A 72,089-nucleotide genomic window follows, 5' to 3' on the forward strand; every position below is an offset into this window, starting at 1 on the left:
TCAACCTCACGATACCAACACAATAAATCATAAACAAGAATCCGGATCAACTAAAAACAACGCTGCGAATCTAATGATCCAATCGAGTTGGCCTGAAATAGTCCCTACACAAAACCCCTAATTCGGCACACATGAACCCTAACAATGGCACAGTCTATAATTCGCGATTAAACACAAATTAAATGATACAAACAGATTCTAAACGTCATCACATTCAAGAATATGTATTCAAACATGAGTTATAACAAGCGTATGAGCATGATTGAATTCCAAATTTTTGTGCAAACCGTGAATGGTAGTGATGGTGATTCTGAGCGTTTCCAACGATGATGTCGATCCAAATAGTTTCAGAAGACCTCACGGAATTGTTCTGGATGCTTGTAATGGCTTAAATCGATCTGGAATCAAGACTGCGATTTCCACTTCGCTTCACGTTTTTTTTAGAATGAACAAGGTCCCCTTTTCCAGAATTTTTCCCTAGAGAATAGGATTCTGATTGCAGCCAAAAAATGCCTCCTTCTGAGCGTGATTTCTAAATATATATATATGGCAGGGTTTTAGGGTTGATAAATTTGAAGAGAATCAATCAAATATTTGATTTGGTGGAAAGATCTTTGATAGAAAATATCATATGAATGTTCCTATTCTTGACTCAATCTCCCTCCCATGATTTCCATTAAATTTGAATAAATTTCTCAATAAGTATAATCCCACCAATTAAATCAAAATCTTTGATTATTTCCAACAATTATTTTTAAATTGAATTTTTATGAACAAAAACTCAATATAAAAATAATAATGTAATAAAAATAATAAAAATGAAAGAATGGGATTATGGGCTTATTAGATGATTTAAAAATGCTCCTTTAATTTATTCTACTATTTTGTGATTTCTTTCAACTCATTTTTTTTTAATGAATAAAAATTCAAATAAATCAAATGAATGGCACAAAAATATGAGAACAAGTTTATGGACCCTTATTGAACTCATGATCATGTGTAGAAACTTCAACTTAGGCCTGTTAGTCGAAATAAACAATTTTGTTCAAGTTGACTTTTAGGTCAACCCAGTCGACTGTTGACTTTCTTGAGCAATTGAGTGATCAATCTTTTGAATTGGGGCCTGAAATTTGTCATGGAGGTAGTTTGAAGTATCATATGCCATATGAGGTGCCTTAGAACCCTTGATCCATTAATTTTCTTCAGAAGATAAAAACCCTAATACTTTGAGCCATTGTTTAGGAGGGATGTCTTTGAGCCTTTGATTCACTGAGTTTCCTTTGAATGAACCAAGCCCTAGCTTTAGAGCCTTGTGAAGGAGAGTGTGTCTAGGAGCTTTGTGTATTGATTTGAACTTGTACAAGAGAAATAGTATGGGCAAATTTTGGGGTATGACAGCTGCCCCTGTTCAATTATCTTAAACCTGAAGATGTAGAGTGGTTTGTGCACCAGTCGGTATCTGAAGGTGGAAGATGATTGAACACTAGAATACCAAGAAATTTGCCCTAGCTGAAGTAGGGACTTTTGTCGGAGATGGGTTTAAATATGCCATCGAAGCCTTGAGAGAAAGTTTATTGGAGATTGATCGTGTCAGTACTGTTCGTAGTGACTGAATTAGACCTAAGTCCTTTGAACTATTCATGGAGGATGCTCGAAACTAAGTATCAGAACTAAATCGTTGTCTTGATTATCTCTGAACTATCTTCGAAATAATTGTCACAATTAAATCTCTATCTTGATTATTTCTGAACTATCTTTGGAGGATACCCAAAATTAAGTGTCAGAATTAAATAACTATCTTGATTATCTCTGAACTATCTTTAAGTGTCAGAATTAAATAACTATTTTGATTATCTCTGAACTATCTTTAAGTGTCAGAATTAAATAACTATCTTGATTATCTCTGAACTATCTTTGGAAGATACCCAAAATTAAGTGTCAGAATTAAATAACTATCTTGATTATCTCTGAACTATCTTTGGAGAATACCCAAAATTAAGTGTCAGAATTAAATAACTATCTTGATTATCTCTGAACTGTTAAGTATCAGAATTAAACCTCTGTCTTGATTATCTCTGAACTATCTTTGGAGGATACCCAAAATTAAGTGTCAAAATTAAATCTTCGTCTTGATCATTTCTGAACTATCTTTGGAAGATATCCAAAATTAAGTGTCAGAACTAAATCTTTGTCTTGATCATTTCTGAACTATCTCTGGAGAATATCCGGAACTAAGTATCAGAATTTAGATATATGTGTTGATTATCTCTGAGCTATCTTTGGAAGGTATCCAAAATTAATTATCAGAACTAAATCTCCATCTTGAATGAGTGTCAGAATTAAATCTTTGATTTGATTATCTCTGCACTATATCTAGAAGACAATGTTTATTTGATTGTAGAAGTAGGCTGAAAAAGGAACATTAGTTTTATGCAATGTTGTGATGCATGTATTGTAATGTTTATGAATGAAAATGTTATGCATAGGCAATGAGGCGTATGTATGTTATGTATGAATTTACTATGACACATGATGTATGAAAGTGATTTATGCTATTTGGAGTATCTTGAGAAAATAAATCTCTGTATCATTGTGATTTTGTTGTTTGATTTTGTCTTGAAGAAGTACAGCTGGGGATTTATGATTCTTGCTTGGGGATGATCAGTAACTTGATGTACCCTGTGTCGGGACGAGAACTTTTGAAGACATCTTCTTAATGATTACTTTGTGGGGATATGATCTTGTGAACCCGGCTCGGTGGGGAGACGTGGGTGAAAGTTGCCCTCAGTATTATAGTAACTACCATTCCTGGATTTAATTAGGACACATCACTAAGTATTGATCAAGATGTCAAACTGGACTTTCATAGATTTGCCCCTGCTAGTAGGAACTTGAAGAGATTCGCCTCGCGAGAACTTTATGAAGTGTATACTGTAGGCGACATGCCCCTAGTAATTGTAAACTCAGGATGATGCCCCATACTGTTTGGCTTTTGAGAGATTCTTCGAATCTTGACTTGATTGCCCCAGATTGATTGGGCAAAACGTGCTATGCCCCTTGTACGTAGGAGACACTACTTCTCGGAGTAGCCTTGTCGGTCGGAATAACTTTCAGTCATTAGTTGTACCCTGTGCAAGTTCTTTCTGATGCTAACATTTGAAATTATGTAGCAGAATATGTTTAATAATGTACTCATGAGATGCAATGCATACGTTTGTCTTGAGTTTTTTTTTTTTTTGAAAAACATTTAAACAGGAGATGTAAAAGTGTGGCATTTGTAAAAACATGCTATTTTTTGTAGAAGCGAAATATCGACTCAGCATTTTAGTAAACCTTAAGGAGTCGGGATACCTTTTTGGTGATAGTATGCTTTCGAACTAACCATGCTTCAGTTAGGACTTTCAAGGGTTGTAACGTGGCTTGGTTCACGGTTTAAGAAACAAAGGATAAAGGCTCAAAATTTGATTTTACCCACCCCTCTTCGTGATGATCTTCAATCCTAAGCTCAGTTAATTCAACTTATGCATTCAGGTTCCAAGAGACTTTTGGATTTGCACCTTTGATAATGATGATGGTTCACAAGCAGAGAGAACTTTTGAGATGACAGTCACTTCTTCCTTTTGGTAGCTACAACTTTGAGTTGTTCAAGAATTTATTGACTTCTTTTTTTTCATCTTTTTGACATCCCTAACTTTTGCCTGAACTGTCTATTTTGAGCTTACAGTCAGCGGGAGGCCTTGATTTTTTGCCTAAGTCATCTTTTTTATTTTTGACTTAGCAGGCTTTTATTTGTATATATGTTTTTCGTTTTTTCCTTTTTGAAAGATAATGACTGCCTTGTTTGATTGATGAACCGTCATTGTCTTTTGATTGACATTTCCAACACTTCTTTGATGCGTGCGGTTGAACGTTTGTGATTGAAACCTTTGTTGAAAGGTGTACTAAATGGTTCTCTTAAAATAGAATGTACAGCCAAATTAACTGAGAACTACCCTGCCCCTGGTTAGGATCAAGGGTTTTAATTAGTACAAGAAAGAAACTTCTACTCCTTAGGCTCAAAGGGGTTGACGAGGGATTAACATCCTTATATCTCCACTGTTTAGGAATTGAAACAATGCCTGTACATCGTCAGCATAGTCCGTTTAAAAGCATACTGTATGAGGTCGCGGTATCGTTTTCGTCATCCTCCCTCAAAAGGCTTACAGCTTAGCAGGAGTTGAATAAACACAAAACATATGCAAAGTAAATACGTGATTTGAAATGAATGATAACGAAATAATGTATTCAAGACAAACATATGCAATGCACTGATGATAATTATTAAAACAGATAATGTCTATCATAAGTCGAATGTTTAAACAAACAGAATAGGAATTGCAAACAAAAGTAAATCTAATGATCTAGGAGTCTATCTTTCTAGCCATCCACAGCATTAGCAATCTTGTTGTGATTAGTCATGGGAGCAGTGATCACATTAGGAGTTGCAGGAGAGTCGAACTCAATTTCACCAGCGTCGATCATATCTTGGATCTTGTTCTTCAACGGCCAACAATTCTCTGTGTCATGTCCAGGACTATTAGAATGATATGCGCACCTCGCATTAGGCTTATAACTAGGAGCAGAGGTGTTAGGATTCTTAGGAGGATCCCTAAGGGTGATCAAATTTGCCTTTAGCAGATGTTGTAAGACTTGAGCTAGCGACATATTGATCTTTGTGAATTGACGTCTGGGTGTATCTTGTTTGTTTTGACGACCTTGTTGAGGCGCCGGTGTGGAGCTCAGAATTGCCCCAATAGATTGGTCATGATTTCTCCTTTTCTGCCCATACACAGCATTGGAATCTGAACTCCCATTGTAATGCTTCTTTGTAGTACCTGAGGATGCAGCCACTTGAATCTTACCACTTCGAATGCCACTCTCAACACGTTCCCCAATCAGTATGAGTTCAGTGAATCCAGATGATGAACTTCCCAGCAAATGGCTATAAAAAGGACCATTCAGTGTACTCATGAACATATCGACCAATTCTCTGTCAGCTAGAGAGGGTTTGACTCTTCCAGCTAAATCTCTCCATTTCTGAGCATAGTCCTTGAAACTTTCATTAGAGCCCATAGACATGTTTTGTAGTTGCATTCGAGTTGGTGCGAGATCGGAATTATATTGGTATTGCTTGTAGAAAGCAACAACCAAATCTTCCCAAGTACGGATGTGGGTACTCTCCAGTTGATAGTACCATTCGAGTTGAGTTCCAGATAAGCTCTCTTGGAAAAAGTGGATCCAGAGCTTCTTATCAGCAGTATGAGGTTGAATCTTCCTTACATAAGACCTCAAGTGTAGTTTAGGACAAGAGACTCCATCATACTTAGCAAAGGCGGGAGTTTTGAATTTTGGAGGGATAACGACCCCAGGAACAAGTCCAAGCTCTTCAAAATCCAGCCCAGGTATCTTCTGAATTTCCACGCTTCTCAGGCGCTCTTCTAACATCTTGTATTTGTCATCAGGATGTTCATCCTCATGGTGATAGTCCTCTTCTTCTTCATAGGGTTTGGCAGAATCATGGTTACTTTTTGCATCAGTTTTGATACTAGCATCATCATCTTGCTCATCCTCATCACTGTCTTTAGAGGGTTCAGCATCCCTGAGTTGCAAGATCGGTCTAAGCTTTTTCCCCAGAGTCTTCTTACCCTTCTTCTTCTTCTTGGTCAGGAGTGCTTTCAGTTCATCTTGCCCCTTGGACAAGTTCAGGATCAGATCTTGAAACTGGGCGTTCTGAGCTTGAAGGTCTTTGACTGATTGCTCGAGATTCATGATGCTGAAATAAACAGTGAGGTGGTAAGAAACCTGTGGTGGAAACCTGTGATGCAATGTTATGAATGCAGATGCAATACTTCCAAGGATCTCTGGAAATTTAGTTAGCAACGTTGGAACATGATTCGATCGCTTCTTCGTTTGAAGAACTCTGATTTTTTTGGATGTTCTTCTATGGGAATCAAGCTCACCATATCCAGTTGGTCATAGCCTCTGATTCGGGAACATCTGAATTTGAAGGTACATGGCTAGAGGAAAATAAATCCTCTTGCCCCTTGATAGATGTTGAGTCTCTGAATTGGAAGGTATGTGGCCAGAGGAAAATAAATCCACTTGCCCCTTGATAGGAATTCAGTCCTTGATAAGAGCACCTCAAATTGTGCGCCCTAAATTCCTAAGATCCTTGAAAGGGTTAGTTAAATCATGTTATGCTTATGATGTCATGATGTCATGATGTTATGCGAATGCAGTTCATTAGGCATAGTGTGAGATAGTAAGGACAAACGAGTCCTTTTAACAAAACCTGCAAGGAAACAAAGGTTAGTAGCAAACACAGACAAGTCACGCAGGTCACATAAGTCACACAAGTCACACAATTTTCCTTAGGCTCGGCTTGCATGGAGTTTAGATCATGTGAGATACCCTTCCCCAAAGGTATTTCTAAGGATAAGGATGATATCAGCAACGGGTTCTACCAAGTGACTTAGAATTGTCAGCCCCCTCTAAAGCACCCTCGAACATGGTACATGCATACCACGCAATGATACTTTAGGAAGAAACCTATCTGAGCTGTAGTATCGGGTAGCGACCATAACTTGGCATGCACCAAGAATAGCCCTCCCACTACGTTCCTAAAAGTCAGGATGGGTTAAAGGTGACTAAAGGTCCTTGAGCTCCGACGCACCCAAAGATACATGCATAAACCTCTCTCATGCAAAAGAGGTACACAATAACCAGTGGAGGCCTAACTCAAGTGCGAACTTCATTTTGACCAACCCCAAGCATGCACAAAGGGGGTCTCCATGACTATGCCGCTCCTAATCTTAAGTGTTCTTGAATCCGGGAATAGGATTCGTCCTTCAATTTTCCCAAAACAGCCCTGCAAAAGTAAAGCAAACAAAGCAAATAGTAGAAAACATTTAAGTGATTCCTAAACTTTTAAGGTAACCCCTCTTTTATCGACATTTTAATCCCCAGCAGAGTCGCCAGTTCTGTAATACGGTGAACTGACTTTTTATCGATCGAAATGTCGCGGTTAAGCATGAGTCGCCACCGACTTTTATTTTATCCAAACAATATTCGGAAAGGCAAAAAGAAACAGAAAAAAACCTTTTAAAGAAAATCTGAGTTCGGGGGGTAATTTATGCAAAGGGAAGGTGTAAGGCACCCTTTGCATCCATGGTTTTCCATGGGCTCTTAATTGCTTTGCTTGCTCGTTTGTTTAGAGAATGTAGATGAAAGAGATAGGGACTTTAGCTTGTGAATAAGCGTTGCCCTTTTGAAAAATTATGAGAAAGAATATAATAAAAGGTTTGAGCATTGCAAGGCAATTAGGGGCAATTACCTTAAACTCAGATGATAGGTCTCTTTGTAGCCTTTCAGAATGAAAGGGTCTATCCTTGCCATAAGAGGGCAGGAAGCCTTTCGTTTGGAGGTTGAAGGGTCGTCGAAGCATCCTTTGCCATAAGACTGTCCCATGCCATAGAAGGGCAGGTAGTCTAAAGCAAGGATCAGAATAAGCCATTTTTCCGTTAGGCAACAAGAAGATACCTCAGCCATTTTCCGTAGGCAACATCCGAGGGTCGAGGTCATAATTGTGTATCGAAGGCAGCATCATTTAGGGTCGTAACCTTTTTATCGAGGCAACATGGCTGAGGTATCCTCGTATTCGAGGGACTTGGCTTATTCTGCAAAAACACAAAGGCAACAGGCAGCAGGCAACAGGCAACAGGCAACAAGGCAACAGAGAGGATTACCCAAAAGCGTGCGTGTGTGCACCAATCACGTGATTATATTCAATTATATTATCTTGTAAATTAATGAGGCTAATTCAATTTAATAGTTGTCACTCCCTATTTTACTAACCACGCAGATAATATAAGGCAAGAAACAGTAATATGGGGGAGGGGACAATGAAACCAGCGGATCCCTTAATAGGGTTTGACATAAGTAATAATTAAACAGAAAGAATAAAAGATTAGAGTTTAGGGATACCAAACTCGTAGCTTTGGCAATCAACGAACCCTGAAAAGGCAAACAAACCAAAAATAGGGTGAGTGTATGGCTAATTCAAAGGCGAACATCTCTAACCCTAAAATAAGAAGGTCGAGACAACAAATTGAAATGAGTAAATAAATGAAAGGTACTTAGCTTTTTGCATTTGATCTGATGTGGTCGACAGTCGGGGGTGCCTTAAGGTTAACCCTGAAAAGAGGCAAGGCAGAGAAAGATGAAGGCGAAACAAACCCTAATTTTAAAAATAAACCAAATAGAATTTAAATTAAATTGAATAGAACACTTAACTTCGTATTTTTTTGGATCAGGCGCGTAGTCGGAAGATATTAGAAAAGTCAACCCTGAAAAAGGCACAGAAAAATAACATTTTTCAGTGTAGGACAGACTCTCGTAAACCCTGATTAGGGCGTAAGTTAGCCATAGTTAATAGAATAAATAAAATTGAATTAATTAATTATTGGTATTCTACCTAATTAATTAAATCGGTGAAAATCAAGTTTCGATTAAATATCTAACCCTGATGTGTTTTGGTTAATTAATAGAAATTGTATAGTTAATTAAAGTGATTAAAACAATTTTAAATTAATCACAAATCAAATAAAATATAAAAAAATAACTAAATAAATGTTATTAAAATAAAATAAACATTTTTATTATGTTTTTTTTAAAAATTAAGAAAAAGAAGTTAAAAGGAAATTGCTAAAAAAGAATTTTAACAAACAAATATAAATTAGTCATGTAATTGAAAATAAAAGAAAATTAAAATTTTCTTAGCTGTGATCTGGTGTGATGATTTCTGGATGGTGTATGGTGGATGAGCGTGTGTAGGACCCTTGGATCAGATTTTCGTAAGCATCCACGGCAGTTAGTTGAAGGCGCATCGTGAGTCCTTCTTGACCGGGAACACCAAATCTATGAAATAGAATTAGCAAATAAATTTGAAAAAATAAAAAAACTGAACTACCCAGGGATCGAACCCAGGGTCATGCCATTACCAGTTCATACATCAGGCCATCTGCGCCATTTGTTTTCTTTGTTAATTAGGATGAGACGGAAGTAATATAAACAAAATTAACATTGTTCAAAAATTTAAAAAAAAAAAAAAAAAAAAAAAAAAAGCGCCTTTACTGTTCATCTTCCTCGTGGAGATCGTGAAGACCACAGACCCCTTTGGCCACGGTTTGGCTATGTTGCTATAACCCTGCAAATTTCAACCTCACGATACCAACACAATAAATCATAAACAAGAATCCGGATCAACTAAAAACAACGCTGCGAATCTAATGATCCAATCGAGTTGGCCTGAAATAGTCCCTACACAAAACCCCTAATTCGGCACACATGAACCCTAACAATGGCACAGTCTATAATTCGCGATTAAACACAAATTAAATGATACAAACAGATTCTAAACGTCATCACATTCAAGAATATGTATTCAAACATGAGTTATAACAAGCGTATGAGCATGATTGAATTCCAAATTTTTGTGCAAACCGTGAATGGTAGTGATGGTGATTCTGAGCGTTTCCAACGATGATGTCGATCCAAATAGTTTCAGAAGACCTCACGGAATTGTTCTGGATGCTTGTAATGGCTTAAATCGATCTGGAATCAAGACTGCGATTTCCACTTCGCTTCACGTTTTTTTTAGAATGAACAAGGTCCCCTTTTCCAGAATTTTTCCCTAGAGAATAGGATTCTGATTGCAGCCAAAAAATGCCTCCTTCTGAGCGTGATTTCTAAATATATATATATGGCAGGGTTTTAGGGTTGATAAATTTGAAGAGAATCAATCAAATATTTGATTTGGTGGAAAGATCTTTGATAGAAAATATCATATGAATGTTCCTATTCTTGACTCAATCTCCCTCCCATGATTTCCATTAAATTTGAATAAATTTCTCAATAAGTATAATCCCACCAATTAAATCAAAATCTTTGATTATTTCCAACAATTATTTTTAAATTGAATTTTTATGAACAAAAACTCAATATAAAAATAATAATGTAATAAAAATAATAAAAATGAAAGAATGGGATTATGGGCTTATTAGATGATTTAAAAATGCTCCTTTAATTTATTCTACTATTTTGTGATTTCTTTCAACTCATTTTTTTTTAATGAATAAAAATTCAAATAAATCAAATGAATGGCACAAAAATATGAGAACAAGTTTATGGACCCTTATTGAACTCATGATCATGTGTAGAAACTTCAACTTAGGCCTGTTAGTCGAAATAAACAATTTTGTTCAAGTTGACTTTTAGGTCAACCCAGTCGACTGTTGACTTTCTTGAGCAATTGAGTGATCAATCTTTTGAATTGGGGCCTGAAATTTGTCATGGAGGTAGTTTGAAGTATCATATGCCATATGAGGTGCCTTAGAACCCTTGATCCATTAATTTTCTTCAGAAGATAAAAAACCCTAATACTTTGAGCCATTGTTTAGGAGGGATGTCTTTGAGCCTTTGATTCACTGAGTTTCCTTTGAATGAACCAAGCCCTAGCTTTAGAGCCTTGTGAAGGAGAGTGTGTCTAGGAGCTTTGTGTATTGATTTGAACTTGTACAAGAGAAATAGTATGGGCAAATTTTGGGGTATGACATAGTGATTCTTCCACGACTATTGTGATCTTTTAGTATTAGAGGTATGTTCTTTTTCATCTCCGACATTCTTTTCAGTATTATTTTCCTCGCCCTTTATATTATATTATGCATGTGTTACCATCTCATTCAAGGAATTCGCGAGCCTCTAAGTGAGGGATTCATTAAAATATCTAGCCCCGAGCCCATTTTGAAATGCTCCTACCAACATTTCCTGATTGGGGTAGACGACCTAGATTTTTTCCTCATTAAAACAGATGAAATACTCTCTTAGATATTCAGAGGGGCCTTGATGGATGTTGAAAAGGCTGGTGGCAGCCATCTTTTTGCGCATGTTTGCTGCAAACTAATGCACTAGTTTCTTTACCGAGTCTTGATAATTGGTTATGGAGAGGCGAGGCAACCCCATGTACCACTTGAAGTCTGCATCTTTGAAGGTTCCAAAAAAGAGCTTGCACTTCAAGGAATCAGGAGCCCTAATAATTTCCATCCACGTGTTAATGGAGGTGTCATGCTCATACAGGTTGTTGTGCCCATCAAACTTAGCCAACAAGGGCGACTTAAAATTCTATGGCACTGAAGCTTCCCATATTTTATAATAGAGGTTGGGGGTCCAGTATTTCAATCTCTTTTGTAGGGTCAACATTCTTCTGGCGATCCTTCAAAGTATAATTCTAGCAGCGTAAGTCATCCATGGTAGTACGCATCCATGCCATGGCGCTCTATTCACCTTCACATTCATCATAGGCTAGAGTTCCTGCCTTTTTTCTACCATGACAGATGAAGGGGTTAATCATGACGATAACAATCTAGCTGAATCTTGTAATGGTGGCCCAAGTCAATTTTATCGGAGCCTCACAGTGGACGCCAATAGTATTTGCTAAAAGTACAAAATGTGATACTCCTAGTGATTAAAGGTTGCTAGAGGCTTTTAGGGCATGTTGCAAGGTTTAGATTTGGCTCACGCAAGGAGGTGAGAATATCTAAATATGTGGTATTTGCATGATGAGATTATATCCTCACTCAACCTCAGAGTTGAGGTATTTATAGAAGTCTTTGGGCCTGGATCGCAGATTCTCGGGAAATAGAAAACACTCCCAAGAGCGAGAGAATGGGCAGTTAGTCCCTTATTATTCAGAACAACATGATATATTCCCATTTGACTCCTTTTGTGCATCATTTTGGACTGAGATACGTCACTTCCGCATTTCTAATGGAAGGCGACCGATTTAAGAAATGGGTGCCACGTCTAAATGATGGGCGCTCAATATAATAAAGGCGATCAGGAAGATAGCACCAACATGCATGCTTTTTGCAGATGATATAGTACTACTTAAAGAGTTGAAGAAGGATTTAAATGAGAACTTGAAGACTTGAATACAAGCTTTAAAAACACATTGTTTTCTCCTAATTAGAAGCAATACAGAGTATATGGAATCTAAGTTCAACAAAAGAAGAAGTGTTTATAACCTAGAGATGAAAGTTGGAGACCATATCTTCTCTCAAGTCACCCAGTTTAATATATTGGGTCCTTAATATTAAATGATGAAGAAATAAAAGAGGATGTAAACCATGGAATTCAGGCTGAGTGACTCAAATGGAAGAGGGAGGAGGTTTTATGTGACTCAAAAGTACCACTTAAGCTAAAGGGAAAATTTTATCAGATTGTGGTAATATCTTCGATCTTTACAGGACATAATATTGAACAGTTAAGAATAGGGAAGTCAATGGGCAGGGTCTAGGTAGGGTATTGTAGTACCCGTCCCCATATATGCAGTTTTAAAAAAATCTTTGTACCCGAGCCCATACCCGCGTGGGCATTAACACTTGTACTTGTACCCGTATCCTATGGGCATCTAAGTACCCATACCCGTATTTGTTTACCCGCATTTCTAATAAAATATTTTTGATCAATTATAATTTATCAAGTCATTTTAAGTTTTTAATAACATTTAAAAAACTTCAAAAAAAGTCATTGTTGAGTTTAGAAATAAACAAAAAAAAATTATTAAATTGCATAAAAGTTTAATAGAGATGTAATTAATAAAATTAATAAGCATACATGTATATATAATAATAATAATAATAATAATAATAATAATAATAATAATAATAATAATAATAATAATAATAATACATAAATATATATTAAGCGGGTATGGGGCGGGTGGATACTAAGGTACCCGTAACCGCGTCCGTAACCGCTTATTTTTTGGGTAATTGCCCATGCGCGTATTCATTTTGTGGATTTTTACCCTGCCCGTTATGGGTGAATTATTAGGGTACCCGTTAGGGATGAATACAATTTGTTGGGAAAATAACAAACATATTGGAAAAAAGAGAAACACAACCACAACACAAGAACATAACGTGGAAACTCCAAAACCAGAGAAAAAACTACGACTGTTGTCAATAGACAACTAGAGAATAACACTATATGAAAATTGTTACAACACATAATATCGGAGCATAAGAGAACAAAGAAAGTCAAATACAAGCTTAAAGTGCTTTTGACTGGTGCATTTTGTAACGAAGAATTTGAATCTTATATATAGCCTTGAATTCTATCTTCCATCACTAAACTATGCGATGTGCGACTTAGAAAAACTTTAATCCTATATATAGTCTTGGACTCCCTCTTCCTTCATAAAACTAAGCGATGTGGGACTTCTTCAACATGTATATTTTCAATCAACCCCAATACAATTGTCATCCCTAGTTAAGAATCAACATGAGAATAAAGTAAGTGTAGCAGAGATGACGATATTGCATTGGATGTATGATAAGACTGGATAAGATATGATTAAAAATAAAAATATTAGAGAGAATGTTGGGGTAACAACTATAATAAAAAAGATTGTGAAAAATAGACCTATGTGGGTAAGGTAGATAGAGAGAAGATATGTAGGTTTTATGGTAAGAAAAGTATATCAGATAAAAAGAAGTCAAATGATTCGAGAAAGATGGAGATTTAGAAAATCTATAAGAGAAATTATTTAAAAAGATTTCGAGATTAATAATTTGAATAGAAGTACAACTTTAGATAAAACATTATGACAAAAATTTATCCATGTCGCCGACTCCTATTAGTACCATAAGGATGGGTTGTTGCTGTTGTATTTAGAGAATATTTACATAACATTCAAATTATAACAAGACAATCGAAAGGATGAAGGTACACTTCCCTTCAATGAAGAATTGTACATAAAAAATATGGAAAATTGTAGAATTAGACTTGGAGTTTATATTACCTGTCCTACTGATCAGCTTCGTGTAAAAGAAGCACTTGTTTTTAAGGAGAAAAAATCAACATTTGATGTAGCAAAAAGAGTGCAACATGCTGACTGAAGGAAAATTAAATATTTTTTAAGAGAAAAATTATATGTTTGCAAGAGTATTTCTTCAAGATTTATTTTCAGTATTAAGCAAAAGTTCCAATCAACATTATCTAATATCATAAATGATGTCAAAACACACAAGGACATACAAACAAAGCAGTAAATATCATTAATAAAATGAGAGAAAAAATAAGCAGATTAACCAACAAACAATCCAAAGAATTCCAACCACAACAAAGCCCCTAATTTAGCTAACAAGTGACTCATCATCACCCATCAACAAGCAATGCAGGTTTTTTTTCTAACTACTAACAAGACACGGATCAGTCTGGTGCAACGCTAGAATTTGTCGAGCTTATCAGCCTTAATTACAGGGTTGGACTTAGCAATAGCATCCCGACCAACAGCTTGGTAGTCATACGGGCAATCATGTTTGTCAGAATATCGGTGCATTGCACAAAATAGGTTTCCACATTTGCAAGTGAAACCGGTTAATCCTACGCGCTTCCGGCAAGTTCCACATCTGCTTGGACCTGTCTTGACTTTGGTCTCGAGAGTCTCACTAGATGATGAATCTCCTGAAATCTCAGCACCGACCGTCTTGGTCTTGACCTCGACATTTCCAACTTGTAAATCAATAGCACCATTGTTCACAACCTCTTTCGTTGAACTGCCACTCACAAGGCTTTCAACCGATGCTGCCACTAGTTTGTCCTGTTCCTTATTCAACAAGGTGTCTTTGTAACATTTGGAACACATATTCATGGTTTCAGCCCTTCCAAAGAAGCCACAATTGTTAACACAAAGTATGGGGCGTCCTGTTTCATCATGAGACTCCATTATTTTAGGATCACCTGCAAGCACAGAACACCTCAGCCTCACAAACAATACAAACACAGACGAAAAACATATTTTTTTTACAAAAAAACAGCTACAAGCACATTGAAAAACAACGTAGTCAATCAACTGCAGCACCAACACCTCTTACAAAGAAGTGTTCGGCCTCCAACAAGTGTATCCAGTGTCAATGCTTCATATTGAATAATAACAAATTGCACAAGCCTGTGCCGTGACAAATGTTTTAAAACTGAACCAGACTGTACAACAGGTTGAACCAATATTGTCTCTGGTTACTTGAGCAGTTCAACTGCAGTTTCATCCTTGATCAAGCAGTTCAACTGCAGTTTCATACTCGATCAACCAGATTATACTAGTTTAAACCATGACCTTAAGAATTCCCCAATTCAATGTTGTTTCTCAAAACAATAGTCATGACACCAATATCAGACACCGGACACAACACTAACACAGACACCAAAAACAAAATTGAAGTGATTGAATATAATCAAACATGTAATGCCACACAAACAGACACATATCAAAAAGAATTGAAGTGAATGAATATAATCAAACATGTCATTGCCACACAAACCAACACATATTAAACACTTTCAACCACGCCTTCAACACGAAGTGAGTATTACATAGCTAGCCTGTGCCAATAGATGCAAAATACATACAAGAATTACTACAAGAACAATTCTCAACACAAGGTCATTTAGAGTGTAAACATCAGATCAGATTGTTAATCACGATTGAAAAGGAATCAGCAATATTCATTCTTCTCCTGTGATCACTCTTCAAACATCTTACAACTGTTAGCAAACTAAAATTTTATTTTTCATAAAAAATTTCAAAACTTGAAACAAAGAAGAAACACCTAGAACCCTCTCTAATCAACACCAACATTGAAAACAAAAAATCCAAATTCCAACCAAAACATTAACTAACAATCATCAAATCCATACTCACAAATTCAAACATACATACTAAACCTAACAACCCAAACAAAAAACACATCAAACCCATAAACCACCTAAACAGAAAAGTGAAAAAAAATCAAACTTTTTTCAACCCCATAATCTGAATCGACAAACCCATAAAAGTAAACAAGAAATTAAAATTCAACAACAAAAAAAAAACTCCACTGATTTTTTTCAAGGATCAAAAACGATAACTCACTTAACAAATTTGTGACTTCTGTGGTTGATTTCAGTTTGACCGGTGCTGGTAGAGTGATCAGGTTAATCACAAAAAAAGAGGGATTTTGAGTTTTGAGAAATCTGGAAGATAATGAAACAAAAAAATAATAATTGTGACCTTTTTATAATGGAAGAAAGAACAATTTGCAATGCACAATGATTTGTACCTATATAATATAGGGAAAAAGTTGGATTTTATTATCTTCTAATTTTATTATTCTTTATTTTGTCGTTACCAAATTAAATTAAATATTTGATTTTTTTTATATTGTTAGGTAACAAAACTTTGTGTATAATATAACCGTATTTTTTTATTTAAATTTTAAACTTTAAGAAGATATTGTTATGATATTGTTCTTATATACCTAATTAAAGAAGAAGAAAAAAGGAAAGTAATATTAGTGGCGGAAAAAAAGGAGAGCATTAAGGTAAAAGATCATATATGATTTGATTTGTTGAGTCAGCAAAAGAGAATAAATTAATTTTCTTACTTTATTTTATTATCTAGTATAAATATTATATGAGATTAATTGAAATATATGTCAGTATAAATAGTAATTTTGACAAAATAAATATGGAATTAAAAATAAAATAAATAAATTATAATTAAATTATTTTAATAAATACTTTTTCTACAATTCTCTCATATTTATGTGTCAAAATCATTCATTTTAATTGGATGACGGTATAAAATTATTTTATATTTCAATTAATCTCCTATTATATTAGGGTAAGGATGGATTAAAAATCAATAGAAATAGGAAATTTGTTTATGTTTTTAATTTTCCAAAAAAGAAAAATCTCTTTTTTAAAAACAAATTACCTCTTTTTACATTATCTCTTGCGGCAACAATTATTTTAAAAGAAAAAAAGAAACAAAATAAATTAATATAAGATATTAAATAATTAAAATTCAATTTAATATATTATATAGTTATATAATGTTAAGAGAAAGGGATGATGCACTGAAACTGTCAATCAATCACCACCATGTATTCAATTAAATAATTTTTTATTTAAAAAATAATTTAATAACATGGTAAATTGATGGGTTTCGATTGGATGACAATATTTTATACACTATCTTTTAACTCTAATGTTAATGAAAATGCACTAATAATATAAAGTAAAATAATTTTATATTATTTTTTAATAAAAACCATCATTTTGACATGTCATATAATAATTTAGATATTTTTAAATTTTGGAAAATATATGGTATTTATTAACTAGTGTAATTTTATTTTACCTTATTGGTTCATATCTTATTCTTTTCATATAATAATTTATTTACTCTTTTTTTAAATAAAATTATTTATTTTGTAGTGTGAATAAATATTTTAAAATTATTATCACTTATTTAACATTTTTATTTTTAAAATTTTTAAAAAAATATATATTACTTAACTAGAAAGATAATAAAATAATATTATTTTATTTGAAATCATGTGCACATTAAATACATGATATATGATAATTATTTATTAATAATTTATCATATCTCTTCTTTATCAAATTTTATAAGTTTCATACTACATCTTTATGAAATCATTGCCATCAAAATAAAGATCTAAAAATTGAAAGGACAAATTTTTTTAGATAAAGATGAGATAACATATGATGTAAACAATTATATTTTATAAGGATAAATATTATAAATAATGAAATAACTCATTTGTTTTGTTTAATTATTTTTTAAATTTTGTTCCAATGATTTGCTCTAATAATTTATTCTTATAAGGTTAGTTCATCTTAGGCTTTACATTGCTAAAACCGAAGATTTAATGAGGTGATGTCACCTATAATGTTGTGATGTTGTTGCGGTCGATAAAAATTAGAAATTCATAATCACATTTTTTTCGTTTCTAAAGAATAGGGAAAATAGTCATAAAGTTTAAAGGAGGAATCATAATCTACGTAGTTCGTATATGTTAAGTTAGTTGTTTTTATGGAATGATGCAAGGTCACCTATGAGCGATAAACATATGCTTGCTCACACAATGGAGACTTACAGTTAGTTTCTAGTTCGCATTTAAGGGACTAGATCAATTCCTTTTTAAAAAGAGTTAAAAGGTAGTGCACTGACGGTGTAAAATAATTTTACACTGTCATCCAATAGAAAATCATAAATGTGCCATGTCATTAAATTTTTCTTTAATAAAAAAATATTTTAATTGGATACATGGGTGGTGATTGGTTGACAGTGTAAAAATATTTTACACTGTCAGTGCATCACCCTTTTTCTCTTTTAAAAATAAGTCTTGATTTTTTTGTTAAGTTAGTGACAAAACTCAATTTGATTGGTTAAATGTCTTATAAACAATGAAGTGATTTTTTTTTATCTTTTTAATTATCTGTTAATTGAAAAAAAATCTAATATTTTTAATTTTTACAAGACCAATTTTTGCAATTTTAAGATTATTAATTTGATAAACTTAAAAAGCACATTACTTTGATGATTTTATAACCTAAACACGGGGTTAAAACCTAATTATTTTGATTACTCTAAATTAAACTAAAGTCAGAGCTTAAATAGCAACAACCTATAGAAATTAAATAACATCATAAGACTAATAATTAACTAAATAAACAAAATAATAAAAATAAAAATAAAAATAACAGAGATATATTAGCATAAACAAAGGGGAGGATAAATTGATAATGGATGTTCAAATATGAAACAAAAGAGGCCAAGAGGCTCAAATGATCCTAAACCAAAAAATCAGAAGAAAAAAACCCATGAAACCCTAATTTGAGATGTGAGGCCGTCACCCCCATTTGTCTTAGCAATTCAGCCCTATAAGGTCTTGACACGTGGCGGCCCTGTACCAAAAAATTAAAATTAAAAGAAAAACACGGACTTGCACGGATTGAGAGAGAGAGAGAGAGAGAGAAATAGCTTCATCATTATTGTTCTCCTTCACTCGAAATAAAACGACACAAGCAACCTTATAAAGCGTGGGCGAATTTGAGGTATGACAGTTGTCTCTATTTAATTATCTTTCGCCTTGAGAGTGCGGCAGATGATGTTTTTGAATAGTAGCATCAACAAAATCGTTGCAAAGCTTCCTAAAATGGTTAATGCCATTGAAAACTTGTTTGAGACTCCTTTGCTACAAGAGGAATTATCAATTATAAAACTTCAGGCTTCTGCAACTTTCTACTAAAGTCTTCACATGACCAAAATAAGACAAATTGACCTTAGAGGTTGATAGTGACATGTTAGAAAATCCTCGATTCTTGAGCTTTTACTGTATTTAGGTTCTAGTCCTTCAGAGTCTGAGTCTTAACTTCTTATTCTTCAAACTCAGACTCTTCAAAGGTTGGTTTGATCTTCAGAGACTGACTTGATCAACACTCTAGTACAAAAGTATAAGAGAACAAAGAAAGTCGAATACAAGCTTAAAGTGCTTTTGACTGGTAAATCTTGTAACGGTTGAATCCTATATATATCATTGGACTCTCTCTTTCTTTACAAAATTAAGCGACGTAGAACTTCAAAGAAGTTGTATTCTATATATAGCTATACACTCCCTCTTCCTTTACAAAACTAAGCGATCTGAGACTTTTTCAACATGTATATTTTCAACCAACCCTAACATGATATTCAGAATCTATCTCTTAAGAGTTTCTCTTTCAATGTTCAGTGCAGTTTCCTAACTGACTTTCAATCAGTATCTTGAACTTTATACATGCACACTTGAATACTCAGTAGTCTACCAAATTGTTCTTTAAATACTTTGTTATTATCAAAACTTAAGGGATATAATTTTGTTCCAACACTTTCATGCATGAATAAGAAAAAAATAACAAAACAACATATAAAAATATTACATTGAACTCCCTACATTGTTTCAAAACAAAATTAACAAGGTGAAGATAAAAATCACCAGAAAACTTTAAAATGAAACTTCACTGAATATTTTGACATTTTTAAAGGTGGTATGAGAAGGCTTTTTTGGAATTCAACTACATAATTACGGGATGTTGAGCCAAAAGTTTGAGATGGTCTAATTACGGTAACTTTTGATGAATCTTTTGTATTTTGATATATTTTAGAGTGAAGTTACATTTTAGTCCCCCACAAAAACTGCAGAGGTCAGATTAGTCTCTGAGAAAAAAAAGTCCCTATTAAATCCCTTACAAAATTTAACCGAGTCATGTTAGTCCTTCTACTAATATTTTTTTTTAAAATCGGTTTTTTTCTTACTTTTGAACCGTGATTGGATTTCTAGTGAAGACCTATTTTAGTCCCTCAGAAAAAAGGGAGAGTCCAAATTAGTCCCTGGAAAAAAAAGTCTCTATTTAATCTCTTACAAAATATAACTGAGTCATGTTAGTCCCTCTTTTAATATTTTTTTCAAACGATTTTTTTTCTATTTTTAAACCGTGATTTGACTCTTATTTTACGATTGTTGATTTGAAATTATTTTGTGAAGGGATTGTAGATAAATCATCGTGACACCACAATGTTCTTTTTTTGTTGGGTTTATTGTCATACTTATGGGTGAGTGAGTAGTGACTACAGTTTTTCTTGTTATGTATTATTGTGTATTAGGTGTTGTTATTGTTTCAGTTGTTAATGATCTTTTAGAAAAGTTTAGTTCTGCTACTAGAGTGATTTAGACTAATTTCTTACTTTTGTAAATATGACTTGGGGCGAAAATAATACACATGATATGTTGGAAGAAAATTGGTTTATACCGTATTCCTTAGGTTTTGATGATAACAAAGTATTTAATGAACAATTAGGTATACTAACATATGTTCAAGTGTGCAGGATCATTAGTCAAAGAATTTATCAGGCTCTAACTCTGATTGGAACATACGAAGAGAAGCTTAAGACTTAGATTATGAAAGATCAGAATCTGATGACTCAAATTTTGAATGATAAGATTCTGATGTCTCACAACTAGGTAACCCAGCTTCTGGTGGAAAATTAGACTCTGAAAACCATGTGCAAAGGAACTTAACCTCTGACCCGTACTCAATCTCTGAAAGCAGGTTTATCTTGTCAAGTCTAGTCACGGTTTAAAAATAGGAAAAAATCGTTTGAAAAAAATATTTAAAAAATAGACTAATATGCCTCTCTTAAATTTTGTAAGGGATTAAATATGAATTTTTTCTTAAGGACTAATTTGGACTCTCTTTTTGTGAGAGACTAAAATGAGTCTTCATTGGCATTCTAGATACGGTTCAAAAGTAAGAAAAAAACCGGTTTGAAAAAAAATATTAGTAGAGAGACTAACATGACTCGGTTTAATTTTGTAAGAAATTTAATAGAGATTTTTTTTCTCAGGTACTAATCTAACCTCTACCGTTTTTGTGAGAGACTAAAATTAAATTTCACTCTATTTTATTAATCAATATTTATAACTTATATGAATCATATAACTTTTGTTAATTATATTTTTTCAGTCAAAAACCAAAGCTGTTAAATTGGAAAAAAGATCTCACTCAAGTTGACTTAACAAGCTAGTGGATATGATTCTAGAACTTTAAAATAGACAAGAAAATGATAGTCATCCGTAGGGGTGTTCGCGGTGCGGTTTAAGCGGTTTTGAAGAAAAAAATCATCCAAATCGTAAGAGAAAAAATCGTGCGGTTTGGTTTGGTTCGGTTGGCTTTAAAAAAAAATCCGAACCAAACCAAACTAATGCGGTTTGGTTTGGTTCGGTTGGTTCGGTTTTTACAAATATTTTATTGAGCCATACATACACATATAGATGACAACATAATTTTGTATTTAGACATTCATACACTATCAAATAACAACAAAACTCGTCATACTTAGACAACAATTTTCCATTTAAGATGTAAAAATTAAATTAGACAAAAGTGGAATATTAAACATAAAATAATAGCATAAAACAATATAAAAATTATTATAATGAAACAAAAAAATATAAGAGACAAGAGATTAGTGAAGGTGAAAAAGAAAAAAAAAAGTGTTGAGAGATTAGAGAAGAAGATGTGCAATAAAAACGAAACTGAAATATTGAACATTTACATAAAAATTAGAAGGTTAAAAAGAGAATATAAGAGAGTAGAAATTATAGAAGAAGAAGGAAGATGTATGTGGAAAAGAAGGTGCGACAATGTTATTAGAGATTTGAGAAGATCGGGACTGAAATTATATGTGTAAGAATGAGAAAATGGTTGGTAATCATAAGACTAAGGCATAATAGGTTTAAGTTTGGGTTGAATGTGAGTTAAGTAAAATTTAGGTTGTAACATAATGCGGTTTGATTCGGTTTGGTTCGGTTTACAAAATACAAACCGCAAACCGAACCAAACCGTGCGGTTTTGTTAAAAGATGACCCAAACTAATCCGAACCAAATGCGATTTTTTGCGGTTTCGGTTTGATTTGGTTTGATTTGCGGTTTTCTATTGGGTTGGTTTGCTTTTGAACATCCCTAGTCATCCGTGACTAATGAATACTTTGTTAAAACTATTTAAGATATTGATGACTATGATTATCAGAATAAGGTAAATTTAGATATCTTCGATGATCCTGGTGATTTTTCTTTACCATAAATACAATTTAGACATCTCCCTTCGTTGGAGGGGTAGGAAAAGGAGCATATTTATATATGGTGGTTAAGAATAAACATACATATAAGTAAACTGTTAAACTTAGAGGTAATGAACGTGGTTGCAAACGTACTATGAGAAAGAAATGCAACAATACGAGAAAACATGAAATATTGAGAGAACTTCACAAGTATGAGTTGACTCCAAACATCCGTTAACAACAAAACCGACAATAGATGAAACCCTGGTTTTCAAACCAACAAATCCTTCAACTCAACCACAAACTCTCACACCTCACCAGAACAAACCAATTCTCCGATTCCCTCAAACTCTTCACTAAAATCCACTCCTCCCACTTCCATAAACCAGATCACTACACCCTTTCAACCGTCATAACCGCCACCGCCAACACCCGCCATGTCACCACTTTCGGTAACCAGCTTCATTCCTTCGCTATTCAAACCGGCCTCAAAGCTCATTCCCACGTCGCCAATTCCCTCCTCTCCCTTTACTCCAAAGCCCATGACCTTATCTCTGTTCAACTCGTTTTTGAAGATGTTATATACCCAGATGTTTATTCATGGACCACCCTTTTATCTGCTGTCACTAGATTGAGTCATGTTGATTATGCACTTCATGTGTTTGATAAATTGCCCAAGTGTTATGTTGCTGTTTGGAATGCTATTATTACTGGATGCAGTGATAATGGACGTGAAGATGTTGGTTTTAAGTTGTTTAAAGATATGTTTAGGATGAATGTTAGGCCGGATAATTACACGTTTGCTACTATCTTGAGTTTGTGTTCTTTGGAGGATTTTGATTATGGAAGGCATGTTCATTCTGTTGTTTTCAAAACTGGGCTTTTGGTTAGGACTTCTGTGGTTAATTCTCTTATTACTATGTATTCTAACTGTGGATGTGTTGACAATGCTTATCAAGTGTTTGAGGAAACGGAAGGTGGGGTTCGCGATCATGTTACGTATAATGCAATGATTGATGGTTTTGTGAGCGTGGAAAGATTTGAAGATGCGTTTGTGATGTTTAGGGATATGCATAGGGCTTGTATTTGTTTAACTGAAGTTACTTTTGTGAGTGTGTTGAGCTCTTGCTGTTCTTTGAGAGTTGGGTGTCAAGCACATGCTTTGGCGATTAAGATAGGGTTTGATGATGGATATACTGCTGTCGACAATGCGACGATAACCATGTATTCATGCTTTGGGGAGGTGAATGAGGCTCGAAAAGTTTTTGAGAGAATGGAAGAAAGTAGGGATCTTGTTTCGTGGAATGTAATGATTTCGATGTTTTTTCAAGAAAATATTAATGAGGAAGCAATCTTGACCTATATGAAAATGAGGAGGGAAGGAATTGAACCAGATGAGTTTACTTATGGAAGCTTGCTAGCTGCATTGGACTCTCTACAAATGGTTGAGATGTTCCACTCCCTCCTTTGCAAAAATGGACTTATCAAAGTAGAAGTCTGGAATGCATTGATTTCTTCATATTCTAGAAATGGAAAGATAAAGTGTGCCTTTAAAATCTTCTCCAATCTTCCCAATAAAAGTTTGATATCCTGGAATGGTATCATATCTGGGTTCTTGATGAATGGATGCCCGGTGCAAGGGTTAGAGCAATTCTCTGCATTACTTAATACAAATCTCAAGCCAAATGCCTACTCCCTCAGTCTTGTTTTGAGCATCTGTTCTTTCATTTCAGCCATGGGTCATGGGAAACAGGTTCATGGTTATATACTACGGCACGGTTTTGATTCAGAAATCTCTCTGGGCAACGCACTGGTGACAATGTATTCCAAATGTGGATCTCTAGATGGGTCGTTGAGTGTATTTAATGCAATGGTCAAAAGAGATACAATCACTTGGAATGCTATCATATCTGCTTATTCACAGCATGGACAGGGTAAAGAAGCCGTGCACTGTTTTGAGGCAATGCGAATCTCCCCCGAAAACAAACCAGACCAGGCTACATTTACTGCGGTACTTTCAGCTTGCAGCCATTCAGGTTTAGTTGATGATGCTACCCGTATTTTTGATATCATGGTGAAAGTTTATGGATTTGTGCCAAGTGTGGATCATTTTTCTTGCATAGTTGATATGTTGGGTCGCAGTGGTTACCTTGATGAGGCAGAAAGAGTAATTACAGATGGATATTTTGGAGCACACTCCAATATGTGCTGGTCATTGTTCAGTGCTTGTGCAGTTCATGGTAATTTAATATTAGGAAGAAAGGTTGCTAGACTTCTCTTAGAAAGAGAACATAACAACCCGTCAGTTTATGTGCTTTTATCAAATATATGTGCAGAAGCAGGTCAGTGGGAAGAAGCAGCTAAACTGAGAGATATGATGAAACAATTTGGGACGACAAAACAACCTGGCTGCAGTTGGATATCAACCTAAGACTTGCAAGTTATAGTTGCATGTAAATGTATAAGCAGGAGCATAATGTGATGGAGTTCTTGTACAGAATCCAGTTTTGAATATGATAAACCAAAGAGGATGAGCTATATGTATAGATATATTCCTATACTTGCATAAAAGCTGGCTAAAGTGGCTGGCTTTTATTCAAGATGTTCTAATTTTTACCTTCTCAATGAAGATTAAAGAAGCCAAATTTTTACAGTAGAACCTCCTAGTGTGATTGGACAAGGAATTTTTTCAAGGTAATATAGTTTAAGTAATTCAAATTCTTCAGTGTTAACCTAATTCTTCACTTTTTTGTTTCATTATCTTCCAGATTTCTCAAAATCCCTCTTTTTTTCTGTGATTAACCTGATCACACTATCAGCACCGGTCAAAGTCAAATCAACTAGACAGGTCACAAATTTCTTAAGTGAGTGTTTTTGATCCTTGAAAAAAATCAGTGGAGATTATTTTTTTGTTATTAAATTTTGATTTCATGTTTATTTTATGGGGTTGTCGATTCAGATAACGGGGTTGTTAAAGTTTGATTTTTTTTCTCTTTTCTGTTTAGGTGGTATATTTTTTTGTTGGGGTTGTTAGGTTTAGTTTGTATGTTTGAATTTGTGAGTATGAATTTGATGATTGTTAGTTAATGTTTTGGTTGGTTGGAATTTGGATTTTTGTTTCCAATGTTGATATTGATTAGAGAGGGTTCTAGGTGTTTCTTCTTTGTTTCAAGTTTTGAAATTTTTTCTGAAAAATAAAATTTTAGTTTGATAGCAATTGTAAGATGTTTGAAGAGTGATCACAAGATGAGAATGAATATTGCTGATTCCTTTTCAATCATGATTATTAATCAACGATTAACAATCTGATCTGGTGTTTACACTCTAAATGACCTTGTGTTGGTCAGTATTGTTCGTAATAATCCTTGTATGCATTTGGCATCTGGCTTCTTCTGTATTGGCACAGGCTAGCTCTGTAGTACTCACTTCGTGTTGAAGGCGTGGTCGAAAGTGTTTGATATGTGTCGGTTTGTGTGGCAATGACATGTTTGATTATATTCAATCACTTCAATTCTTTTTCATATCTGTCGGTTTGTGTGGCAATGACATGTTTGATTGTATTCAATCACTTCAATTTTTTTTGGTGTCTGTGTTAGTGTTGTGTTAGTGTTGTGTCTGGTGTGTGATATTGGTGTCATGGCTAATGTTTTGAAAAACTAAATTGAACCGGGAAATTCTTAGGATCACGGTTTAAACTAGTTTAATCTGCTTGATCGAGGATGAAACTGCGGTTGAACTGCTTGATCGAGGATGAAACTGCAGTTGAACTGCTCAAGTAACCAGAGACATATCGGTTCAATCTGTTATAGTGGTTCAGTTTTAAAACATTTGTCATGGCACATGCTACTATGCTAGTGCAATTTGTTATTATTCAATATGAAGGACGGGCACTGGATATACTTGTCGGACACTAGGCACACCTTTGCTCTTAGATGTTGGTGCTGCAGTTCATTGACTATGTTGGTTTTCGACGTGCTCGTAGCTGTTTTATTGTAAAAAAAATATGTTTCTTTTCCTGTGTTTGTATTTTTTTGTGAGGCTGAGGTGTTCTATGCTTGCAGGTGATCCTAAAATAATAGTCTCATGATGAAACAGGACGCCCCATACTTTGTATTAACAATTGTGGCTTCTTCGGAAGGGCTGAAACCATGAATATATGTTCCAAATGTTACAAAGACACCTTGTTGAATAAGGAACAGGACAAACTAGCTGCAGCATCGGTTGCAAAATTTGTGAGTGGTGGTTCAACCCAAGAGGTTGTGAACTATGGTGCTATTGATGTAAAAGTTGGAAACGCAGAGGTCAAGCCGGTCTGTGCTGAGATTTCTGGAGATTCATCGAGACTAGTGAGATTCCGGAAACCAAAGGCAAGACAGGTCCAAGTAGATGTGGAACATGTCGGAAGAGCGTAGGATTAACTGGTTTCGCTTGCAAATGTGGAAACCTATTTTGTGCAATGCACCGATATTCAGACAAACATGATTGTCCTTATGATTACCAAGCTGTTGGTCGGGATGCTATTGCTAAATCCAACATTCCAACCTCATAATTAAGGCTGATAAGCTTGACAAATTCTAATGTTCCACTAGACTGATCTAGTAGTTAGAAAAAAAACATGTATTGCTTGTTGATGGGTGATGATGACTCACTTGCTAGCTACATTAGGGGTTTTGTTCTGGTTGGAATTCTTTGGATTGTTTGTTGGTTAATCTGCTTATTTTTTCTCTCATTTTATTAATGATGTTTACTGCTTAGTTTGTATGTCCTTGTGTGTTTTGACATCATTTATGATATAGATAATGTTGATTGGAACTTTTGGTTAATACTGAAAATAGATCTTGAAGAAAATCTCTTTCCTGGGTGAAAAAATTGTGCTGTCAATCACAGACTCTGAAAAATCTTTCTACTTAATAGCAGCATAGCGTAGAATAAGAGCAATTTGTTCAAATGCAAACATATAATTTTTCTCTTCAAAAATATTTAATTTTCCTTCAGTCAACATGTTGCTCTCTTTTTGTTACATCAAATGTTGATTTTTTTCTCTTTAAAAACAAGTTGCTCATTTTACACAAGAAGTTGATCAGTAGGACCGGTAATATGAACTCCAAGTCTGATTCTACGACTTTTTCTGGACAATTCTTCGTTGAAGGGGAGTGTACCTTTATCCTTTCGATTGTCTTATTATAATGAGAATATTATATAAATATTCTCTAATAAAAATGCAACTACAGATCCTTATCTGATTAAGTAGAATCGGTTACATGGATAAATTTTTGTTATAATGTTTTATCTGAAATTATATTTCTATTTAAATTGTTAATCTCGAGATTTTCTTAATAATTTTTCTTATAAATTTTTTAAATCTCCCTTTTCCTCTAATTGTTAATCTCGAGATTTTTTTAATAATTTCTCTTATAAATTTTTAAATCTTCATCTTCCTCTAATTGTTTGACTATAAAAGATGTAAGTAATGATGATCGACCAACTCTAACCGGTGAAAGTCATATATTTTTGTGCATCAATATAATATCCATCTAAAAATAAATGAATAAATTATTTTCTAAAAAATACTAATTAATTACTAGAAGAATATGTATGCACTAATTATTATTATTTTTGTCAAACATAACTAACATATTTGTTGTGTATACACAGTCGACATTGAAAGATGTTCATGTTGGATCATCATGGAGAGCATTTATATTAGGTCACAATACCACACAAGTGAAAGAGACACCACATATTTACCCAAAACTTTAAGGTGATAGATTTATGGATCATCTCACTTATAAAGTGCTCAACCTCCATTTTTCCAAGCAATGTGTGACTAACAACTCACACTTGTACACAACAATTCCCCCTCAAGTGTGAGTTCATCCATTGTGCACCCCTCAAGCAAAAACTCTTTCATCCACATGCATTTGTATCGTTGTTGCAGGCACTACAATGGGACACGCCGCCTAACCACCATATTGTCAAGAAGACTTTCGATACAAGGAGCGGGTCCCTTAATTGAACCATCGACTATGATACCACTGTTGGATCATCATGGGAAGCATCCACATTGGATCAAGAGCAACACACAAGTGAAAGAGACACCACATATTCACCCAAAAGCTTAAGGTGATATGTACGGGTCATCTCACTTATAAAGTGCTCAACCATCTGGTGTCTCTTTCACTTGTGTATTGTTTTTGATCCAATGTGGATGCTCTCCAAGATGACCCAACTATGGTATCAGAGTCGATGGTTCAATTAAGGGACCGACTCCTTGTATTGAAAGTCTTCCTGACAATGTGGTGGTCAGGCGGCGTATCCCGTTGTAGTGCCTGCAACAACAAGTGTATGTGGATGAAAGAGCTTCCGTTTGAGGGGGAGTATATTGGATGGACTCACACTCGAGGGGGGAGATTGTTGTATACAAGTGTGAATTTTTAGTACCACGTTGTTTGAAAAAGTGGAGGTTGGACACTTTATAAGTGAGAGGACCCATATACCTATGGCCTTAAGCTTTTGGGTGAATATGTGGTGTCTCTTTCACATGTGTGTTGCTCTTGACCCAATGTCGATGCTCCCCATGATGACCCAACAGTCCACCACTAGTCTGTTTTACATTCAACAAGGTCCCTCAAAGTCATTGAGGGAATAAATCGTTCGTTTTAATGAGGCAACCATAAAAGTCGTCCACTTGAAACCAGAAATGTCATAGGAGCATTTTAGAATGGCTTTAGAGAAGGGCACTTCAACGAGTCACTCGCCCAAATACCAACATCTTCGTTATCAGAGGTGGCCACCAGTAAAGAATGTTACTGTTTACTAGTGATTTCTGACAAACAACCGCTAGTCTTCCAAACTTGACAATTTGGTAACTTACAAGATCGACTAGATTCATCCTAGTACATGTGTCTAAAGTTTTCTATATCAATGGTTGAATCTATAGCGTTGTTTGGTAATTGTCTTGGGTGTTTTTATAAAGGCTTGTGCCTATATGTAACAATGACTTCGAATGCAGATTGTAAAGTAAAAAGGCTTGAATGTAAAATCTTAGGAGAAATGAAGATACATGAAAAAGAAAATTAACCTAAATACTTGTACTGAAATGTAAATGAATTCGAAAAAAGAATGCTTTAAAGGAACTTTATTGGTAAATGAAACAAAATTAAAGACAATGTTGGTGTCATACGTACATTCTCAATGAAAATTCTTTCTCTTTCGCTTGGTACTTGAGTATTTTTTTAGTAACTTTGTACAAATTGAACACCACTTTGAATCCTACCACTAAGACCCCCTATTTATACTAATTTGACCCAAACGGTCTTACTCTAATGAGAAGCCACGTTGTGTGTTTGCATGCGCTTCAAATTCCTAGAGTTTCCACGCGTCCTTCTGACTTAAAATAATCACTTTGAAATTCAAATAAACCCGCTCGAGACTCTTCGACGCAAAACAACATGTCTTTACAAGTTTTCAAAATATATCAAGAATATTCTAAGTCTTTTATTTCTTCGATTTCGAAGATAATCAATTCATGCCTTATCTCAACTTAAGAAATGATTCTGACATAAAGGACCTTTTTTAAAAAACAGCTTTTTAAAGCCATTCTTTCTTCGAGACATATGACTTCGAAGAACATAACCATCTTGTCGAAATCTCCAGCTAACAGTTACATAAAGGGTCACGAAAGTAATGGTGAGAAGAAGGTACGCGACATAAAAAGAGCGCGTTCCTAACGCCGAAGGCTCGCAACACTCGCGACAAAATAACTACACCTCGCCCATCAAATACAAAGTGATGTTCAAGTGAAGTGGAAATATTATAGAGGGCTTCACGCCCATGAACTCCCGTCGTGAGCAGATCTGGTGTGAGGTTCTCCACTTGCATGATATTCTTGTGCCTCCAACTCCAAAAGCAGATGTTATAGAACCTTAACCTGGCAGACGGTGTAAAATTCATAAAATTAAAAGATACCGCACAAAATAATACTACTAGCTCAATAAGGAGATTGAGGGTTTGATCCATTAGGGACACCTTAAGAATCATGTAAAAGATTGTTCCTCCCAAGGATCAAGCTGGGCTAACTTCTGCGGGTGTGATGATAGAGGAAGCCCTGGGTCCAAAAAGGGAAAGGAACCATCTAAAAAAGAAGGAGACAAGGTTGTACGCCATACACTTAATATTACTGAAAGGGGATTTGTTGGGGGAGGATATACTAGCTCCGCCTAAATAAGTAATGCTCTCAAAGATCTAAATATAGAGGATCTTCCCATAGAACTGAAGTAAGACAATATCAAGACGCTAGAGTTCAAGGTCACTTTTTTCGAGAAAGATGCAACAAGTTTGAAATGTCACATAACGATAAAAACCTCCTTTGTAGTGGGGGAACAAACCAATCAGGTAAAGTCCATGTATCTGGTTATACATGTCCTCTTTTATTAGAATATGATTATAGGACAACAGACTTTTAATCAATTGTATGCCATCTTGTCTATTTTATATTTGTTCATGAAATACCCGCTATTTGATGGGAGAGTTGGAGTCATCCAAGAAGACGAATAATTCACCATGAAATCCTACATAGAGAATGGCAAGCTGAAAAGAATCTAAACCCTAAGCATGAAAACTAATAAGGATGGTTCATGAATCAAGCCATCAAGTGTAACTCTTAAAGGAGGAAAGGTCCCCCCTCAGAAGAATGATAAGACATGAGATTAAAGCCTCAGCGGAATGGCCCCTAATGCACTGTCATTTAATCATTGTTTTTATGTTTTCTTACTATTGCTTTTGATCAGGCGAGTACTTTATCTCTACCACTTGTAAGGACAAATTGTTTCTTTGACGACACACTCTTTTCCCTTGTGTCTCGTGAAGGGAAATGATTTTTAATGAGACCCCTCATTTTATTATTTTTAGATATTGACATTATTGTCTCCCACATTTTCTTTACACGAAAATAAATGAAATTGCCCTTAGTGGCAAAAAATATTGGATCCTTACGAGGGATCATCGACACTCTTTGAGGCTGTAAAAAATGGTGGACCCCTACGAGGGATCCTTGTCTCCCTTCGAGGCGTTAAAATATGATGGATCCTAACAAAGGGATGTTTACCGCCCTTTGAGGCGGTTAAAGCACTAGATCTCTATGAGGGATCCTTGCTGCCCTTTGAGGAGATAAAATACGATGGACCCTCATAGAGGAATCATTCTCGCCATCTTAGGCAAATAAGAATGTTGGGTTCTTAATGTAAGTACGAGTGTGTAACTTAGGGGGTGAATTAGGTTTTATGAAATTATCCTTTTATATTTGCAAATGAATATCTCTTTTATTTTTCTAGTTTAACAATAGAAGAATTGCATAAAAATAAAGTGTAGAAAAGTAAATAACAACAAAGAAGCACACAACTTCCTTGATTTCCAACAACATCAACACATATGGTGAATTTTGAATCACCTCGATTCAAAGGACTTTTCCAATAAATAAAAAGACCACCCTTCATATTTGCAAATTTCTATAACAAATACAACAACATTATTATAGACAAAAATTACCACAACTCGGTGAATATTACAATAAATAAATAATTTGTAATAAGATAGACTCTGCAACAGACTTCGATAATTTAAGAGTTTTGCTACTTTTATGATATATTGACAATTTAATCTTCTTCTTTAATGGATAAATTAAAATGATATAAATATTTAAGTGCTTAAATGAAAATTATCGAGGAGAAAGTTTATGTCAAATTTTATTGACACTTAAAAAAAAGATGAAAAAATGTTCATGAAGAGGGTGTTTTAAAAATAAAATGGGTAAATTGATTAACAAAACGGCAAAACAATATACAAAAATGCAACCCCAATATAAAAGCAGACCAGAGCAAAACGTGACGGCGGGTAAAAACTGACAGCAGAATCGAAAGGCGGGAACAAATTGGTTTCCATTTATTTATTAATTTAAATTAAATATATTTCAACTAAAAAAATTGATTTAAATTATCTTCTACACCCACATACACATTTGATTTGAGTGAGGGAAGAAAAATGGGGAAGAACAAGAAGAAGAGAAGTAGGGTTTCCGTCTCCGACGACGACGAAGAAATTGAAACCGATAACAACAACGATTCCAATCAGAACCAAAACTCACTCTACCAGGTACCATTCAAATCAACATTTCTGATTATCACACCGTGAATTTGTTTATTTTTCATAGAAATGATGTTTTTGTCGTGAATGTGAATTAGGTTCTCGGCGTGGAGAGTACAGCGACGCAACAGGAAATAAAGAAGGCGTATCACAAATTGGCGTTGAGGCTTCATCCTGATAAGAACCCTGGTGATGAGGTTCTCTCTATTTTCCATTTATCTGTAGAATTTTACACTTGTGGTTTTCGTGAGTTACTAGTTAATATGTAGTTTTAGGTTTTTGCCAAAGTTGCAGTTGTTTGCATAAGTAAATGCTAGTTGTTAACTATCGGCGCATCTGAAAAAATGTGTGTCATATCTGAAATCCGACATCAACACTAGTGATTACGATTAATTTATTTATTTTTATAAATTATTGCCGGAGTTGACCCCCAAGATATGGAGGGTAGAGAAAATCAACAAAAGGGAAGGGAGCAGTTACTTAGTGGGCAGTTTCCAGGAGAGAAGCAAAATGGGAGTGAGCAGTCATCTAGTGGGCAGTTTCTAGGAGAGAAGCAAAATGGGAGTAAGCAGTTATCTAGTGGGCAGTTTCTAGGAGAGAGAGGATAATCTTTTCTATTATGATTAAGTTGTAATAAAAGGGGAGTGGGTCTTGTTTTGAGGATATCTCAGAATTTTTAGGAAGTGGTTAGAATGGAGAACAGACGTTCTCTATAGGGGCTGAGTCCTTTGGCAGTGGAAGTATCATTTTCCCTGTAAATCCCTTATTTCTTCATCTATAATACTGGATCTCTCTCTAAATTCCTTGTTTCTTTTGATTCATTTGAGATAATTTCTGGTTCCCAACAGTTAGTAACCGACATAGTGTGACACAAGTTGTAGCACCAACAATGTTGTTAAATTGCCGGTATAGTGGCGTAATAGCATAGTGGAATTAGAACAAACTGCTATTGTTTCCCGACACGCTGTTTAGTACAAAATATTGTCAAATAGCCGTTATAGCACTATTGCGTAGCACAGTTTTAACAAACCGATATAGCACTATGTTACGATATTCATAATTGACAACACGGAGCACCTCAGATTGGAAGCATTTCTGGTGTCTTACATATGCTGGTGTATGATACGATATTGACACATATAATAACATTAAATTACTTTCATTTTCTCAAATTATTGCCGGTGTAATGTGTCAGTATTGTGGTACGCTTCATACCGTCCTTGCCAAACTCTTGAGTTTCCAAGTTTAACCCCACCACTTGGGCTACGATTTGGCGTGATTGTAATTGTAACATGTTTGTTCCCTGTTTCATTTGCAGGAAGCTAAAGCTAAGTTTCAGCAATTGCAAAGTGTTATCTCAATTCTTGGAGATGAACAAAAACGGGCGATGTATGACCAGACTGGTTCTATTGAACATGCTGTAAGTATTTCAACATTTCCACCTAATAATTAATTATACAAGTAAATCTTCAATTTAGTGCCTAAATTATAGAAATATGATAGATAGTCCCTAAATTATTCTGAAGCTATCAAGTTAGTCTATCATTTCAAAGTTGTTATGATGCTGAAACAAGGACTTGTTTATGTTAAAACTCAAGGGAATTGCCTTCCCAACTTTTTTGTTTTTAAAGTTGCAAAATAACTAAGTTCTGAAGTTGTGTTGGTATCTTGGTTGCAATTCTTAAGATATACTATAATATAATAACAAGTTAATGAAAACTACTCATGGCACAAACTTCAAAATGTGATAACACAGAATAGGGGTGTTCAAAAAATTAAAAAAACCAAATCTAACTGTGAGCCAAGCTGCATTGTACCATATTTTAAAATGAACCATTTCATATGGTTTGAACTGGACTACTTTCTTTTTTGGCTTATCACCACCGGTTTAGTCTGGTTTGGGGGTCAGTTCTGGCATCAAGTGGGTCCAGCCCCCTCCCGATTGCAGTTGTGGGGATCAAACCGTGGTCCTCTCTACCGAACTGCACTACTTTCTAAAATCAATTTAAAATTAAACCAAACCTATAACCACTTCCAAGTTATTTTTCCAGAACAAATTCAAGCTATCAAACATCAGTAGACTGATAAAATGTCAAACATAACATAATATTTGTTTGTTATACTCTATGAAAACACTTGGCACGATAATAACACAAGCTTGACGACTCATCATGGACATATGAAGAATGCACCTTTCTCATGCGAATGACATAGTGTAGCATTATAATCTTTGTTGAATATAATATATCAATACAGATTTTAATAACTCAATTTTCTATGGCAATAGCTTTCAAACAGTAGGTGAAAAAATGAAGGCTGTTGAGTGAGATTGAAAAAATCTATTTATGGTTATGGAAATTGATGAATGAATATGTTAATGTAGCCATCCCTTGAGTTTGACATCTCTGAGTAAATCATGAACGCCTTAGTTGATATATTTCAATAACAATTGTAGCTTAGCACTTTTCAATGACACATATTGCAATGTGAACTTGCAATTATTGTCCAAGTAAAATATAAATTGACTCAAATAGACTAGAAGATTCCTACTACATAACAGTTCATAAAATTTGTTACATTACAAATTCAAACCATTTTTCAAAACCAATTCAAATCAAAATCACTTAAATCACTTTTCTTAAACCAAAAAGAGAGAAACATGCTAATTAAATTGTCGGTCATTATTATTTTAACTTAAGAGAGGCAGAGAAAGGAAAGTAGACAGTAGTGTTTGTTATTGGCTGAATTGGTTGTAGGTTAAAGGGCCCTGGTGGGCTCTCTGGCCCTTCATCAATGGAGGGTCATGTTTGTGCTCCCAAGGTATTGCTTTTGTTAACTTTTTTGGCTGTATAAGAATTGAAGAAAATGTTAAAACAAAGAGATTGATTAACATATAGCTTAGACTAAAACTTTCACTTTCTCTCTTATTTTTGCTGCTCAGTATTATTCTTAACTTTAAAAAAAAAAAGTCCAACTTGGGTCCTCATCAATCCCGCCTAGTTCCGTCCTTGTGCTGAAATATTATTGTAAATTCAAACTTATTTACACCGAGTATTATGCTCGAACTATAGTAGATTTATTACTAGCAATGTTTAGATATTTTTCTCTTGTCCACTGTTGTTGAGAAGCCTGTTTTCATTTCAGGATGTTTTAACAGTGTCCTAGACATTGACAGCATTTTATTCATTTATTTATTATAATCAGGACCTTGCTGGAGATGTCGTTCAGAATCTTCACGAGTATTTCAGAACAATGTACAAGAAGGTACTTGTCTCTGTATCTATCTTCTTTTGCTCCCAATGCCCTGCACTATGGTTGTTTTCAGTTTCTTTAGCTTTGTTAATTGTTCTATTAGGTCACTGAAGCTGATATTGAGGAGTTTGAAGCAAACTATAGGGGATCCGACTCTGAGAAAAGTGATTTGATTAATCTCTACAAGGAATGCAAGGGTAATATGAGCAGGTAATAATGCATTTTGATGAGCAAAACTTGGCTTTGTTTTATGTAAAGGATTTCATTTTTGAATTTGATATTCCTTTTGCAGGTTATTCTGTTCAATGCTTTGTTCAGATCCTAAACTCGACTCACACCGGTTCAAGGATATTATTGATGAGGCCATAGCTTCTGGTAAGAATATTATTAGCTTTTGTTGATGCAAATTTGAATTAGACATCTTTTCTAGATATAGCTTTCACTATTGGAAAAGAGATACTGATTTTCTTTTCCTTGTTGCCTGTTTTTCAATATCTGCAGGAGAATTAAAGGAAAAGAAAGCATACAAAAAATGGGCAAAGAAAATATCAGAAACCAAGCCACCAACTAGTCCTTTAAGAAGGAGGGAAAAGTAAGTTTATCAAGCAGCGTTTTGGTTATGTTATTTACACTTTTATGTAATTAGGAATAATCACATCTTTATGTTTAAATCATCTACAGAGCAAATAAGAAACCAGAAACAGATTTGTATGCCATCATATCAAAACGACAAAATGAGAGGAAAGGCCAGCTTGACTCTATGTTCTCGTCTTTAATTTCAAAATATGGTGGAGACCACGTGCCAGAACCGTCTGAAGAGGAATTTGAAGCTACACGAAGAAAGATCGAAAGCCGGAGAGAAATGGAAAGCCGAAGATCCTCAAAAAAGGCAAAGCAAAAATAACCAATATACCTTTGTGAATAGTCTGTTTCTCTCATGGTGACTGTCACCTCAGCATTGTTGGTAGGAAAGTCAGGGTTATTTTCATTGGAAGTTTATATAATTGGTTAGTTAATGTCTAAGTAGACTAGTATCATTCCTACAAATTTGAGGCCTTGAGTTTTCTTGTACCAATTTAAGTCTTCAATGTTCTTGGTGAATTTATGCTTTAAAGCAAATCAATTATTTTATGGTACCATACTACCATGGCATTTACAAATTTTGAGTACAAGACACATACACACACATGCATAATACTGCATTAAGCTGGACATGCATTAATGTTCCATTTGAGTGAAGTTACCATAAACGCAAACCCACATCTTCTCATGACTGTTTCTGTTTAAGGGACCACAAATTGTCAAAACGTGGCTTTAAGTCTGAAGTCATTATTTATTTCATAGGCTTGGAAGGAACTATGGTAAAAAGCCTGACTAGCCTTCTTCAAATAGTAGCTTCGAATGCAATCTGACGCATAAAAGACACCTACAAATAATTACGCCGTTACATGGTGGCAGCAACATTCCTATTGACTCTTTTGTGTGATTTATCACTGCCTGACTAGTGCCGTGACTTCCTGACTGATTTCCTTCGATTATGTGAAAGAATAACGTGTAAATGAATGCATTGGTGTATTTTCGTTTTTCCCCTATCATTTAGGTATGTGTGATTATGACAACAAAATACCAGTTTAATAGAAAAATATGAGTAAAAGTATATAAAAAAAACATAAATAGAATTTATAAATTCACTATAATTTTTAAATAAAAATTATATAGAAATATATGACAACAAGTTGCACCGTTATATTTCTTTTTTTTTAGATGACAAAATCAACTATCTTAAAAACTCAATTAATTGTTTTATAAGATACAACATTACTATACATGAGCATTTGCATTCTCTTTAAAATATTCAATTGTTTTTGATATTAAAAAATCACAAGTGTCAAACAAATGGTATGAAAATATATTGATTGTCACTGCACGATTTTTCATGTTTAACCACTTTACTTGAAGCGATTTTGAGGGCCGTCTGTCACACAATAAAATATCAAGTCATCTGTCCCACTAGTGAAGAAACCATAATTAAGTCTACACATGCATGTTTTTTCTTCTACCCACTTGATCTAAGTGAGATCTCCTCTCATGTGAGTTAGTGATGAAATTCACAAACATCTCTTTCTTCTATTTATTTTGAGCAGCCTCACGAAAGAAAAATACTGAATTAAATTAAAAAGTGAAGTTATAAGATTCTGATGTATGGTGCAAAGAAAGTCAAATGTTAAGAACAACATCAAAGAAACTAAAGTCTCTAAAAGCCCGCATGTGATCACGCGCCTAAACTATTTTAATCTTTTTTTGTTGGTACAAGAACTGTTTTAATCTTTTTAGATAATTAATTTGTAATAAGTGCGAGTATCTCTCAAAGTACCAAATTAATGCACAAACACACTTAAAATATTTTACAAACTTCATCTAACTTCAAAATATTCTTAAAATCAACTTTGACCTAAAGTTGATCGATTAGGAAGCAAAAATTTGATCTCTAATATATTAAAATATGTGTCTAATAGGTTATGGAACGAAATCACCACTTAAAATTGTGTTCACTTACGAACAACTCAAGAAGTATGATATTCTTTTCCCCTATCTTACTCACTATTTTTTTAGAAATATTTTCATACCCTTAATATTATTTTAGTGGTGAGAGAGCGAACTACTTAAGTAAGAGTTGTGTAACTATTATTTAAATCTGGTTGTGCTGTAATTATAAATCAAAAGCATAATTCTATTATACATTGCTATTTCTATAAAGGTTGCAAGATGAATTTGGATAAAATCTTGGTATAAGAAGGTTGTGGTTTGATCATGTGATAAAAGTTCAAGTTGATAGTGAAACTCTCAAGGGGAAATTCTTGGGAACTGAAGTAAGCCTCATTATTTAAGGCATAACCAATATAAATCATAGTGTGCACTTTCTTATCACATCTTTTTAACTTTCTTGTTATTTGTCTTCCACACTTAAATCTCTTCTCTATCTCTTCTTAATGTTGAACCAGGAAAATCTAACGTTTTTGTAAAAAGTTTTCAAAAATCATTTATCACAATTCTCTCATTCTTTTGTTTGAAGTCACTTGATCAACACTAAATTAATACACACAATCACAAAAATTCATCAAATTTTTAAATCTTATATGAAAATCACTATGGATTGAGGCAAAACATTTAAAACCAAATCATAATTGATTAAGAAGTCTATATAATTGCTTATATAACAAAATTCAACCTATAATCGATTATGACACTTGAGTAATCCATTATGAGGTGAAATTTTCTTAATAATCGATTATTGATACCTAGGAATCACTTATGTTTCTGATTTAACAAATATGTCCTTTATTATCTAGGTCATAATCTACTATGGCCGCAGCCTAACAGATTATCGTACACATCCTTTCTAAATTTTTACTTATTTCGTCTAAATATTTTAATATAAAAGAAATTATGGTGTTCATTTGAAAACAACTAGATTTTTTTTTCACATCTACTATAAACTTAATCACAATTTTCATACTCACTTAAAATATGATTTTAGTGTTAAGTGAGTAACTACTTTGTAGAGATTTCTTGTGTAACAATTGTTATATTATCATTATTTGTAATTGTAAACTAAGCGATGATTGTTTTCTTGAACGCTAATTAGGGGTGGGAATAGGCCAGGCCGGCCTACAGGGACCTATAGCCTAGCCTACTTAAGGCCAGACCAGGCCTATTTGATAAAAAGGCCAGGCTTGGGCTTTTTTAAAAGCCTATTTAATAAAATAGGTCAGGCCTAGGCTATTAAAAAAGCCTATAAAGCCTTGTAGACCGGCCTATATTTTCATATATATTAAAATTAGTCTAAATAGGTTGACCTATGCATATATATTAGAAAAAGTGTTAAATAAATTGGTCTATATATGCATATATATTAGAAAAAATGCTGAATAGGTCGGTCTAAATGTTCATATATATGCGACTTATAAGGCTTCTTAAGTAATATGAATTAATTGAAAACATTAATAAGAAATAGGCTTTTAAATAGGCTTTCAGGCCAGGGCAGACTTTTAAAAAGGACGGACCAGGCTGAAAAAACGAGCCTATAGTAGGCCACAGGCCAGGCTCAGGCCTTGCAAGTTTTTCGTAGGCCAGACCCAGGCCTTATAAAGCCTAGCCTAGCCTATTCCCGCCCCTAACGCTAATTAGTTATAAAGGTTGCAAGTTCAACTTGAGATAAAAATTTGGTGTAAAAAGATTGAGGAATGATCTTGTGTTAAAAGCTCTATGGTAGTGGGAATCTTAAGAAACAATTTTTGGGGACTGAGTAGGCCTCATAGTTTTGGGCCGGATTAATATAATTTTGGTAGATTCCTTCCTTTTCCTTTATCTTTTTTATTTGACCGTCTTTTATCTTTATGATACAACTCCATTATTCTACTTCTTTTTTAAATTCAACTTAAAAATCGATTTAATTTGTTTCAATTTTGAAAAATCCTTTTATCACATTTCACCTCTTTTGTCTTTGAAATTATTTGGGTAAATTCAACTTAAAAATCGATTTAATTTGTTTCAATTTTGAAAAATCCTTTTATCACATTTCACCTCTTTTGTCTTTGAAATTATTTGGGTAACTAAAACTAATGAGGAACCCTTTTGAGGGTTTTGTTGGTTTAGTAGCAACTAACAAGGATGAGAAGCCCATATTGTTTCTTAAGATGGATGAGCACGGGGAAAAACAAAAATGATTAGTCGAAAAAAATGATATCATGCCTCCTCCTTTGATGAAGTTCGTCCAAGCTTTTGGGGCCAGAACCGAGAATGTCTTTTCAGTGGTCCACTAGAGGTTGTAAATAGAAAAAAAAAATTAGAACGGTCATTCTCACATATGACGTTAGTATTTTGATTTTGAACTCAGATTCACAACAATGCTAAGGGACTGTAAATGATGATGTTTGATTGATTTCAGTAGAGAGAACATGAAAATATATGTAAACAATCTCACGTTCAAAATATATATATATATATATATATATATATATATATATATATATATATATATATATATATATATATATAAGGTTAGTATCTTTAAGAGGAGGTGATATTAAACTTATATAACTGTGAAGATGTGAAATAGAGGAGTAAGTCAAAATCTCAATAAAAACAAATATTAAATCGACAAAATTTATATATTTTTAAAGGTTTGTCCTTTAATTTGTATTTATATATGGAATTTTTTTTTAATATATCACATATAAATATAAGATAATTAAAAGGATTTGAATTAACACATTTGAATTAAGTCATATAAAAAGGAAAAAAGAGAGAATATTCTTATGTTTAGAAAGAGGTTACATTACATGCTTATCCATTTATTTGAAGAGTGATTTTAGCATTATGATTTAGGTTGATTGTCTAGTGGTGGCCAATAGAAAGCAACATGATGTCTCCTTTACTTGACTTTCTTGCCCCTCACCTCTCTCTCTTTTTCATATAATCCAATTTTAAATGTGGCTTTACTTTACTCATTCCTCATGTCAAACGTGAAACCCCCTAAGTCTCATTCATTATTCACCAAAGTCTCACTCTCATAATTAATTCTCTTACAAACTCCATCAAACCTTAGCATAACATGAATTCATTCATTCACATTTTCACATTTACTACTATCTTATTAAACTAAACTTTGGTATCTATAATAAATACTCATTCATCTAGGTTTCATATCATAGTAACAAATCAGGATCTGTTTTCTTCACTGTTTTTGTCTTCTAGCTTCTTCTGAAGATGGAAGATTATGAGGTTATAGAGAAACTTGGGAGAGGAGCTTTAGGTGCAACTTTTCTTGTTCTTCATAAAACTGATAGAAAGAGGTAATTCAATTCATTCACGCTTTCTTTCCTTTTTTGTGTAAAGATCGTTTTTTTTTTCAAAATTGGTCAACCCCACATGGAAATTTTGTTTTTTTATAGAGATTTTAGTGTTCAATTTTGTGTTTGGGTGTGAGTTTAACTGAAATTAAGCTAATAAATTAATCTGTATTTGGGATTGTAGACCTTGCTAATTCAATTTGAGTTTTTTTTTTTTTTAAGTAATTTTTCTTCATGATGATTTCATCTATGGTAGGTATGTGTTGAAGAAGATTCGTTTGTCTAAGCATACAGAGAAGTCCAAATTGACAGCGTACCAAGAGGTTGGTGTAACAAATTCTTCCACTCATTGCATATTTTGTTGTTATTGTTAAGCATTATTTTGTCTCATTACTTGATGATAATTAGTAACAGTTGATTTGTTTTCTATTGTGTTTTGAGTAAAGTAAGTGTAGTAGAATGTCACGCGGTTAAGAATTAACACGAAAATAAAGTAAGTGTAGCAGAGATGAGGATGTTGCGTTGGATGTGTAGTAAGAATATTAGACAAGATAAGATTAGAAATGACAATATTAGAGAGAGTGTTGGAGTAGCACCTATAGTAGAACAGAGGGTGGAAAATAAACTTAGGAGGTTTGAGCATTTAGAGAGAAGACCTATAATATATGTGGTAAGGAGAGTAGATAAGATGGAGAGGGGTCAAACATCTTGAGGTAGAGAAAGACCTAGAAAAGTTATAAGAGAAGATATTAAGAAAAATTTCGAAATTAATGATTTGAATAGAAGTATGGTCTTGGATAGAACATTATGGCGGAAGTTGATCCCTGTAGCCGATCTTATTTAGTGGGATAGGGCTTGGTTGTTGTCGTGTTTTTAGTCATAGATGGATGGATTGATTCTACTTAATATGACTAGCTTGTGCTTATTAGTATATTTGTTTTTCTTCCATGATGAACTATAGACATGCAATACAAAGACTATAAAAGATATCATTATTAAACTATAATTGAATTTCATTTCTTTTGATGGAATCTTTTAGTTGTTCTGCTATGCATTAGTTTTATGTCTTCTGAGGTGCTGATCAAACTTCTACTTATCCAACATAGTTGGGATTCCATGATGATGACTTTGCACTTTCAATTTTTAATTAAAAAACTTCTATTTCTGGATATTTGTTTTGTATATTTATTATGCTTACAAAATGCTTTGAGCACGATAGTTAATCACTGTAGATAGATAGAGAAATAAGACATGTTGCCTATAAATAAGAGAGATTGAGACGAAAAGGTAGCGAATGATATATGCAACAAGTAGAGGAGGTGGCTAGAAAAAGTCTACTGATAGATGCAATACTCAAGAATACCGAGTTTTTGATGTAAAAGATGTTGAATACAAGGATAAGGTGAATGCTTAAACCCCTTAGTTAGTTGATTAGTTGGGGTTTTGGATAATTAGAGCAATAATGCATGTTTCCTATAACTATAAGAAGATAGGCTTGTAAGGACTATGGAGAGGTCGCAAGTGAATTGTGAGAGAATTGGGGCCTTATGTTAGGGAGTGTGTAGATCCTCGAAGTTTTGTATTGATTTTATTTTATTTTTGATTTCATTGGAGACTTTCTTAATTCTTTCTAATAAAATATCAGGTTACTAGCATTTCTATAAATATGTGATAATATTCTTAATAACGGTTTTACTAACCTTTACCTTCTTAGTTCTTACATAAAAGTGATCATATTGTCTCTTTTTTTCTGATGAAGATGGACCTGATAGCAAACCTAAATTACCCTTATATTGTGGAGTACAAAGATGCTTGGGTGGAGAAGGTAAGAACATAAGCTCCCTTCCCCTTCTTTCAATTTTCCTTTTTACTTTTATAGAAATTAAAATTAACTTCGTATTTCTTTAGATGTATATACTTTTTTCAATATTTAAGACTACTAAATATTTATGCTATTTTCATGATTTGTAGGAGGACTATATATACATTTTAAGCGGCTTTTGCGAAGGAGGTGACATGTGAGTGTAATAATAGTGACTGTGATTATTTCTAGTATAAATTAAGGACCTTAATTTTTTAATTACAGAGAATGCCATAAAAGCTTAAGCTACTAGGTAAGGTAAAGGTTCGAAGAATGGTTTTCATCACTCTTAACACATGTACTTACAAGTGAAAACAAACCTAAAATGTTGATAAATTATAAACCTCTATCATGTACCGAAATCACACTGAACATTGTACCGTGTTTTACAATATGAATGCAAATTTTATTGTAAAATTTACATATTATTAGACTTGGGGCGATAATTATATCAATGACTTTTATGGTCTGTTATATAAACTACTGACCTTAAAGTTTAGGTTATTAGAACTAATGAGTTTTATAAAAACTGTGACGTATAAATAATGTGTTCATATCAATGACTTTTGTGGGACAGGGCTGAGAATATAAAGAAATCTCGAGGATCTTTTTTTCCGGAGGAGGTAATTATTTAATGTACCATTTCTTCATTATGTTTTGATGGATGTGAATAGAAGAAAAGGAGCGGTGTGATAAGTAAACCTCTTCCAAATAGTCTAACAAGGGCTTATGTTAGTAGATAAGCTGAAAAAAGTAATTTCAAACAGGTCCTTCTATACAAGTATTGTTAACTCAACCCGCATGCTATTTTTTTCTGTAGAAAGTCTGCAAATGGATGACTCAGTTGTTGCTAGCTGTGGACTACTTGCACTCTAACCGTGTGCTCCACAGAGATCTTAAGGTATCAAGTATTACCTATTTCATTATCCTAGAAAATAAATCCGTATATGGTGTTTACATTAAAGCAAGTTCATTTAATTTCAGTGTTCCAACATATTCCTCACCAAAGAAAACAACATTCGTCTAGGTATGAAGGCATTATTCTTTGAACGATCGTTACTTTTGGTTTCCACACATTCTGTTATCTAAAGCAATATATGTATTGCATATGGATCCTGCAGGTGACTTTGGTCTTGCAAAGCTACTTGACACAGACGATCCTGCTTCTTCGGTATTGTTTACATTGTTAATATCCTTGCATTTATCAGCTTATTCAAGAAACGTACTTGTAATTGTTCGGTTGTGGATTGTCATGTCAAGTAGTTGAAGATTTTAATCTAAAAAAACATAAATGAAGTCTGTTTAATTCTCGTGCCCTCATATTTCCTCTGTAGGTTGTTGGAACTCTAAATTACATGTGTCCTGAAATCTTTGCCGATATGCCGTACGGTTATAAATCTGACATATGGTCGCTTGGTAAGAGCTACATACTCCTTACCCTTATTGACATAGCCATATGATATATGTCCTTGTGTAAGATGACGTCGTTTTGTTTGTAAGGTTGCTGCATGTTTGAAATTGTTGCACATCAACCAGCGTTTCGTGCTCCAGTAAGAACAAACTTGACCCTTCTACAATGAAGTCTTTCATTTTTCAATGTTATAAAGTGAAGTAAATTGTTTAAACAGGACAGGGCCGGGCTTATCAATAAAATAAATAGATCCACTATTTCTCCATTGCCAATTGTTTACTCTTCCACATTGTAAGTCACTTCGTGTGAACATATATCTTACGGTGAAAACCGATTTATCCGTTTTATATTTAATTTAAATGGTAAAATGCAACAGGAAACAGATTATCAAGAGCATGCTGAGGAAAAACCCTGAACACAGACCAACAGTGAGTTCTAGTGAGCCTTTCATGTATTATTCATTTTGATGAAACTGTTCCGTTCTTATGCTGCTTTCTCTTCGTTTACAGGCGGCTGATTTGTTGAGACATCCTCATTTACAACCTTTTGTTCTCCGCTCTCGTAACACGCCATCTGTTTTTCTTCCTGTACATCTCATAAGTTGTAACTCACCGAAAAAATCTTACAAATCTAACGGTGGCAAGGACAATAGGGACAAAGAAGAAGGGTTTGTAAACCGTTTGGATCGAGTTTATCCGATTGAGGGAGAAGGAGATGTACAAACAAGAAACCGCAAATTAGCAGTGTCAACGAGCACAGAAGACAACCTTGAGACTAAAATGGTTGATCCTACCAGCTACCCGTTGGAATTTTCTACTAGTATTAGTGGCTCAAAGGACGAGTCAACAACATCTGAATCAACCGTTTGCAGTGTGTGCAAGGAAGCAGATTTCAAAAGTAGAGCTGTAAGAGACATGGCCGACACAGAGGTCACTTCAAAGAGTACACTAGATTCAATGCATGAAAAACAAGTATTTGCTACTGGGCAACTTCCGAAGTCGAATGCAAATGCAGCGACTAAAAAAGTTGAATATAGTTTTTCTAATAAAGTTTTCGATAAAGATGAAGTGCATAAGGAAGCTGCAAAACATGGGCACTCTAGTAAAACAATAATCTCCAGTGAAGACAGCAATGGAAATGATGAAGATGCGGTCACATCACAATGTACTCCAGATAAATACAAATTTTCCAATAAAGGTTTTGGTGAGGCAGAAGTGCAGAAAGAAAAAGCAAAACCTGAGGACTTCATCAAATCGATAATGTCCAGTGAATATAGAACTGGTAATAATATAGATGGGTGCATTGATGAGGTCACTTCGGAAAGTACACTAGAGTTTTTGCTTGTAGAACAATTTATCACCGAACATTTTCAGAATCCTGATGCATTTGACATAAATGCAGTAACAAAAGAAGTTGAAGGTAGTTTTACCGAAGGTTATTTTGATACTCTTTCCGATGTTGGCTTTGATACTTTTTCCGAAGTGCTTACAGAAGATGCCAAACCCGAGGAGTCTAGTAAATCAATCATTTACAGCAACGACTGCAATCAAAATGATAAAGAATGCTGTATTGATGATATCACTTCAAAGAGCACACTGGATTCGGTGAATGAAGAACAAGAAGTTGTCGCTGAGAATTTTCCAAAATCGAATACATCGGTGACTACAAAGACTGATGGCACACTTTCCAGCCAATGTTTTGATAAAGATGAAGCACAGAGAGAAGATGCCCTACCTGAGGACTCAAGTAAATCAATCATTTTCCGCCAAGGCTGCAATGGAAATGATAAAGAACGGTCCACTGATGATATCAGTATCACTTCAAAGAGAACATTGGATTCTTTACACGAAGAACAAAAATTTGCCGCTGAAGATTTTCAGAAGTCAAATACAAATGACATAAATCTAGTGACTTCAAAAGTTGATGATACTCTTTCCAATAAAGAATTTGATTTAGGTGAACCACAAAGAGAAGATGTCAAACCCGAGGACTCAAGTAAATCAATCATTTACAACAATGACAATGACAATGACAAAGAGGAGTCTTGTGATGAGGTCACATCAACGAGCACCCTAAGTTCTGTGCATGAAGAGCGACGACTTTCGGCTGAACAATTTCAGAAGCCAGATACAAATGACATAAATCCAGTGACTTCACATCTTGATGATACTCTTTCCGTTAAAGAGTTTGATAAAGCCGAACCAGAAAGAGAAGATGCCAAATCTGAGGACTCAAGTAAATCAATCATTTACAACGATGGCAATGACAAAAAGGGGTCTACCGATGAGGTCACATCAACGAGCACACTTGATTCTGTGCATGAAGAGCCACGACTTTCTGTTGAACACTTTCAGAAGCCAGATACAAATGACATAAATCCAGTGACTTCAAAAGTTGAATATACTCTTTCCAGTAAAGAGTTTGATAAAGCTCAAACACAAAGAGAAGATGTCAAACCTGAGGACTCAAGTAAATCAATCATTTACAACAATGGCAATGACAAAGAGGGGTCTAAGGATGAGGTCACATCTACAAGGACACTCGATTCTGTGCATGAAGAGCGGCGACTTTCTGTTGAACACTTTCAGAAGCCAGATACAAATGACATAACTCCAGTGACTTCACAAGTTGATGATACTGTTTCCAGTAAAGAGTTTGATAAAGCCGAACCAGAAAGAGAAGATGCCAAACCTGAGGACTCAAGTAAATCAATCATTTACAACAATGGCAATGACAAAGAGTGGTCTACTGATAAGGTCACATCAACGAGCACACTCGATTCTGTGGATGAAGAGCCACGACTTTCTGTTGAACACTTTCAGAAGCAAGATACAAATGACATAAATGCAGTGACTGTTAAAGTTGATGGTGCTTTTTCCAATGAAGGTTTTGATAAATTTGAAGGTAGCAGCGACAGTGATAAAATCGGTTTCATCGATGAAGAAATGGCATCAACAAATGTGCATTCTGTTAGGGTTGAACAAGACCCTGATACAGTAAGCTGCTTGAAAGAAAGTGAAAATTCACAATCATTAACAGAAGACTCACACACGAACATTCTGACTTCTGAGAGCAATGGTACTCTCTCAGCTAAGCATGAAGGCAGAGAAAACACACACATAATCAGTCGTGCCATACATAAAGACGATAAAAATGCCACTGTGATTGATAAAACCCCAAATGAAATTTCCTTAAGTACAAATATTTCAGTAGTCGGTGATAAAACGAAGAGGGTGTTGAAAAATTCCGGCCAACAAAGAGCTGATGCTTTGGAATCTTTACTTGAGTTATGTGCTCATTTACTTAAGCAAGGAAAGCTAGAAGAGCTTGCTGCGGTGCTAAGACCATTTGGAGAAGACACAGTTTCATCCAGAGAAACAGCCATATGGCTGACAAAAAGCCTGGTGTCATCGCAAAAATTTAATCCGGAAACCTAGTTTGGTGAGGGGTTCTCCTTATGAATCATCGATTGTTGTTAAAAAATGTGTATCTCGAAAAGTTACACGAGTTTGTTCCTTTGAGACTCTTGCTTGATTGAAGATTGGGGGATTGGAAATTAACATCCCACAATCTTTTTCTTGGTGATTGTTTATTGTAAATGGTTTGAATCATATTTGAGAAAGGTTGATATGTTCATTAGTGTTTTTCTGTGTTATATGGCTTTGATTGTATTAAAATTAACATTCTCATGTTCCCTCCTTAATCTTAAGAAGAATGGCACAGATTTGTACTTTAACATAACTATGAAAACAAATTAATTTTACATTTTCAATAGTTACAAATAGAGTGAAACTTATCAATACACATAATTATGGTAAATCACTCTTTATTCCATATAAATTACATATATTGTATAAACTTCTCTCTGGTAGTGTCTTTCACATATTTTCCGAGCTTAATGGAACAAGGCAATGAAAGACAACAAAGAGGCACCAACCAAGGAACCAACGGCAGTTGCTGATGCGGCGTTGGCAGGGCCAGGGGCTGGTGCAGATGTTGGAACCTCAGCAGTGGCAGCCATGGCTGCACTCATGGAGGCAGCGACAACGAGAACGGCGCAGGTAAGCTTCTTCATGTCCATGATATAATGAAATGTGTTTGAATTTGGTATAGAGAAGAAACCTGTGTTGTGTTGATGGTTCTGTCTTTGGTAGGAGGTATTTATGTAGAATGAGAATGTTGTAATGAGGATTAAAAGACATGGTTTGGAGTTATTTAGGGGAAAATGTTAACTTGGTTGGTTATTAAAGGGTTATGTATGTATGGTTCTCCAAGGTTTCAGGGCTGTTCAATAATTACTCCTTTAGCAACTTTAATATAGTAAATATTTTCTAATAAAATCTAAAATTAATTATGAAAAATGGAATTTGAAGGTAGCTTATTTATTTATTTATTTTTTTCATGGTAATTTATTATCCTGTTTACTGACAAAATAAATAATGAATGTTTGGATTATATGTGGTTTTGCTCTGTTCTCATATTTGAGTTAAAACTTCTTTATTTCAACATACATGATTGTTCTGCATAGCAATGTCTATTTCTACTTTTTAAATGCTTATAATTATTTTTTAATAATTAATATAAATTCAACACTTTTTTTTTTTTATAATTATTATTTATTCTATATGCTTATAGATCCAATAGTTCTTTTTTAGAGTTTAATGGACATTCACCATTGTAAAGAAATTTTACTCAGCCGTTATTGAGTTATCACGAGGAAGAAGCATTTACATCGGGTTAATCATTCATCTAAAGATTAAAGACTCACTCAAACAAATGAGAGAGATTCCACATATTTACGAAAAACTTTAAGGTGATAGGTGTATGAGTCATCTCACTTATAAAATACTCAACCTTCACTTTTCTAAACAATGTGAGACTTAGAACTCACAATTGTTTCTCAACACAACTCACACTTGTTTTAAAAACAATCTCCCCCTCAAGTGTAAGTCCATCTACTATGCTGCCCCTCAAGCAAAAACTTTTTCATTCACATGCTTGTACCGCCGTTAGTAGACACCCTTACTCGTCATGAATACTACAATGGGACACATTGTCTTAAACCCAAAGAGCGAAACACAAATAATGAACTACATAAATCTCGTATAACATTGATAAGTGTAATTTGTTTTTTAGTATAACTTAATATCTCATATTATAATTTTTTAATTCAATTCAAAAGGTTATATTCGGTAAGTGGTTGGAAAAACTCTCAAATCACATTCGATATAATAAACTCACCTTTTATGACATGTTGACTGAACGTAATGAAGTTGCAATTTAGAAGGTATAACATTATACAAACGTTAACAACAACATACATCAACAAAAAAAACCTTAAACAACATACAACATGCAACTTTTATTAACAAAAAAAAATTCATCAACAACATACCTTAAACACCATACACCATACAACTTTTATTACCAACAACATACAACTTTGATCAACAACAACATACCTTAACAACAACATACATCATATATCATAAAAAACAAAGTCATCAACAAAAACAAAATCATCAACAATATACTTTAAACAACATACAACTTTTATCACCAACAACATACCTTAAACAACATACAACATATATCAACAAAAATAAAATCATCACCAACATACCTTAAATAACATACAACGTACAACTTTTATTATCAGTAACATACAGCTTATATCAACAACAACATACAACTTATATCAATAACAACATACCTTGAACAACATACAATATATATCAACAAAAACAAAATGATCAATAATATACCTTAAATAACATACAACGTATAAATGTTATTACCAAAAACATACACATTTTATCAACAACAACATACAACTTATATAAACAAAATCATCAACAACATATAACTTTTATCAACAACATGCCTAAAACAACATACACCATATATCAATAAAAACAAAATTAACAACAACATAAAATGTGGAAACATCTCGCGTACCTGAAATGTGAAGAGGAAGTGAAAAAAATGAGTTTCGTGTAACACCTATCTCTGATCCATAAGAGGTGAAGAAGATATGTTGGAATTTTGTGAAGAAGTGATATGCAACCGTTCATGGAGTTAAGATGAGGCTTGCGAGAGTGTTAGTATTTCATTTTGAGAGAGACAAATGTTCTGTTCTAAAAGACCAAACATTCGCTTAAATATATGTTACACTTTTTACCACGGTTCCTAAAAACGATCGTGATTAAATGTAGGTACATTTCATGGCGGTTGCTATTTTAGACCGTGGTGAAAGATATTTTATTTTTAATATAAATATTAAGATTATTAGTGACGCATCCATATTGTAAACAAAAAATAGAAGAAAAAACTGCTGGTGCTAGGATTCAAAGCATCTAAGCCTTAACACATCACTATGGTTATTACTATGTACCGTAGTGAAAAGTATTTTAATAAAAGAAATAAAAAAGCACACGCCTAAATAAGAGTTATTACCTCAGTTGGTTTAATAACCGTGATAATATCATGTTACGTTAGGTGTTTTTTCTAGTAGTGTTGACTCAAATCATAGTCAACCGTGATAATATCATGTTACGTTAGGTGTTTTTTCTAGTAGTGTTGACTCAAATCATAGTCAAACATGACTAAAATAATAAGCACTTTTGTTTGTGTGACTCAAATCATAAAATTGCTTGATTCAAATCACATAATTCAAATCATGACTCAAATCAATTGTGCTATTTCCAAATTTTATCATGTTGATTAAATTATTCCTTCCTCTAATTCAAATCATAATTGTATGATCTAACTTGAATCATTTATTCATTTTCTTACCTATTTTGTGTCTAACCTCTAGCACCTATATAAATCACTATTGTCATTTATCATAAACATAACAACACAATACACTTAAAAAAACACACATCTTCAAGATGTAAATGATGCTCAATTGTGTATTCAGAAAATGATTTCAACCATACTTTTCGCACATCTTGAAAATCCTGAACGTTCTTTCTTTCATACCTTTTTCATCAAGTCAAAACTATAGAAAAACTTCATAGTGTGTTGATTGAGTTATACCCGTTTTTAGGCGTTGTGTGAGTTTCTTCATGATACCCAATCACCTTCATCCTTGAAACGAATAAATCTCATTATTGTGGTGCTCAACTCTAAATATTAAGTCTGAGTTAGATTGAAGATTTTTGTATGTATCAGATTGAAGATTTGATGTTCTGATTATGTTATTTGAAAAATGACTTCTAGCAAAGAAGATTTTATTGTGTACTTCCCCAAAGGCTCTGGTAGTATCAAAAGAAGGTAGCTACACAACGAAGTTGGGAGTTTGTCAGGATCTTTAGGAATAACAAGGGATCAAACAAGGAACCAATAGGATATAGTAAAGATTGTTGCGAAATATATGCTTGGAGCCGAACTTTGTGTCTAGCAAGATTCTTGAGTCAAGGTTAAAAGAAGTTACTGTGATTTCATAAGTTTGCTAGAACATAAGAGATGTCCAATTTATAATTGTGTTGGCTTAAGCATTATTTGGATTTGAAGTGTTCAATGTTGTCTGATTATTCATCGTAACCAAAACTCTGTACATTTATTTTCAAAATAGTGGAAGACCCAAAGAATTTTCAATGGCTTGCCATTGAAGACTAAACTAAGCTCAAAGCAAAGACAAAACCACTGAACCAGTATAAATGTGGTGTATCTCTCTCTCTCTCTCTCTCTCTCTCTCTCTCTCTCTCTCTCTCTCTCTCTCTCTCTCTCTCTCTCTCTCTCTCTCTCTCTCTCTCTCTCTCTCTCTCTCTCTCTCTCTCTCTCTCTCTCTCTCTCTCTCTCTCTCTCTCTCTCTCTCCATCGCTCTCTCTTTAAAATTCTAAAATAAACTTGCATGACTTAGGTTTTACTGCCTATTATCTTTTCAATATTGATAAAATTTATCTGGTTGCAATATTATTATCTAAGCGTAGATATGTGATATATACATCATGAACTTTAAGTTGTCTTGATGCATAATCCACAACTTGTCCATTCTGCATCAACACACCTCTTAAACGTATCTTAGAAGCATCACAATACACGACAAAAGATTTAGTTGGACTCGGGAAAATTAACACTGGTGCCAATGTCAACCTCCTCTTAAGCTCTTGGAAACTCTCTTCACACTTTACATCCCAAACATAAGTCCGACCCTTCCTAGTTAGATGAGTTAATGACAACACCAACTTGGAAAAGCCTTTAATAAATCTATGATAATAACTAGCTAACCCAAGAAAGCTTCAGATCTTAGTGACAGACTTCTGAGTTTTCCATTAACTCAACCTTCGACGGATCCATATAAATATCTCTACTAGAAATCACATGGCCGAGAAAAATCACTTTTATCAACCAAAACTTGCACTTTAACAACTTAGCATACAATTGCTTCTCTTGCAATAACTTCAACTCAACTCTCAGATGTTCAACATGTTCTTCATCCGTCTTCGAATAAATCAGAATATCACCGATAAAAACTACAACAAACTTATCAAAATACTGATGAAAAATCCTATTAATATACTCCATGAACACACCAGGTGCATTAGACAAACCAAACGACATCTTTGAATACTCGTAATGACCGTACCTCGTTCTGAATGCAGTCTTCGGAATATCTTCAACCCTCACACGAATCTGATGATACCTTTACCTCAAATTAATCTTACTGAAGATGCAAGCGCCCACTAAATGATCCATCAAATCATCAATCCTCAGAAGTAGGTACTTGTTCTTGATAGTGACTTTATTTAATTGTCGATAGTCAACACACAACCACATATTATCGTCCTTCTTCTTCACCAACAACATCGGTGCACCCCATGAAGAAACACTAGGTCAAATGAACTTTTCTCAAGAAAATCCTCTAGTTGCCTATTCAACTCACTCAACTTTGTAGCAAACATTCGATACGGGGCTATTGACACCGAACTCGTACCTGGTACTAGGTCGATGGCAAATTCCACCTCGCGCTTAGGCGGCAATTCACTGATATCATTTGGAAACACTTTTGAAAAACCACACACAACTGGAAGCTCCATCATCATAGCTTTATTATCGATTTCCAAAGCAGCAAACATCTGCGCTTCATCCTTTAAGAGTTCTACTACTTGCTTAGCAAATATAAACATCAACTCTTCACCTTCGTTTTCTTTTGAATTTTCTCGGTGGCATATTATTTTTTATTGAGGTATCCTCCTTTTCTTTTGATTCTTGACGAAATAGTAATAATTATTAGAAAATCACACACAACCCGACAATCGTAAATATCATAATTCAAATTTTAATAATGATGTTCAAGCTATTAATATCATCATACTTCTGGATTTATGTACTGTGGCATATTAATTTAAGTAGCTTTATAAATGATTCAGACAAACAGCTTAAAATGGTCCAAGTAAAATTCTAACTTTCTTGTAACTTCTCTTAATAGGTACATGTCTTTCTCAATTTCCAAATGACTATTTCTAGAAGCTTTCTAAACCAATCAGAACCGTTGCTATGTCAATCAAATGGCTGGACTGAAAGAGAGTTCCCACCAATTGCTCTCATTTTAGAAACATAGACAGCCAAATAATCCCTTTCACATTTCTTTTCACTTTTTTTCCTTTCTAAGTAACCAATAACTTCAGCAAAATAGTTCAAAAATCCAAACGTACAAGTAATCCATCCGACCCATGTGGCAAATTCAAGGGTATAATGGTATTTCATGATAAGTTATGAATCACCGACACATACGTGATGCATACGTATTCAACGTTAGATATAATACTGAAACTGCCATGTAAACACGGTTAATAAACACGACTAATAATTTTAGAAAATAGAAGTGATTGCATGTAATCACATGTGTAGGTATCATGTCTCTGCGGACACCTACCATGTCTTTAATCTGAAGTGTGTTTGACTATATATCGGAAGCGCTAGTCCCCTAAATTTTGGTTTGATAAGCCATTCTGAACCAACTAGCATTGATTGGTCTTGTGGGGATGTTAACATCCTTAACCAAAAAGAAATAGTAACATAAAAAATTCTTAATGTTCAATGTACCATTTCACCAACTTTAAAATGATGGTCTTTTGAAGTAAACTTGAACAAGTTTTCCTCATTCCTATATAAGCTCATATCTTGGTTCTGTCATTGAACAAATCCTCTTCAATCTCTTTGACACAGTTAAAACAAATCATATTCTCAGAAAAATGGCATCATTTGGTAGCTTTACTGCTAACATTTTGATGGCAGCAATGATTATTGGCATGTTTTGTGTGACAAACATTGTGGCACAAGATTCAGGGATTGCACCAACAGGTCAGTTGGAGGCTGGAGATGGGTTTGCTTTACCTGTTTCAAAGATGGTCTTGTGTTCTTCTGTTTTGGTTTCTCTTGTGGCATTCATGTTGAAGTGAATTTGTAAACAATGAATTTGAATTCTTTCTTACACTTAAAAAGTTTATGCTTGTTTGTTGAAAATGGTATGTATTGAAAACTAGCTTTAGTAGGTATGTAACTTGTACTCTCCTATTGGTGTGATCTTATATATGTATGTATTTGTTGAATTCCTTGTAATTGATTACTTTTGTTGTTTCCTTTAATTGAATTCTTCACAATTTATCTGTTTCTCATGTGTTGAGAAAAATCTAAATCCAGCACTGAAAAATCTAATATGCTTCCTTTGTACTAAAATAAAATCAAATAATGTCCAACTATATTGCATTAGGACAAATTAGAGACATTTAACATGGTTAAAATTTCCAGATCAACATTTAACAAGGTTAAGAGTTCCAGATCAGACATCATATAGCCTAAGCATATGCTTATAAGTAAGGACAATTCTCATCCTACAAACCGGTTTTGTATGGACGACGTCAAACTCTAACTCTGTCATGGTATTAGAGCTTGGCTTAAGATCCGATGGACCACCTGCTATCAGGTTTCTACTATCGGACCACCCACCATTTACCTAAGCATAAAGGAATTTGTTAGGAGTCATATATGAACCGAACATGAGCTTATAAGTGGGGGAAATTCTCTTAACAAACATAAAAGTAAATTTCTATTATTCTATTGAATGGATATATACACAATTGGTTTCTCTATTTTGTATACTGATGCATAACTATTAATCACAACACAGCATTGTAAAACTTAGCAGCACTGATCTAACTTTCATTTCAACTTTGAACATTGGAAAGAAAATGGAAGGAAAAGACAGTGCAATGTTCAAGAAACAGTTCCCTTTGACTCCATATCCAACTCATGTTCAGCTACCATAATGCATGAATCTGCTTCAAGAGATGAGATTGAGGTTTTATCTTTGGTTGAAAGTTCTTTTGGTGAATTAAGCATTTCTGTTGTGCACTGCACGTCTGGCGTAATTCCGACCTGATCTATGTCATGAAGAGCTGGTGATACGTATTTTGCCACTGTAACAAAGAGGGCCGAACCATCGTGAAGCTGCGTGACACTCTGCAATGAAAATGATACATGGCATAAGATTGACAGCAAATTGCTTTTGATCATTATATAACAAAAAAGACGAACGATACCTGAATCTTTCCTTTCCCAAATGTTTTGTTCCCTACAAGAATTGCTCGACCGTTATCATGTAATGCCCCAGCTAAGATCTCACTGGCACTTGCACTTCCCTCATTGACCTGTTGTGGATACAAAAATTGTCATTCATCAAACTAGCAATTTAAGCATAGGTAATCTTAATGTTTATAGAAATTATTGTTAGTACTCACAATCACTACAAGTGGATCATGTGTTATAGCATGTCCATTAATCATATTAATAGGTGACATGTTCCCATCTCTATCGATTGTATTCACCAGAGTCTCATCTCCATCTAACCATATCTGAGCAACATCAAGGCCTGCTTTTACCAAGCCTCCCTGCAACAAAATCACGTCAAAGAAACGAGGAAGTCACTTCTATGTTACAGTTATACTAATCCGGAGATAGGATAAAACAACAAAATTTTCCATGAAAAGGTGATTTACGGGATTGTTACGGAGATCAAGTATGTATGAATGTACTCCTTGATTTTTCATTTCCTGAATAGCATTCTGCATGTCTTCAGCAGCACTCTGTCAATAAGCAATATGGAACAAGAAAAGTTTATGACCTCTTTTGAATAAACACCTTAATTAAGCCCTTCTAACATAAACATTTATCATATAAATGTTCATGTATAAACTTTATAACAAAAGATACACTAAAATCAAACTATTTTCATCAGCTATCATGTAGAGCTTATGGAAATAAACCGAAAATAGCTTATGGACACGTGTTTCTATAAGATCTGCCAAACAGTCTCACAAGTGCATATGTATGTAAATAAACTCAAATAAGTCAATCTAGACAGACCCTCTCTATAGTTTATATGAAAAGCAGTTAGCGAACAAAACGGTAGCTGGTTTAAATATTTTATTTTTTAGCCGAATATCAAAGTCAAATTTTATTTTATAGTTGACTCTCTTGCTCACCTGAGAGAAGGTTGACAATTTCACATAGCCAGTTTTGATCACCTGCCCTTCTGAGGATTTGTGAGGGATGATGGCACTGGATATTGGAGAGAGCTTGATATACTCCCTTGATAGATTAACCTTCAAGAATATTATATCAGCAATGAAATATTGTGAACTTTGAAGTCCAAACAAAAAGGGATTTTTTTCCGGTAGAATAAATGCTTTTGTACATACAAGAGCATAAGGTAAAATCTAAGAATGCGTAAACATTTTCATTAATATCATAATCATTAAATTGTCAACTTTACCTCTCGGATATAAGAGCTTTTACTTGAGTCTTTGACCTAGAGAAGACAAGTTTTCAAGTTAGTATCTAGCAGTAAGCTCAAATGCTTCAAAAAGCTTGGAAAGAATGAAATATTGAAGCAACAAATTTTGGAAGTAGTCAAGGTTGAATAACCCCTAGTCCGAGAAAAAGAAACTGAGAGTTGAAAATTTAACTCTTCCCAACAAAAGAAGGCGAAGTCTCAAAGGTGATCTAAGAATACATGTGCGATATATAACTCAATTTTAGTTTTTAAAAATGGAACTGTGAACTAGTTTCACAATGAACCTTTACTGTAACAGTTGTTCCGGCAGTCCCTCTAAGCCTCTGCGCTGCAGCTTCACTATCAATGCCATCAAGCCTCTCCCCTGCAGCAACAGATCCATTTTCAAACAAAAGAGAATTACCATTCGATCTCAGAGGAAAAATCACTTGTTATATTACATCATAAGTCTACATTATTACTGTTTTCAAATTAAGTCTTTTAGAATAATTAATCACACAACACTAGAAGTAAATAGGGAAATAAATGAGACTTGAAAAAAACTAGATACTTGATCAGTACCATTTATCTCAACTATTTCATCTCCTTGATGAATACCGGCTCGGGAAGCTGGACTGTTTTCTATGCATGACAAAACAACCTGTAATAAGAAACTAGGGGTCAACAGCATAATCAAATGACACCGGATCAATAAGCATGAAAATTTGATAGCTGAAAAACAATTGAAAGTGATGTTTGCAAGTAACTGACCAAATGTCCTGTTCTAGGTTCAACATTTATGAAGAGGCCTACTCCTTGTAAGTTTCCATCACTTCCAATTCTAAATCCTTGATATTCCTGAAAGTAAGCTCAATTACTATCATATTATATAGGAGTATCAGTGTCTTATGTTTTTGACATTAACAATGTCAGAGTCTTTTGTCTGTGTCGTGTCCCAGTGTCACGTGTGAGAGAGTTGAAAGAAGACCTTTGGACTAATAATTCTAGTGAAAGGATCGCCAAGTGTAGAAAGCATTCCACTAATTTTCATATAAGCTGCATCCGCTGAGTTCAAAGGAAACATTTCCACCATTGTTTGTTGCAATTTCATATCCCAATCTACAAGTAAAACTCTATATTTTATGACTAAACCAAGTTATTGAAGAGGTTAATTAATTATTATGAATTGATCATATAATTATTTATACCTTGATGATTAAATGTAGGATCAACAAATGTTTCTCGAATCAAACCCCATGCTTCCACCAGAGTTCTTTGAACTGCATTTACCTACCAACAGACCCTCTTCAACTAATCAAGATTAAGTTAATTAACCTTAACAAATTAACAAACAAACTCAAGTAATATTTATCATAAATTCATAATTAGTTATTCAAATTGATAGAGATAGAAGAAAAAAACACCTCAGGTGCGCGTGAAACAGGAAAAGCAACGGTGAGCGATTGAGCGAGAGCCGTTGGCGCGTGGAAGAAAATACAGAAAGAGAGAGCAGCCGAAACGCCGAATCCAAAAGCACTTTTTGTAACAGATTCTAGCTTATTTTTCAACTTCACTTCTTCTATATCAAAGCACAGGTTATTTCTCTTCCATGTTGTTATCGGTTTTGGTTTTGTTAATTTTGGTGGACAATTTGTTGCAGATTTAACATCGAAATTCAAATTGTGACTAATAGTTTTTAACATCGTTTTTCTTTTTTTGGTTTAATCTTGCAGGTGAATGGCATGGTATAGAGTAGGAGAAGAGTTTTGGTTTTGAAGTTGCGACGGTTATGTGTTGGGGAGCTTGACACTTGTAGTATGTGGACCCCACATGAATCTTCTTCTGCTGTGGCTCTCTTTGTTTCTCGGATATTCTCCTCTATGATTGATTCTTGGGTGGACACATTTGAAACGCTTCATTGAAATCGATCGATTTATTGTCTTTTTTTTTTGCCAATGAATTGAGTCGGGTCGGGGTTGATGAAGTTGTTTAATTCTGATAAGATATGATTGCTTCGGTCGGATTCGAATAATTATTTGACCCGTAGAAAATTGAACTCAATTAATATTTATTTTGGCAATTTCTTCATCCTCTCTTAATACTCTTACGTATATGGAGGTATGTTAAACTGGTAAGCATTGGGAAAAATTTCGAAATAATTCAGTTCAGTCAAATTTTCATAGATGCACCTTCGGAACAAACTAAAGTTGAGTAAAAAAAGATGCGTCCATAGATATATCTACGAAAACAGAGAGATATTTTTGGAAGCGCACATAATGGCTAAGAACCCCAAAGAATCGAGTAAAAAATTCTCTTTATTTTATTTATTTTTATTACTATAGTGTCAACCCATAATAAAAATGGAATTCATAATATTGTTAAGTTATTATCATTTTTATAATCTATTGGCGACATTATATACTCACAAGAGTACAAGAAATGTAATATAAAATTTTGAGTGTTATTTAATTTGTAGTTTAAAGTAGGATAATGATCAAATTAATGTTCCATGATAGGGTTGGAAATGAGTCGATTCGAGTCGAACTCGCCTCAGCTTAGTTCGACTCGTTAAAAATTGGTCAAGTTCGAGTTCAAGACAAAATTTTATTCAACTAAAACTCGACTCGTTAAGAATTAATCGAGTTTGAGTTTATCACGAACTTTTTTCAGCTCAAACTTGACTTGTTAGAAGTTCACGAACATCTCGGTTCAACTCGTTAGGTTACTCTTGTTAGGTTCAACTCGCTTATTTCACGAACATTTTTTTAAAGTCTACTTTTATATATATATATATATATATATATATATATTTGAAATTTTAAATTAATATTTTTTAAATAAAAAATATAGAAATAAAATAAAAATTATAAGATTGGAATTTATACGATGTTAATTTTATTTGTATAATTATTTGTAGAAATATTGTTCTCACTTGAGAATATAAATTATTAATTAAAACCGTTAGATTAAAATAAAATATGATACTAAGATTTAGAGCAAATCTTTAAATCTACTCTTAAAGACAATATAATCTATCTCATATATAATCGAATTGACTCATGAACCTAATGAGTCGAACTATGTGTAGTTCAAGTTCGGCTCATTTAGTTAACGAACTTAGTTTTTAGCTCATACTCAGTTCATTTGGTTCATGAACCTAGTTCAACGATTAATTTTTGAATCGAATTTCGAACTATTTTCGAGTTAGTTTGGTTCATTGCCAGCCCTATTCAATGATATAAGAAATGTTATAAGGTAATAATAAATTTTCTCAATGGTAAAAAATATTTTTTCTTTGAAATATTCTAAAATTTTGATATATCTTTTTAAATGAATGTTTGTGATTTTTATAAAAAAAATGGTCATTTTTATAGATTTAGTTCAATAAATATTAAATCAATTAAATTCACCTGATTTATCAATTAGATATAGTGAAATAAAGTTGTTTCTTCATTTGTTTTCATAAAATAACAGTAGAGGTGTGCAATGTTGCCGATGTCTCAAAACTCGATCCAAACAATTTATATAGCTATCAAAAAAGAATGACCCACACAAATGCTATGAAAAGTTTAAAGTACTTGATTGTATGCCGCACAACTCAAATGTTATAAAAAATTTAGGCTAGTAACTGTTTGACAAGTTGAAATCGCAAAGCAAACATGAATGACGTTCACAGACAAACAATCAAAGAAAAACTCCTAATAAGAACCCATTCAATAGAACATAAACCTCTGAAGCATGGATACTCCTAAAATAGTTAATTACCGGTACCGGGTACACACTCGTACCATACTCGTGGTATTTCATTTTTTCTCATTATTCGGTTTCTACTTAAATTTGTGATTTTCTCTAATATCAATATAGTATATTTATGTATTTTAATTTATTTGTTATTATATCTTAACATTATTTTTTGTCTTTTTAAACTTTTATAGTGATGTTATATTGTGAACCTTATAATTTAGTTCTCCTCATATATTTCATAGAGAACACTTCTATTTTATTAAAGTACTTGTATCCTAATTTAAAAAAAAAAATGTTGTATCCCGTATCAGTACCGGTATCCGCACTGGATACCTATGTATCATAGACATAAACTCATTCTTATAAAATTTATACAATTTTTTTAACAAATTACTGGAAAAATACAAAAAGTGTGATTCATGAGAGAGAATAGTAAAGCAAAGAAACGATTCATTCAAAATCATAAATTGATGACCACTAAACTAAACATAGAAATAAAGAACGGAAAGAATGAAAAAAAATATATACCATTATGAGAAGTGAAGCGATGGATTTGCCGGTAAGCATAGATTCTTAATAGACGATGAGGTTTACTGGCCGATAGAAAGAAGAAGAAAGGAGGTGATGAGATTTCGGTAGCTGATAAAAAGAAGATGAAGCACTATTGAATTTTAGGAAAATTCTAGGTTCAGGAAAAGTTTTAGGTTTAGGCGGTTTATGAAAATAATTTATTCATTTTTGCGTCATTCATAATTTATTTTATTTTAATTTTTCCCACCAATTTCTATTTTTATTTTTTAAATATTATACAGGGTATAAACAACCTATATCTATGGGTGATTTGGCTGTCACTATAAAGCTCTGTAGGTAAATATCAATTTTCTTGTAGTGAGAAAAAACCAATGACTTAATGGGTTACATTGCATTACAAGGTAGAAATAAAGTAAGTATTTTGGCTGTCACGGCATTTTGTTTTGAAATGCTTTGGATTCAGAGTGATGAGTTTTAGCTCTAGTGAGAATAAAGTGAGTGTTATAAATAGAGACACTTGATTAAGTACTTTACAATACAAATACAAATGAATACAAGAGCTCTGAACACAAAAAAGCAAAAACAAATTCAAACATTAGAAGCCTTGGTGAGTGAAGTAATAGTAACAGAAGCACCAAAAGCAGTATCTTGAGTCTCAAAAGCAAAAGTATCATAACGCAAGAAAAACTCCACCAAAAACAATCTGCACAAAAGCACAACAAGATTCTTCCCAGGACACTGTTTATTATCCACTGAAGCCTCATCCGTTTCTTTCCCATTAGACCACAAAACATACTTCAACAACTTCTCACCTTCTCCAACAAACCTCTTTGGAACAAAAACCTCAGCATCATCGAAAATCCTAGGATCCTTAGTAGCAAAAGGTTGGTATCCAAATAACATGTCACCCTTTTTAACTTCAAAAGCAGCATCATGACTCTCCACAATCAAATCCTCTCTTGCTTTTGCATATTGATAAGGTACAGCGGGTTCAATCCTCATAGCTTCATAAACAACAGATTTCACTAATGACATTTTTTCCAATGATTGAACTGTTATTCCACCTTCTTTTACGACGGTTCTTATCTCTTTCGCGAGTTCGCCGTGTAGCTTTTCGCCGCATAAACCTACCCATTTGAAGAGTATCGGAAATTGATTCTTTAATCCTCCGTATGCATTGAAGCCTGCCGTGAAAACGAGATTGTGGCAGGCTTCACTTCTGTCCAATCCCGCTTTTTCTGCATCGTTTAAAATTGTTACAGCTGAAGAAGAAAATGCTTCATAGAGTTTCTTGTAATAGGACCTGGCCAAACATGACGTAATAATGTAATATAAGGGATACACAAACACAATATATTTTCTCAAAATGATTAGTGTCTAATCGACCTCAAGTCCACGTCACTGCAGCAACGATGTATTGCCCTCTTTGGATGCAACAACCCTCGCAATTTTTAGGCCCAGTGACGCAGACTTGAAGTCAACCAGAACGATTATATCTCAAAGAAGTGTTGTATAAAAAAGTATATATTATTATTAATCTCACTTTGTGAAGCAAGCAGGAAAGGGAAGCGTGCGGAGCAAGAGATCTTCAAGATAACTGAAAATCTTAGGAGGTCCTAAAGTTGCAAGAGGAGCAAGTTGAAAGAGAAGCCACATGTCAAACATTTTAGGACCATGAGAACCAAGTATAGTTTCAGAAGGATCCTTGTTATCACAAAAAAGACGAAACATGAAGTCAAACGAAGCAACACTAACAACAGCGTTAAAATCCGCTTTACCATTTTTACCACAAAGGCCATCTTCAATCTCAGTAAAAGCATCAGAAAGTGTCCTACTAAAAAGAGGGACAAAAGAGTCTTTTCTCAACATAAGAGCCCTAAGATAGAAACCTTTGATAACAGCATGGTTTGGTTCAGTTGTGTCTAGGTAAGCACACACACGGTGGCCGCCGGTGAAGTTTGTGGACGGCATGAACGTTCCGTCGAGGACGTTTTGCTTTTCGACTTTTTTGTTGTCGAAGAGGATCGGGAAGGAAGCTGCATCCAAGAGTGCAATGACTCTAGGGTTTGACGAAATGAATGGACCTGGTGGCATGTTGGTTTTGAAGACTGTTGAATTGTACTTTTGGATTCTTGTTGAGAAGAATTTGTCTCTTCCTTGGTTGTAGAAATAGTCGTGTCTGTCGAAAATCGGTCCGATGAAAGGGAGGCCATAGGTTCCAGGGATTTGTTTTAGGGGAAGCTGGTTGTGGTTGTTATTAGTGGTGGTTGTGGATGCCATGTTGATGAAACTGAATGTTTTTGATATGTTAATTGGTTTGGCAAAGTTGTTTATATATATATATATATATATATATATATATATATATATATATATATATATATATATATATATATATATATATATATATATATATATATATATATATATAAGGAGGGATCAAATTACACCCGAAGAGTTACACCACGAGTTACACTCGTTCAATAACTACATCTCGAATTAATATTTTTTAAATTCAACCGTTGGATTGAAACATAATATCATATAGATCATACCTATAAAGTTTGAGCTTGATCTATAATGATTTACTATATATAGTGGTAGTGATGCTTTGAGTTTCTTCTTTAAACAAACAAGAAATGCTCTTTATTAGACACAGTAAACAAGTTTTTCGTTTTTCAGATAATAAAGTATCATTACTCATAGACTCATAATGCTATCATATGTACTATGTAGTATTAAGAAGAAGAGGATGTTTCAACAACAAATAAGTATTCCATTTGGCATTTTCTACTGAACAGTAACAGGAGGACAGCCATTCTTTTTGTCGCATTAAGTTGGATTGAGTGTAGATACTAGATATTTTATGAAATGCGTGTTCCACGTGAAATTGAGAATAAATACTATAGTGAAGTACACATTTCATCAAAGTTTATATTTAGATGGAGTGCGTTTGAGAGATTGTAAATGATACATGAGATTTGATTTCTTTATATTGAAAAGTTCTGAATTATATATTTTATATCATCAAAACTAGCTGTCAAAATGGACGCATGGCCGGTCCATCAGACCCAAAAATGGTTAAGATTTGGGTCTAATTTTTCGAGCTCATTTATATCCGAGCCTTTTTAAGCCCGGCCTTGAAAAGTCCTAAAAAATATGGGTCGGTCCCTATGGGTCATAGGTAGTTTGCCCGTTCGAAAAAAATTAAAAATTTTAATATAATTAGAAATTATCCTTTCCTAATTCACAAAAGTTTGCTATAAACAATTTGCTTATTATGTATTTTAATTTTATTTTTGTATTATAAAGGTATAAATATCAAACAAAAGTTGATGGTTTGACTTTATTTCAAACTAAAAGGTTTGATCATAATATAATTATGTAGATAGTATAGAAAAGACACCATGATGTATTCTAATTAAAAATAAAGTTGAAATGAGATTTAAAAAGTTCTAATGTAATTTTTATGGTAGAATAGAGTTAGTACAAATTATATATATATATATATATATATATATATATATATATATATATATATATATATATATATATATATATATATATATATATATATATATATATATATATATATGCTATAAAATAATATCTCATCAATCTAATTATAATTGTTAAGAAATTTTGTAATAATTTGTTGTTATGATTGTTATAAAATTATAATTGTCATCAATATTTATATCTTAAAATTTGTTGAAACAAGTTATTTAATTTTGTGTGCTACATTGGATAATTTCTGATGTATTTTGAATAGTTGAAATTAAGTTAATATGTTCACTACAACACGCGTGGGCTTTAAAAGCGCTTATTTTGGGCTTTAAAAGCGCTATGAAAGCCAGCGCTGGCGTAGCTAACAAAAGCGCTTCTAAAAGCGCTCTTGTAGACCTCCCTATAAGAGCGGTTTTCTGGAAAAAGCGCTCTGGTAGACCCCCCTATAAGAGTGCTTTTCTGGAAAAAGCGCTCTTGTAGACCCCCCTATAAGAGCGCTTTTTCCAGAAAAGCGCTCTGGTATCCCCCCCCTATGAGAGCGCTTTTTCTGGGAAAAACACTCTGATAGCCCCCCCTATAAGAGCGCTTTTTCAAAAGCGCTTTCGTAGGTTGTGTTTTTTTATTTTTTATGTTTTTTAATCTTTAGCAGTGCTTTTACTAAGAAGCGCTTTCGTAGGTGGACCTTTAAGAGCGCTTTTTAAAAGCGCTGTTGTTGCTAAATGAGGTATTTTAATGTGCAGCCTGTAATTTAATCCTCCCAGTCGACTTGTAATATTTTCGACCTGTCATATGTTTTCAACCTGTAATATTTTCGACCTGTAATATATTTTCGACGATATATTTTCAGCCATCGGTAGGACAATATATATATACTAATATAATACCATTATAATATCCAAAATTATATATATACATCATTACAACATCAACAATATTATACTTCAGATCGACACAAATCCTACATGAAAATTTGCTGAATATAAAATTGACACAAATCCTCTTTGATTTCTTCCAACTTAAGTCTCGGATACGAAGCAGCACGAAATTCGTCAAAGTACTACAAATTAAAACAAAAACATAATATGAATGATTTAGTTAAATGTAATAAATTATATGAAATTATCTTAAGTTATAAATTCATATCGTGAGCGGAATCTCTAATTGATTCGCCTGAAGAATTTCTTTCATAAACCTCAAAACATAGTACCCGCAATCTGAACTGTTTCGCTGTTGCGGACACTACATAGAAAAACAAATAAGATCAAATATCACAATAGTCAAGTAGCATAAATATTATAAGCAAAAATATTATAAGCAAAATTGTGAAAAATAATGTACCTGCACTTTGATCCAAGTAATGTTGTTTGATTTAGTCCGGGATACCTGTGCGTCTCGTTGACTTCGGAACACTTGTATTGATCTAACAAATATATAAAAGCATATGTTTAGATCAATCTCACAAATAATTAAATATATAAATATACACGAATATTTAGAACGATCCCACTTACAAATCAATCATTTCCTTCATAGCCGGATAATTGGTCCAGTCACCATTTACCGAATTCAGATAATACACCACTTCTCTTATAGGGTTGATAGCAAGCAACAACCAGTGTGCTCTATAAATTAAAACAATAGGTTATATGAAAATTTTGCTATACACAAAAGAAACAGAGATTAGATGAACCAAGAATGAGAAACTAACCCTACTGGTCGGGTATTATACGCCCAAAGATGCAGACTTTCTGTATTGCCGGTGGACATGAATCTATCGACTAAGCGTTGTCTAACTGATTCCGGTTCCAAAGCAATTGTCATTCCGCTGCAATGGGCGGAAGACACGAAACGGAATCTGTTTGACAATGGAGTCCCGCGCAACACTCTGTCATACAACAACCTTAAATAAAAACATAATAAACATTAGATTATTTTCATTGAAATGTGTAAATAAATTGTGGGAATAATTAAATAATATATCGGATGAGTGAATATTACCGGATGTATGAGTGCATATTACCGACGCCTAGTTGTTCATGCGTAAAAATCTCTTCCAAGTCATCAATTCCAATATTTGACATGAATTCAATACCAAAGACACCTTCATCCATATTGATTTCACGTAAAGCACCATCCTTCAAATCGGACATATCAACAATTGTTCCGAGCGTCGTCCGGTATCGAGGCACAAAAGCACCGCCTTTTTTTGCCGCTGGCTTCGGAGGACCAGTGGGTGGTACGCTACGAACTGGCTGCGTCACTTGTTGTGACCCCCGAGCAGATGCCTAAAAATCATATAAGTTAGGTAAAATAAAAATCATGCAGTTTTAGATTCAGATTATATATTAACACTTTAAATGTACCTCTTTTAGTGATGCAACATACTCCTCCTCCTGTAAAATCCCTTTACCCTTAATTGCGGGTTTTGTAGGAGCAGTCTAAAATTAAAATGTAAAAAATAATTAATAAACGGTGCAGAATTGACATTCGAAAACTAAATGATTCATAATCGTTTTCAATATACCTCATCACTAATGGTAATGAGCTCCGAGGGCCATGCAACAAATGATCCTATTGCATCTCGCAGCAATGTTGTCTCTGAGACCATGTCAGGTACCGGTAGCATCGCATCATGATCTAATACAACATCCACCGATACTTTCAGGTGTCCATCCGGGAGCGGTCTATGGTGAAGAAAATCTCCCAAAGTGTTGTGCACTTTTCCCTTGCCAACTAGGCGATAATTCGGTGACGATAAGTATAGTTGGCAAGATGAAATGCCCTAAACCAATAGTAAATATAAAGTCATTATCTTTAATAAAATAGAACAATTTGTAAGGAAAACAATTTATAATTACCTCGGGAAATTTCCTTTGACAGTTGATACTAGCCTTATCACTAGTTTCTTTCACCGATGAAGTGTTGCACTTTTCTCTCATATACATATCTTTATCTCTTTGCAATTCAGAGACTTGTGCTTGCAATTCCTGCAATTTTTGCAACACTTCTTCATTGGTAGGATTTGATCTTCTCCTAGGATGCTTGTAAAAAGAGGTTGGAGTCACACCATGACCTTTACCCCTCACCCGACCGGGATACTCAGGAGCATCTAGTGCTCTACTAAGTACGCTCCTATCATCCTGGTCCTCACCGGTGGATACCGATTGCGACAAGATCTCCTGTAATTCATTTACATTACAATAATTATTAGTGGAGATAAAAAATCATTTATATATTAAAAAACATTTGATTTAATTAAAGACACAGTGTTATACTTACACATTTAGCATAAACTCTTTGAACATCGTGATCGACAGCTTGATTCTTGCCCACACGAGCTTCCTTCCACAACACATGTACTGGAAGTGAGGTTTCCTCACTTTTCGTCTCCTCTAACTATGCATTGACACAAATAAAATCGTCAAATAAAACACATTTAGACAATTAATTAAAACGCATTTCTATTTACTTACAATTTTTTCCTCTAAGCGTGCATATCTCAAACGCCCTTTTTTGTATGGATACGCGGCTTTTGATGCTCTCGCACTATTTGTGGCACTCCTTTTCCGAAAATCTTCAGATATATATATATATATATATATATATATATATATATATATATATATATAGGACGACTCAAGTGAGAACACTTACTTATTATGAGAAATGAGAACAATCAATCACGACCATTAAATTTTGATTTGTTTATTTTAATGAACTGGACGTTGTCTTACATTTTAATTGTAGAAATAGAAACCAATCCAGTTCATTAAAATAAACAAATCAAAATTTAATGGTCGTGATTGATTGTTCTCATTTCTCATAATAAGTAAGTGTTCTCACTTGAGTCGTCCTATATATATATATATATATATATATATATATATATATATATATATATATATATATATATATATATATATATATATATATATATATATATATATATATATATATATATATATATATATATATATATATATGGAGCATATCAACTGAGAGCATTTTATAATGAGAGATGAGATGAACAAATATTAGCCATTAGATTCATCAAGAGAGAATGTTAATCCATTAATGTGGCTATTAATTTCTCTGTCTAGATGAATCCAATTGTTAATATTTATTCCTCTCATCTCTCATTTTAAAATGCTCTTACTTGATATGCTCCATATATATATATATATATATATATATATATATATATATATATATATATATATATATATATATATATATATATATATATATATATATATATATATATATATTGTTATGAAGTTAACAAAAACAATATAGAGATGAAGGAGAGATGAATGAGAGAAAGAGAAGAGAAAAAATAATATTGTATTATCATCTTTCAAGTAGATCTCTTTACATTGCAAAGTGGTCTCTATTTATAGGACATTAGGAAGGTGGAAAATCATAACCTTACTATACCACTTAATAGGGAATATGAAGATGAAAGATAAGAATATATATGTACATCCACAATAATATTTATTCATAACACTCCCCCTTGGATGTCCATTGAGGATATGCCTCGTTAAAACCTTACTAGAGAAAACCCAGTGGGAAAAAATCTAGTGAAGGGAAAAGAGTACAATATCCTTTAAGTGTGAACTGCCTCGTTAAAAACCTTACCAGAAAAACTCAGTGGGACAAAACCATGGTGAAGGAAAAAAGAGCGCAGAAAATATTTATTTCTCCCCCTCATACATACATTTATATGTGAGACAATATTATTTGTAGTAGTTACTTAAAATGTCTTCTTCGAAGTGACTTCATGTAGTGCTAATAATTATGCGAGACTTTACGAAGTTGATGCCATGATTTGTTTCATAGATCTCCATGAAATGGTTGTACCATCACATGTACACAAATAACCTCTTTCTGATCCACCATTATGAGAATCTGACAAGTAACCTGCATCTCTAAGATAACGGAGTATATGTTTGACCACTTTTCAATTTCTTCGTGTAGGTGAATAATTCTATCTTACTTATAGATTAACCGCAAATGATATATCATGATGTTTATAATTAGCAAGTTGTATTAGTACTCCAATTGCACTAAGATATGGTACTTCAAGACCAGGAAATTTTCATCCTTTTCTCGAGACCTAAAAAGATCTTTCTCCATATCTAATGATCTAACAACCATATTGGAGTAGACAAGATATAATATCTGTCCATATAGAATCATTTCAACACTTTTCTATATAGCCTTCTTGATGTACAAATATTCTTTTGTCCAAATGCTCAATTTCCAAACCTAAACATATTTTGTCTTTTCTAGATCCTTCATCTCAAACTCTTTAATTAAGCAATTTATAGCTTTTGGAAGCTCTTTAGGAGTTCCAATAATATTTATGTCATCCACATAAATAACTATTATTGCAAATTCTTTTCCACATCATTTTATGAAAATACAAGTACAAATTGAGTTATTTGTATATTCATCATTTAGTAAATATTCACTGAGGCAATTATACCACATGCATCCAGATTCTTTCAGCCCATAGAGAGACTTGTTCAATCTGATGTAGTAGTTTTCTCGAAATCCAAAATTACATGCCTCAAGTATATTGAACCCTTCAGGGAGTTTCATGTAAATGTCACTATTAAGTGAACCATATAAATAAGATGTCATTACATCCATCATGTTCAAATTAAGCCCTTCATATGTTACAAGACTAGTTAATCATCAAAAATCGATTAAATCAACTACAGGTGAATATCTTTTATCAAAATCAATCTTAGGTCTTTGTGAAAATCATTGAGCAATAAATCAAACTTTATATCATTCTTATTTTTCTTTTTCACAAAAACTCATTTATATCCAATTAGTTTCACACCTTGAGGTGTTCGGACTACATGTCCCAAAGTGAGTCACTTGTAAAGTGAGTTTAATTCTTCTTCAATTGAATAGATTTATTTTGGCCAATTCTCACATAGTCTACAATCTTTAATAGACTTTTACTCATGATCCTCTTTATCATTGATCACTTTTAGCGCTATATTGTATACAAAGACATTGTCAATATTGACTTTATTTGGTTATTTCAATTTCGGTTCCATTCCATTTCATCCATGACATAATTCATGGAGATCTCTTTATTTCATATTTCAAGTACTTGATTTGTTCTTCTGGAACTGAAAATTAAATTAGGTCAAAGTGCTCTTAGCATTTTCATATCCTCACTTGGGTCATCTTTAGTTTCTTTTCTTAGTAGAGGACTTTTAACATTAGAACCGACTTTCATACCACGCTTCAGGCGCATCAACAACTCATTTGCAATATTATATTATCCAATAGGAGAATCTACTTTGAGTGGAGTATTATCAGCTGATAATTTATTTCATAAACCTTGCAAATGAATAATATTTTGAACTTTTGGTTCATATTGATTTGTACGAGGATCAAGACAACAATTTATTTTAAATTATTCATTTGAACTTCTTGTTCA

General features: G+C 33.8%; 6 protein-coding genes and 1 pseudogene across 11 annotated transcripts; 4 read left to right on the plus strand and 3 right to left on the minus strand.

Annotated features, from left to right (window-relative positions):
• Positions 1–14,070: 14,070 nt before the first annotated feature.
• LOC131637126 (zinc finger A20 and AN1 domain-containing stress-associated protein 8-like) lies at positions 14,071–16,175 on the minus strand. The gene is made up of 2 exons (XM_058907717.1): positions 16,010–16,175; positions 14,071–14,841 (listed from the first exon to the last, which is right to left on the minus strand). Exon 2 carries the CDS (start codon positions 14,825–14,827, stop codon positions 14,327–14,329), a length of 501 nt encoding a protein of 166 aa, XP_058763700.1. The 5' UTR covers positions 14,828–14,841; positions 16,010–16,175; the 3' UTR covers positions 14,071–14,326.
• A 6,483-nt stretch (positions 16,176–22,658) lies between these two features.
• On the plus strand, positions 22,659–27,273 carry LOC131637100 (pentatricopeptide repeat-containing protein At3g49740-like). Of its 5 annotated transcripts, none has more exons than XM_058907683.1 (3): positions 22,659–25,238; positions 25,313–25,408; positions 26,606–27,273. In XM_058907683.1, the coding sequence occupies exon 1, from the start codon at positions 22,801–22,803 to the stop codon at positions 24,973–24,975; it is 2,175 nt and encodes a 724-aa protein (XP_058763666.1). In that variant the 5' UTR covers positions 22,659–22,800; the 3' UTR covers positions 24,976–25,238; positions 25,313–25,408; positions 26,606–27,273. The 5 variants fall into 5 exon arrangements, with proteins under 5 accessions (XP_058763666.1, XP_058763667.1, XP_058763669.1 ...); XM_058907684.1 differs by having other exon boundaries at positions 25,364–25,408; XM_058907686.1 differs by having other exon boundaries at positions 22,659–24,784; positions 24,881–25,408.
• On the plus strand, positions 26,421–27,273 carry LOC131637119 (zinc finger A20 and AN1 domain-containing stress-associated protein 8-like; annotated as a pseudogene).
• A 5,164-nt stretch (positions 27,274–32,437) lies between these two features.
• Positions 32,438–37,075, plus strand: LOC131637111 (chaperone protein dnaJ 6-like). Its single transcript, XM_058907704.1, has 8 exons — positions 32,438–32,693; positions 32,783–32,881; positions 34,003–34,104; positions 35,889–35,948; positions 36,040–36,146; positions 36,229–36,311; positions 36,438–36,528; positions 36,618–37,075. The coding sequence occupies exons 1-8, from the start codon at positions 32,583–32,585 to the stop codon at positions 36,838–36,840; spliced, it is 876 nt and encodes a 291-aa protein (XP_058763687.1). The 5' UTR covers positions 32,438–32,582; the 3' UTR covers positions 36,841–37,075.
• A 4,316-nt stretch (positions 37,076–41,391) lies between these two features.
• On the plus strand, positions 41,392–48,715 carry LOC131637110 (serine/threonine-protein kinase Nek5-like). The gene is made up of 13 exons (XM_058907703.1): positions 41,392–41,791; positions 42,045–42,111; positions 43,548–43,613; positions 43,760–43,806; positions 44,227–44,272; positions 44,470–44,550; positions 44,634–44,676; positions 44,771–44,820; positions 44,984–45,065; positions 45,150–45,199; positions 45,278–45,351; positions 45,437–45,488; positions 45,570–48,715. Exons 1-13 carry the CDS (start codon positions 41,706–41,708, stop codon positions 48,495–48,497), a joined length of 3,672 nt encoding a protein of 1,223 aa, XP_058763686.1. The 5' UTR covers positions 41,392–41,705; the 3' UTR covers positions 48,498–48,715.
• Positions 48,716–56,099: 7,384 nt separating this feature from the next.
• LOC131637104 (carboxyl-terminal-processing peptidase 3, chloroplastic-like) lies at positions 56,100–59,656 on the minus strand. 2 transcript variants are annotated; one of them, XM_058907690.1, is made up of 12 exons: positions 59,266–59,656; positions 59,050–59,131; positions 58,830–58,960; positions 58,613–58,699; positions 58,424–58,502; positions 58,147–58,226; positions 57,842–57,877; positions 57,552–57,671; positions 57,066–57,152; positions 56,808–56,957; positions 56,610–56,717; positions 56,100–56,529 (listed from the first exon to the last, which is right to left on the minus strand). In XM_058907690.1, the coding sequence occupies exons 1-12, from the start codon at positions 59,542–59,544 to the stop codon at positions 56,284–56,286; spliced, it is 1,485 nt and encodes a 494-aa protein (XP_058763673.1). In that variant the 5' UTR covers positions 59,545–59,656; the 3' UTR covers positions 56,100–56,283. The 2 variants fall into 2 exon arrangements, with proteins under 2 accessions (XP_058763673.1, XP_058763674.1); XM_058907691.1 differs by having other exon boundaries at positions 59,050–59,152; positions 59,266–59,405.
• Positions 59,657–62,497: 2,841 nt separating this feature from the next.
• LOC131637120 (allene oxide synthase 3-like) lies at positions 62,498–64,450 on the minus strand (the record flags this gene model as incomplete). Its single annotated transcript, XM_058907712.1, has 2 exons — positions 62,498–63,419; positions 63,660–64,450. Coding segments are annotated over 2 exons (1,506 nt in total), but the record flags the coding sequence as incomplete, so codon positions are not given.
• Between the last annotated feature and the right edge of the window lie 7,639 nt (positions 64,451–72,089).

Source organism: Vicia villosa, unplaced genomic scaffold (assembly GCF_029867415.1).
Source record: "Vicia villosa cultivar HV-30 ecotype Madison, WI unplaced genomic scaffold, Vvil1.0 ctg.001916F_1_1, whole genome shotgun sequence".
Lineage (NCBI taxonomy): Eukaryota > Viridiplantae > Streptophyta > Magnoliopsida > Fabales > Fabaceae > Vicia > Vicia villosa.

Coding starts and splice junctions, on each gene's coding strand:
- LOC131637126 (XM_058907717.1), bottom strand. CDS start 14,827: ATGGAGTCTCATGATGAAACAGGACGCCCCATACTTTGTGTTAACAAT.
- LOC131637100 (XM_058907682.1), top strand. CDS start 22,801: ATGAAACCCTGGTTTTCAAACCAACAAATCCTTCAACTCAACCACAAA.
- LOC131637111 (XM_058907704.1), top strand. CDS start 32,583: ATGGGGAAGAACAAGAAGAAGAGAAGTAGGGTTTCCGTCTCCGACGAC. Junction 34,105..35,888: donor CTGGTTCTATTGAACATGCT/GTAAGTATTTCA, acceptor TATTATAATCAG/GACCTTGCTGGAGATGTCGT. Junction 36,529..36,617: donor CCTTTAAGAAGGAGGGAAAA/GTAAGTTTATCA, acceptor AATCATCTACAG/AGCAAATAAGAAACCAGAAA.
- LOC131637110 (XM_058907703.1), top strand. CDS start 41,706: ATGGAAGATTATGAGGTTATAGAGAAACTTGGGAGAGGAGCTTTAGGT. Junction 45,200..45,277: donor AACCAGCGTTTCGTGCTCCA/GTAAGAACAAAC, acceptor TTGTTTAAACAG/GACAGGGCCGGGCTTATCAA. Junction 45,352..45,436: donor ATTGTTTACTCTTCCACATT/GTAAGTCACTTC, acceptor AAAATGCAACAG/GAAACAGATTATCAAGAGCA.
- LOC131637104 (XM_058907690.1), bottom strand. CDS start 59,544: ATGTTAAAAACTATTAGTCACAATTTGAATTTCGATGTTAAATCTGCA. Junction 58,503..58,612: donor AACCTAGAACAGGACATTTG/GTCAGTTACTTG, acceptor TTCTTATTACAG/GTTGTTTTGTCATGCATAGA. Junction 57,153..57,551: donor AATTGTCAACCTTCTCTCAG/GTGAGCAAGAGA, acceptor GCTTATTGACAG/AGTGCTGCTGAAGACATGCA.